The sequence below is a fragment of the Salmo salar genome, chromosome ssa03, assembly GCF_905237065.1.
Source record: "Salmo salar chromosome ssa03, Ssal_v3.1, whole genome shotgun sequence".
Classification (NCBI taxonomy): Eukaryota; Metazoa; Chordata; class Actinopteri; order Salmoniformes; family Salmonidae; genus Salmo; species Salmo salar.
In genome coordinates this window covers 35,061,223-35,127,701 of record NC_059444.1, presented here as the reverse complement: position 1 = coordinate 35,127,701, position 66,479 = coordinate 35,061,223, and the positions used below count along the sequence as shown (strand labels likewise).

The following is a 66,479-nucleotide window of genomic DNA, read 5'->3' as shown; positions in this document are numbered from 1 at the left end:
GGTCAGGGAGGTGACCGAAAACCTGACGGTCACTCTGACAGAGCTCCATAGTTCATCTCTACAGCACTCCACCAATCGGGCTTTTATGGTACAGTGGCCAGATGGAAGCCACTCCTCAGTAAAAAGCACATGACAGCCCTCTTGGACTTGTCCAAAAGGCATCTAAAGACTCTCAGACCATGAGAAACAAGATTCTCTGGTCTGATGAAACCAAAATTGAACTCTTTGGCCTGAATGCCAAGCATCACGCCTGGAGGAAACCTGGCACCATCCTTACAGTGAAACATGGTGATGGCAGCATCATGCTGTGGGTATGTTTTTCAGAAGCAGGGACGGGGAGACTAGTCAGGACCTTCCAAAAGGAAAACGACCCTATACACACAGCCAAGACAATGCAGAAGTGGCTTCGGGGCAAGTCTCTGAATGCCTTGAGTGGCCCAGCCAGAGCCCGGACTTGAAACGGATCGAACATCTCTGGAGAGACCTGACAATAGCTGTGCAGCAACACTCCCCATCCAACCTGACAGAGCTTGAGAGGATCTGCAGAGAAGAATGGGAGAAACTCCCAAAATACAGGTGTCCCAAGCTTGTAGATTCAAGGCTGTATTCACTGCCAAGGCGCTTCAACAAAGTGCTGAGTAAAGGGTCTGAATACATATGTAAATGTGAAATTAAATTATTTATTTAAATCTAAAACCTGTTTTTGCTTTGTCATTATGGGGTATTGTGCGTAGATTGATGTGGGGGAAAAACAATTGAATGCATTTTAGGTGAAGGCTGTAACGTAACAAAATGTGGAAAAAGTCAAGGGGTCTGAATACCTTCCGAATACACTGTATGTACTGTACAATGGACATTCTGATACTGTACTTTCCTTAAGGGTTGAAACAGGACAGGATGACTAGTCTACCACTTGTGGAAAGATTCCTATTGGATTAAAGTAACCAGGTTCATTCATATACTCTGAGTGTTTACTGTATAAGCCAATGGAATGCTATGGAGACCACATGCTCTGACAAGAACTGTATTTGCCTGGGGAGATCGTTGGGAAACGGTAAACCATCACCAATGAGACAAGTCCTGTTCCACTTTGTCAGTACAAAAATGTGTGTGTGTGTTGTTTGTTTTTCTGTACACAGAGCAGACTATATGGGGACAGCCAGGACTGAAATAATTGTTTTTTTTGTCAAATCAGTCTGCCCTTGAATAAGGCAGTTAACCCCCAACAACAACTTCTCCCGAGCCCTGATAACATCGATTAAGACAGCCCCCCCGCACGTCTCTAATTCAAATTGGTTTGGTTAAAGGCAGAACACACATTTCGGTTGAATGCATTCAGTTGTAGGTATCCTCTTTCCCTTTCAGTCGTTATCACATTATGTTGGAGCAGGGGAGAACGACTGCCCCCTCTCATTGAGGATTTCAGTTCAAGGCAGACCGGAGTACTGCAGGCAATGTTTTCAGAAAACAGAATCCCCCATTATAGTCAATCAAAGTATGGCGATCTTCGTGGTCAATATCCGTGAATATAAAAGAAAATTGATCCCAATAATGGCACCAATACGTGCTTCTATTTCACCAGACGTATGTCCTTGAACCGATTGTTTTAGTATCGCACACAGAAGAAGTTATAAGGATCATTTAGTGGCTACAGTAGTCTGCAGTATCCCAGTCGGCTTTCAACTTGAGATTCTCAATGAGAGGGGGCAGCACTGACCTTGCCTGCAACATCACTTCCTAGAGTAGCTCCAACTGCGCCTGCAATGTTTCCATAAACTCCTCCATGAAGCAAGATGGTGACACACTAAAATGACATTTTCTGATCTTCAAATGATTTTTAGCATGTGGATGTGTTGCAACTAGTTTGCCCTCTTAGAAAAGATTAAGGTAACACTTGATACCCAGTGTAATACCACATTATGACACTGTCATAACCATATCATAATGTCTTAACAGCTGACATAACGTTCATAATATGGTCATAACACTGTCGTGACACATATATTTAGACCTGTTGTGACATATATTGTATTATTTTATGGCTGGTTATGACACCTTCATAAGAGTGTCAAAACCCACAAAACCTACCACACAAGGCAACACATTCCATTACACCATAGCCTACTTGTCCATATTATGTTTATGTTACATAACATTTTCTGAAATGTACTATATTCAATTATCATTGTAATTGCGCACAAATTGATGTCAGACATGCACCTACCCCAATGCTCTGTTGCTGATGACTGGGATGAATGCAGGAGCAGATTTCAGGAGCAGGACAAGACATCCTCTTTTTGACTGATGACTGACTTATATGATTAGGATGGTCATAATGCTCCTTGAGAGTGTCATAAAGTGCTTTTTTTTTTTGTCCAAATAAAGTGACACAGGATGGTCATAATGCTTCATGACAGTGTCATAAAGTGCATTTTGTGAAAGTTATTTTAAATATGATGAAAAAAAAACATGACTAAAGAACTCATTACAACAACAACAAAGCAAACTTTCAAACGAAAGGAAACTTCTTGGCAGGGAAAAAAAATACATTTGAATAAATGTTGGTTTTGACACTCTTATGTTGGTGTCATAACCAGCCATAAAATAACACAATATATATCACAACAGGTGTAAATATATGGGTCATGACAGTGTTATGACAATATCATGACAGGTTATTACAAGCTCTGTCAACTGTTATGACATATTATGACATGGTTATGACTGGGTGTCAGGTAAATTGATACCAGAATGGGTATGTCTGTCTCTGTGTTTGCCAAAATAAGCAAGGGGAAAATAAGTGTGCATTGTGCAAGTGTGTGCACCAATTAGTAAGGAACTCCCCCTCTCCAACCTGTGCAACAATGTTTGTGTCTTTTTTTGAAATCGCCAACGTGACGAGACTGACAGCTTCTCTGAGCCAGGCAAATTAATTTCTCTGTAATTTTGCAACTTCAAGCTTTTTTGTGTCTTGGTTCTATTTTTAAGAAATTAAATGTATTGTGATTTTAATTTTACATATATTAAGTAAACACTAAAATAACCTTAAACGTTGTTTTTTTTTCAGCTTTCAATATGTTTTGCCCTGTTTTAGCAATGTCTCACACCCAGACTTTTCATATTCTGCTATGTATTACACTTTAGATTTAATGCACCTGGTTAGAAAAATAATATTATTTTGCTATATACATTTTTTATGCACTAAATATATTATTTTCTAAGAAATACAGTTCTCTCACAGTATTGCGCCATTACCATCACACTGAACAAAGTAATCAATTATAGTGCCTTTTCAACATTAAATCATTGTATGGTGTACACTACACCCTACTCCCCAGATATGAAAGATTAAAGAGGCATTGTTACATTTGTTTGATAGAATACACCTCTCTCTCTCAGCCAGGTAACAATGTCTCATGGGCAGTATATCAGAGGAAATGTCTTGCTCTGGATAGCAGACCAAGGATGCACTGCAGTGTAGGAGGGAGTCAGGGGGAGGCTAATGAGGCTATTTTTCAACATTTTAGACATCAAGTCACACAAGAACTGGGAAGTTGTCACGTACGTAGTAGGAATGGGACCAAGGCGCTGCGGGAATGTGTATACTCATCTTCTTTTATTAATGAAGAAAACCAAAACAAACACTTAAACGAAAAAAACAACGATGAGAAACAGTCCTGTGAGGCACACAGCTACACATACGGAACAACTACCCACAAAAACCCATGAAAAAAACACCCCTACTAAATAGGACCTTCAATTACAGGCAACGAGGAACAGCTGCCTCCAATTGAAGGTCAACCCAATAAACTAAACATAGAAATAGAATAACTAGACACAGACATAGAAATAGACTAACATTAACCCAAAAAAAACTAAACACATAAAACAAACACCCCCTGCCACGTCCTGACCAAACTACAATAACAAATAACCTCTTTACTGGTCAGGACGTGACAGAAGTGGAGAACAAGGATATGACAGTGTTTGAAATTATATCTCAATCTCCAAGAATGCATAAAAATAGAACATTATTCTTATTCTGCGTCATTACTGCAATGTCTATAACTCGTCTGGATTGTCCTCTATTTGAAAAAATAAATCTCATTCTGTTGTGGTTGGAGTTTATCAAATGATAGCTGATCATATTAACGAAGTAAATCCCAAAAAAGTAGCAAATTGTCATTACCAACACTGTCATTACCATCACAAAGTAGAACAAAATGTAGAACATTTGCATTAAAAGGGTATACCCCTGCTCAATACTGCTTATTACTTAATCTTTCACTGTCTTTATAGCAATCAATCATATTTTCAATATACTTTTACACAAAGTTATTTTTAACAAGTAATGCATTTTACAATTACTCTAGTCATAATCTTGGTTACCCAGAAGTAAAATTCTCAAAAAAGTTGTCACTTCCCGTTCTTGAGAGATTACCCTAGTCATTACCGCTACACAGTAATTACCACCACAATCTACACATTAAATATCATACTCCTGTCTTCAGGTGTAAAGCACTTACTTGTTCTCAATATAGCTACGTAGAAATGATAAAAACATAACAATTTCAACAAGTAATTGCATATTTATGCAATAAGGAATATAAATAATTATTTAAAATGTGGTAGTACCAAATCCTACAGACAGATAAAGCCAATAATCCCAAATCTCATTGTGTTTGTTATTCAATTTTAAACTAAAATGTAATGTTTATGATGTGAAAGTAATGACACCTGCACAAGATTTTTATTCAATAAAATGGTCACAGCCAATATCAATTTATTATTCCTGATAAAATGAGAAAAGTATTTATGTTGATGAAAGTATTTTTCAAGAAACATTTTTTTCTCCAAAATAAGACATGCCGTAGTATATCCATCGTAGTTAATGGATATATGCAAACAAATGGCAATAGAAAACAATGGTTGAACAAACGAAAATGCAGATAGTTTGCTGTCATTTCAGCTGCTTGATGTGACTGTGTTAGCTAGCCTCCTATGGCAACCTTATTTACTTAATCCATCCATGCCAATAGAATAGATGACCAGCCCATTTGGCTAACAACTTCAGAATCTCAGAACTAACAACTGGCTTTCCCCCGGACTATATTGAATGGTGGAAGGATGGAATAAAACAAATGTACTCATTGAAATAATGTTTTCAGTGAAAACATGTCGTTAATCTTTTTTTTAATATGTTGGCAACAATTTTATAAAAGCAATAAGGCATGAGAACCCGGGAATGATTGTGAATAACAACCTCCTACGGGCTGTTTCCCGGCCCTTAGCTTCGCGTAGGGCCTAAGAACAGCCCTTAGTTATTCACACAATAATTCCCAGGTTCTCATGCCTTATTGCTTAAAGGTTTACAAACACTTCTGGAAACAAGAGAACACCATGGCATTTCAGATCTGCATTTACACAACAAAAGCAAAGAACATGTTTTGGTCCATGATGATGTTGACCCAAATATAAATGAATGGCCATATTAAAAACATGTTGTTGTGACAGACCCTGCTAATCAACCTGTCCCCATAACTCCCCCTTTAACCCTGTATCAGAGCACGCACCAGCCATGACTATCTGGTACACTCCACTTCTCTCTCCCTCCCTCAGGCTGTTTGTGTAGACCCTAACCTACTCAGAGCCCCAGCCCCATACCACAGCTGTCAGCCAAACAGAAACTCTAAACGAACACAACAGAATGACCTGCTAGTCTACTGGGGATTCCTCTGAAAAGGGAGAGTGGTGGCTGAATGAAGGTAGTGGTTGGTCATCCCTCCTTTCTTTCCCTCATCACCTTTCAATTTAGCCCCTCCTCGTGTAGTTAAGACCTGTTCCTCAGGGAAAGACCTATCGGAGGAGAAAACATGTTCTTCACATAAAGAAGGAAAATGTTGGTAGGAAGCAGGTCTATAGTCTACTCCCAGTTGACTGAAGAAGGTATTAGGAGCATCTACAGTAACTAAAAGAAAGGCAACCCAACAATGATAGCTACATGTCCATCATTATTCAACAACAACCGGACAAAGCAGTCGAACCAATTAAGTGGTTAATTGAAGCAGAGAGATGGGGGATGCTACCGTGACTAATGATGTGAGGGAGGTGGCCTCCAGGTCTCTGCTCTGGTTTGATCTGCATGAGAGGCACCAGCTGGACCAGGGTCCTCTCATCTAACTAAGTTATTAATTGAACGTAGGAAGAAAAAAAACGTACAACCAAATAATACACAGAGACCCCTCCCCAATCCTCCTCAGAGAGAGAAGTATCTTGGAGGTGGGTGGAGACAGGCAGACAGAGGAGGGGGAGGTCCCGTACAGTACTGTAAACACCATATGGCATATCATATAGGAGGACCCTGTGTCAGTTTGAGGCTATATACCTCCTGCCAGATTGACCCATCACTCCATTAGAGGTGTTGTTATGGCTTTGGGTTGGTATATCAGCATTATAAGAAGATGGCAGTTCTTGTTCCTACTTATAGGTTTTGTTGCTCCAACAGTTTTTCAATACAGTTGTTAGTTCTGGTCAACTGACTTGGCCCCCTTTCAGAACTGTAGGACAAAACTAAAAATGTGGAGAATGCACACAGCAGACTTGAAATGTTGAAAGGGATAACTGAATCCTATTCTCAATGGCAGCCTGGAAATGGTTTGTTCACATCATTCCATCTGCATTAACCAGGCTATGTCAACAGTTCAGTGATATAAGAAGGCTCCATGCACTGTGAACAAACAGCCTAACACTAATTAATGAAGAGTTAATTAGCAGAGCTGCAGAGATTACAGAACACCACCTGATATCTGTAAAGCGTCTGCTTTCCTCCAGGCAGTTGTCACTGTGTTCACACAGCTTAAACTAGCTAATATTTGAATGCGCAATGGGGACTTCACAAGATGGACAATATTATCACTGGTCGATTCCCCGACTGTTAATAGCAACAACATTGTTTTGTGATGGATGAGATAGCATATGTACTGTATAATAACAGTGAAACTCATATCCACACACGCATGCATGGACACATTGTACACACACACACTCACACACACACACACCCACACACACACACACTCACACACACGCAGACATTTTTGTTCTGACACAGTGAAACAGGACTTCTCTCATTGCATGGTGATGGTTTTGCCGTTTCCCAACAATCTCTCCAGGCCAATACAGTTCTTGTCAGAACATGTGGTCTCCATAGCAGCCCATTGGGTAATACAGTAAACACTCAGAGTATATGAATGAACCTGGTTACTTTAATCCAATAGGAATCTTTCCACAAGCGGCAGACGAGTCATCCTGTCCTGTTTCAACTCTTAAGGAAAGTACAGTACAGAATGTTCATTGTACAGTACATTTAAGTGATAATGCCTGGGAAGCCGGTGTTTGGAGGATATATTGGCACGAGACAAAGACAGCCGGCTTGATGACCAGCTGGCTTCATGAATTTATTCATACTATTTCATCCTTCCACAAGATATAGACACAAATCTTGGGTTGCTACCCAAGCCGGCTGGTCGTTCGTTCTATCGGTTCAGTTGCCAGTGACGAGACCCAGTCGTTCGTTCTAAATGTTTCATTACCATACTGGCTGGCAACTTTCTTATCCCTTGCCTGCTACAGTAGCTAGCCAACTACGGCTAACTTACAGTCACATCAAAAAAGTGCAGCCAGAATAAAAAGCAAAGTAGCCGCATTTGCATTTGTTTAAGTTGTTTTCTAGTTACATTTATTTGGATACATCCATAACAATGAGCTAATGAGGCGCGATTTCGCCTGGCATAGAAAATGTGCTTACTTGTCAGGACACTGTTGTTCAGAGGAGCTAGCCAACAACACAGCTAACACAATAACTTCAAATTGATGCTGGAACAACTGCAAACTAGCTGCACTTCGTTTTGTTTGACCTTTTTTCAAATTACATTTCTTTGTATATATCCATAAAAATGATGCCAGCTGATTCATGATTTCGACTGGCTGAGAAACGCTGCCTGTCTCTCTCTGTCACGTTCGTCGTAGGAATTGGACCAAAACGCAGCGGGAATGTGTATGCTCATCTTCTTTATTTAGAAGAAAACCAAAACAAACACTTAAACAAAAACCGACGACGACGAGAAACAGTCCTGTGAGGCACACAGCTACACATACGGAACAACTACCCACAAAAACCCATAGAAAAACACCCCTACTAAATAGGACCTTCAATTAGAGGCAATGAGGAACAGCTGCCTCCAATTGAAGGTCAACCCAATAGACTAAACATAGAAATAGAAAAACTAGAACGAACATAGAAATAGACTAACATAGAACATTAACACCAAAAAAAAAAACGAAACACATAAAACAAACACCCCCTGCCACGTCCTGACCAAACTACAATAACAAATAACCTCTTTACTGGTCAGGACGTGACACTCTCGTCCCAACTCCTGACACATTCATTAATATGGAGATCGAATTTGAATATTGAAACAATGTTAAAAATGTCGGAGAGACAGACAGCAAGGTTTATACAAATCTTTGCTGTTGAAAACAAAATGTTAGTATAAAAGAAATGTGAGATAATGTCTAGATGCTTTTCATAGCCGTTGTGGAGATCAAGTTTATAAATTGCTTGGCTGGGCTGATGAGACAGTGGATTTCGCAGTCAGATTGAACAGAGTGAATAGGCATTTTAACCTCATAGATTTAGCCTGTGGTAACTTGTGGAACAGACACTGTCTGGAATGCGATTTTAACCAATCAGCATTCAGAATTAGACCCACCCGTTATATAAATAGTGAATAATCAATCCAATTTCATCATGAAAAGGTGAGATAGATCAGATCTTTTTCATGGAGTGTGTTGGTTTAAAATAGCCTCATTAGCCTCCCCCTGACTCCCTCCTACACTGCAGTGCATCCTTAGTCTGCTATCCAGAGCAAGACATTTCCTCTGATATACTGCCCATGAGACATTATGTTACCTGGCTGAGAGAGAGAGGTGTATTCTATCAAACAAATGTAACAATGCCTCTTTAATCTTTCATATCTGGGGAGTAGGGTGTAGTGTACACCATACAATGATTTAATGTTGAAAAAGCACTATAATTGATTACTTTGTTCAGTGTGATGGTAATGGCGCAATACTGTGAGAGAACTGTATTTCTTAGAAAATAATATATTTAGTGCTTCTAAAACAAAATGTATATAGAAAAATACATAGCAGAATATTAAAAGTCTGGGTGTGAGACAAGGCTACAGTGCAATACAGTGAAATCCAGACAATTGAGAGCTTAAAGAAAAAAATACATGTCAAATAAAGCTCAAAATGATTTTTTTTCTTAAAAATAGAACAGAGACACAAAATCTTGTAGTTGCAAAATCACAGATACATTAATTTGCCTGCCTCAGAGAAGCTGTCAGTCTCGTCAAGTTCTTTTTCATATGGCACATTGCAGATTTTTTTAAAAAGACACAGAAACATTGTTGCACAGGTTGGAGAGCCAGGCAGCAAGGTTTAGACAAACCACAACTGTTGCAAACCAAATGCTAGGCTAGTAGCAATATTGTATAGATGCTTTTTTTCCAGGGGAGATTAAGTTCATGAATTGTGGTACATTTATGGTTTAGCATGTGGCACAAAACCCATTCAAGTCATGGGACTGATATTAGCATTTTTCGCGCAACTAAACCAAAGCATGGATTGCTGTCATACCTTGTTTACAGCAGGTGTTTCTAACTCATTCCATGGAGGTCCTAGCGTCTGCATGTTTTTGGGTTTTCCCTTTCAATTAAGCCCTAGACAACGGGGGGGGGGAATACCTTACTAATTAAAGCACACACTTGCACAATGCACACACTCTGTCTACATATTTTCCACTCGTCTTGGCAAACACAGAGACAGATTTCATTTTAGCGTGCCACCTTCTTGCTTCATGGAGGAGTTTATGGAAACATTGCATGCACAGTTTGAGCTACTCTAGGAAGTCATGTTGCAGGCAAGCTCAGTGCTGCCCCCTCTCATTGAGTATCTCAAGTTGAAGACTGACGGGGATACTGCAGGATGCCGGTAGCCACTAAATTATCCTTATACCTTCTCCTATGTGCGATTCTAAAATAATCGGTTTAAGGACATACATCTGGTGAAATAGAATCAAGTATAAATACCCTCTTCATAATACATTGGAAGCACATTTCTAACGCCTCTATTGTCTGACTTAACGGACAAGTTAACTGCTTTTGTTTTAGCACATTTTTTTAAATATTTTTTTTTACATAAATGGAATGTTATAGAAGTGTACTGTAAACACACATTTTTTGTGATACTCCTCATGCTCATTCTGCAGTTGCAGGGGCACCCAAAACGCTCAACTACTTTGTTTTAGAAACGGCAATGCTCTCAGTATAGTGACGCAGGTCTTTAGATGTTGTACACATGAATATACCAAGGCTAAGGGCTTTTTATGCACAAAGCAACGCGGAGTGCCTGGACACAGCCCTTAGCCGTGGTATATTGGCCATATACCACAAACCCCTGAGGTGTCTTATTGCTATTATAAACTGGTTACCAATGTAATCAGAGCAGTGAAAATACATGTTTTGCCATAACCGTGGTATATGATCTGATATAACACGGCTGTCAGCCAATCAGCATTCAGGGATCAAAATTGTACATTTCGCATTTTACATTCTGTATTTTTCTGTCCTTAAATGTAAATAACATCATGAGAATGTGTAGCGTCATGCAGAAATGTTGAAAGAGAGAACCATTGTTAACGTCATACCTGGTGACCAGCTTACCTGAGAGAATACATGACAATGTACACCAATGGTCCTCCCTACGGATGACGTCGGAAATCCCTTCCATTTCTCTTGCTTTCCTTCGAGCGCCTCGTATTGTTGAGCTATACAGCCCGGAGAGGAGGAGCTGTCAAACTTACTAGTAAAGGAAAAGTCCCTTCAGTTGACGCCAGCTCACAGTTCTACTGTAAAGTTAGTTGAATTGTACACATCATTAGTATGGACTGACACGTTTTCATTCGGAGAGGAAGAATGAAGACGAGTTTCAAAAATACCATGGCTACACAGTTTCAAATCGGGATCATTTTCACCTCTTTGGTCTCCTTGGTCTCGTGTGCTTTACCGGAAAAGAAAGGTAAGACAACGAACTTTGATGTGCTTATGTTAGCATATTTTACTGAACATTTTTGGTATCCTAGTTGCTTTTATTTAAATTATCAACGAAAGTTGAGGTATTTCACTGCCGTGAGCTCAATAAAAAACTCTCAAAGATGTAGAAACTCCAGACAGCCTTGCGTGGGAAAGAATCCAGGGGAGAATAACTCTTTCTGGTTATTACATGTCTGAGGACACTTGTGAAAAATAGTTAACTCACAGTGTATTATTCTTGTATAGAAAGGTCGATGATATACTTTCATAGTAGCGTAGGTCCTGTTTGATGTACCACAGGCATGGACCAATAGACCACTACAGCGCGAGCTACAGTACGCCTTCCATGCGAAACGAAGCCTTAGGCAACGCACCAGAATATTCACTCCATTGATGATGCCCGGGAATGGAGGAGAGTTGTTTCGTAATGGCGTCCACGGTACCAGACTTTGAATTGCAACATACACTGAGTGTACAACACATTAGTAACACCTTCATAATATTGAGTTGCACTTCCTTTTGCCCTCAAAACAGCCTCAATTCGTTGGGGCATGGACTCTAAAAGGTGTGGAAAGCTTTCCACAGGGATGCTGGCCCATGTTGACTAACTCCGTTGCTTCCCACAGTTGTCAAGTTGGCTGGATGACCAGCAGCGTTACAGTTCTTGACACACTCAAAGTGGTCCACCTGGCACCTACTACCATACCTTTAAAGGCATTTAAATATTTTGTCTTTTTCATTCACCTGTTGAATGTCACACATACACAATCCATGTCTCAATTGTCTCAAGGCTTAAAAAATATTCTTTAACCTGTCTCCTCCACTTCATCTACACTGATTGAAGTGGATTTAACAGGTGACATCAATAAGGGATCATAGCGTTCACCTGAATTCACCTGGTCAGTCTATGGCTTGGAAAGAGCAGGTGTTCCTAATGGTTTTATAACCTCAGTGTACAAGTTGGAGAACATCATTTTGCATAGTATACATCATTTACGTACGTAAAGGACAAATCCAATTTCACTTTAAAATGTATGTACAACAAAAACCAACGATTGAAAGAAAAGTTAAACCGTACAACTCATGCACAAGACAAGGCCTGCCTTTAACAACAGACAATTGTACAAGAAACAGTGCCGATCCAAAATTTGGCAACAGAATGACGGCACAAACAGCACAAACCGTAATTCTGTTACCAAACGTATAATCAACAAATAATCTGTTTAATTGATGTATGAAACAGGTTTACTGTAGAGAAAACAGTGAAGGTCTTTCGCTTGGCCTTGTTCTAAAGGTCGTGAATGTACAGGGTTATTGTTAACTAGACACAAGTGGAGCTGTTATGTCTGCTACTCTAAACTATTTCATTTGTCTGTGTTCTTCAAAGATTTTATTTTAACCATAGTACAATTGTATTGATTCTAAAGTAGACAAATGAGTTCAGTTGCATGGCACATTGAAGGTGTTTTTTGGTTTGTGGGTCTTTCCCTACAACCCTCAAACTCAACTCTGGACGTCGAAGCCAGTTCCACTGCTTTAAAAAAAATTGTTCCCCTCTAATCAGGGACTGATTTAGACCTTGGACACCAGGTAGGTGCAATTAATTATCAGGTAAAATAATTTGCCTCCGGACCTCGTAGGGTAAGAGTTGAATAGCCCTGCCCTACAACATGTACGACTTCTGACGCCAATTTAGTTTGCTTCCTCAGTAAGCATGAATAAACTAAGTAAATAGAAGCTTTGAGAGGCAGAGTAAACCAGGAGGACAAGCACCCAGTGAACTATATGTCATCCCTCAGCTGACAAGAAGGCAAATGTAGTCTTTGGTGGTGGCAATGTCGTGGAAAAAAATCTTTACGGAGATCAAAACACTTCTGTTTCGTTTTGGTAATGTAGGCTACCTAGCAGATGTTATTATTTAGAGTGATTTACAATAAGTGGTCACTCAAACTAAGAGGACAAAAACAACAACATCAATAACGCAGACATGCTAGCAGTAATCACAGTGCCTGGATAAAAGAGTAAGATCCGATGTTCAAAAACATCCTCATCCAAAAAATGGGTCCTAATGTGCAGAATTCAAGTCTATTATATTTGTACAACACTGGTTTGTTTATTCACATCAAGCCAGTTAGGACAGAAGAGAATGGTGGAATGACTCCATATATCCATATATTTGAGAACTTGTTCTCAACTTGCCTACCTGGTTAAATAAAAGGTGAAATAAATAAAAAATATCCCAGGAGAGGCAGGTGTAAGAAGGTGGCCCCTGGGGAGCCTCTTTAAGCCTTCATAACCTTTAGTTCCGTTGTTCATCCATCATCATCAAGTCTTATTATCCTGTCCCCCAACACCACTGTAGCAGATAACAATCACAGCTTTCCAACCAATGCTCCCTACAGAGTCCCTACAAACTGTGGTCCCTGACTAGAACCTACAAACCATGCTCCCTACAGAGTCCCTGCAAACCGTCGTCCATACTGAGTCCCTACAGAGTTAACAAGTGCAACAGGTTTTATCAGCCTGTTCTAGCAAGTTCTTCTCCCAGTCCCAGCCGGTGTTCACAGAATCATAACAAGTCAGGCGTGTTTGTGAGCCAAAAGACAGATTTCCTAAATATTTCAGAGCAGCTAAACAAACCGGAAGGCGCACATTGGCACCCTGTTGTAAAATAAGTGAAATGACCCTAAATAAGGCTTTTAGAGAGTCAGTAGTTGTCTGACTGGAGAGTTAGTCTTTTTAAGTTTCATTACACAGAACGTTAGTTTAAAAAAGCTGGCGATGCATAGAATTTCGCAGAATTTCAAGCCCTGCCATAGAGTGATTCCTCCTAAAACCAGACACACACACAAAAAAAGACCTTGATTTGGGGTATTTTCACCAAATCTAATCCATACAATAGTCCTTTGGAGGAAGGATTGTTGACATACACTGCATTCGGAAAGTACCAAACATTGCGCGAAATGACTGTATGACGTAGTCTGCCCATTTAACATCATTCTCCTCATTTTGGCTGATTTCAAAACAGCCATCTGAAATGTTACAGCTCTGTCTCATAAACGCAATTGAGAGGTTCGGATTGGAAAGGTATTTGGTATTTCATTAGGATCCCCATTAGCACGCTGCGATAGCAGCAGCTACTCTTCCTGGGGTCCACACGAAACATGAAACGTGTAATAATACAGAACATTAATAGACGAGCACAGCTCAAGGACAGAGCTACATACATTTCAAACGTCACAACACAGCCTACATATTATCAGTACACCCACACAAACTATCTAGGTCAATTAGGGGAGAGGCATCGTGCCGTGAGGTGTCGCTTCATCGGTTTCTTTAAACCGGGTTCGCTGTTCACTGAGTGTCGGAGGTTACACTTAAAAGTGATTTGAGTTACTCAGCAGAGAGAGAAGATGCCAGGAATGTCGCGTTATGTTAATGACGTTGTGGCTTGTCTTCCACATTCAAGTCATAAAAAGAAATAAATGTAGCCTACTCAAAACGAAAAACTTCTGTATCAGCATTTTCCTAGAATTTCTCTATAGAGTTCTAGATAGACTATTATTTTTAAGACCTAGGGCTAAATGTCAGTGTTGAACTTTTTTAGCAGCGGTGGCAAAGTTAGATGTGGCCAATGTGTATATATATATATATCTTTTTTTTTTGGAGGCCCTCATCTTGGCCACCAGACACAAACTTTTGCTGTGAAAATTGTACAGTTTTAAAGTTATTTTCCTGCAATTCTACAGATTTTGTCATGAGGCTGAGATGGGTGGGAGAAAACCACAAACACACTCCCACAGTACTGTTCTTCCTACATAAGTGACAATAAGAAGGACTGAAAGTCCTGCCGGAGTTTGCTCTGGGGATGTGAATGCATTTAGTAGATGTTGTTATCCTGTATGCATGGGGAAGACATCAAGGCAAAGCAGTGGGCTACTGGGCTCCCTCTGTCCTTGTTGAGCTGAATTGGAGATTTAATAATGCACTTAGCAGCGATTAACCATCTCCCACAGGAAGTAGGGCCTGTCAGCTCTGTCAGTCCTACTGTGACAGCCAAGCGGCCTGGCTACCCGCTTAGTGGTTGTGGTGGGATTCAGGTATAACTAGTGTTGAGAGAGATCTTCTAGTGTTCCTCCCTGCAAGTTGGCACTAGCCTGGTTCCAGATCAGTTTGTACTGTCTTGCCGACTCTATTGCTGTCATTGTCACGCCAAACAGGCTACGTTGGCGCAGCCTTTCCCCTAATCAACATCCATGGCCTCTAGCCAAGGTCCTTCCTCATACAATATTTGGTGAAAAAGATCTTCTGAATGATCCGAGAGATCTTCTGATGTTCCTTCATGCACTTCTTTGGTATTAATGATTATAAACTGTCGTCTTCTGTGAGAGGACGTCAATAGAACCCATAGAATTATCATCATCCACCCGGAAGCAATCATTTCAGCAATTATACATTACCGGGCTCGGATGCATTTCAGTCAGTGTGTCTTCCAGTGGATCTATATTTGGAGAATTCCATACTGGTTAAGATGATTCTTTTTGCAGTCATTAACAGTTTTTGATCGGTAGAAAGGACACATTGAAAAACATAGGCATTTTCAGATGGTTGACATTTTCTTATTGCAGGCAGTCCTAAACATTCCTATATTTTCAATGTGTCATTTCATCACCCCTCCCCACCCCAAGCTGTCAGAGAGAGAAGAGATATGGAGGGTAGTAGAGTTCCCCTCAGCAATATTCTGCTATTCCCAGTTAATAGGTGACTGGAGCTCTTGTATGGCTGTATGTCTAGGCAGTGAGTGAGTGCAAGTGAGAGGTGTAGGTATACATCCAGTTAAAGTGCAACAAACCAAACTGCTATCTTTCAATTAAGCCGTGTGAGTGGTATAGTCAGAGTGTAGTGTATCTCCCCTATTCTTGTATAAGAAAATTTGACATAAAGGCACAGCAGGTCAAAGATAATGTTCCAGTCTGACCTGAGGAAGACCTAAGGGTCGACATATTGTCAATAAAGCAGAGATTGCGTTGTGCTTACTACTAGCCTATTTCTTTTTTTTACCACTTAATTCCTATACTATTCTTCCACACCTTATATGATCTTATCTCAGTGCCACTGCACCGTACCAGAATCCTTAGAAATCAGCCATCATCCATTGTTTTCCATCATTTCACAAAACGCATTCCTTTTCTTTTAATATTGTCGTCGTGAGGGAAATATAGATTGCAACACTTTAGTAACCCCAGAAACAGCCTGGCTGTTCATTAGAATCAAGGAGGTGCTTGCCTGGCTATTGTAGCAGCTCTGACAGACCTGGGTTCAAATAGTATTGGTTGTCTTTCAAATATTTTGAGTGTTTGATCCCTTTGAGTGTTTGATCAGTGCCAGATAGAAAGGGTTTTGCACTTTTGGGACTATCCCGTTGTTTCCATTGCGCCAGGCGAGCTCGGTCAAGTGCCGCTAAAGTGCTCGAAAGAAAACAAATACTATTTGAACCCAGGTGTGCTCTCTGATGACCTTCCCAGATTTCTCATCTGCTCAAGCCATTGTTGTGTATATGGCTTCTGGAGCATGGCCATGAGAGCTAACTGCTGCCTGGAGGGAAACCAACTCTCCCTCTTTGCTTCTCTCTTTGATAAACTGCTCTACCTCAGAGTGGCAGAGAGAGATTTCATTTGGCGAGACGAGTAAAGTTTCACAGAGGGACAATGGTGGCTTTGTAGATTGCAGGTATCCAGGAAGGAACACTGATACCTCTGCTGAGGACTCTGATCTATGGCCGACATGAGCAGGGGCACCCAGCTGTGGTTCAAGGCCATATCTGGTCTTGAAGTGCTGTTAGAAATATCACCACATGTGTCTTCATAAGCTGAAGCTATAGAAGCCCATTGTTATGGCCTGATTTCCATTCTGTCATTAGGACACCATTATTTCCAGCTTGTTATCATTAATCTGGCTTCGGTCCATTTTTGCCTTCAAGGAAATGAATCAATACGTGTCATGATAAGTCCAGAGCTGTTAGGCATACCAGATGGTAGGGGTGTGAACCAACGTTAAAATGAAATTGGGACCCTTAAAGGTCATGAACAGTCAATCATGTTTTTCATTAAATTTGATGATGTCGGGATGAAACCAGATCAAAGTATGATGACCAAAGTATGAAAAATGACTGTTGCTTCTACATTGATGAAGTTTGATCATAAAGTTACTGGTCCCCTCTGTAACTGACAATTAACCTGTCAGGGAGCTGGAGGGAGATACACCCTCCTCCATGTCAAACACTTGGATTCAGGAGGCGGGATTACTAAGGGGATAGGGTGACATCACCCTAACTCTCATTTTAATACACCAATGGTAACACGATATTCTCTTATCTAATTAAAATAAATACTGGCAACATCGGAGAAGGCATGTTTGCGGAGGGGTATGGTTTATATAGCTAGATGGCTACTCTACTGGTGCCTAAATTTGACTGTAGGGAGCCATCAAATTCAATAAAACATGTACATTATTCATCTATGGCAAAGATACTTATGTCTCCCCTTTCATCTGTGTCTGGTGTTAGCTAGTTACTGGCTAGCTAGGTCTTCAGCCAGCATGGAACAAAATGGGGGGAAGGGTTGTTCAAAACTCTGATACAGTTGTCATGTCAACACATCCGTCAGTGCTGCTGTGAACCGCATCACAAGAGACATGCCAAACGGGAGACGTACAGTACCAGTCAAAAGTTTGTACACACCTACTCATTCAAAGGTTTTTCTTTATTTATACTATTTTCTACATTGTAGAATAATAGCGAAGACATCAAAACTATGAAAAAGCACATGGAATCATGTAGTAACCAAAAAAGTGTTGAACAAGTCCAAATATATTTTATATTTTGTATTGTTCAAAAGTAGCCACCCTGCCTTGATGACAGCTGTGCACATTCTTGACATTCTCTCAACCGGCTTCATGAGGTAGTCATGCATTTCAATTAATGGGTGTGCCTTGTTAAAAGTTAATTTGTGGAATTTCTTTCCTTCTTAATGCATTTGAGCCAATCAGTTGTGTTGTGACAAGGTAGGGGTGGTGTACAGAACATAGCCCATTTGGTAAAAGACCAAGTCCATATTATGGCAAGAACAGCTCAAATAAGCAAAGAAAAATGACAGTCCATCATTACTTTAAGCCATGAAGGTCAGTCGATCCGGAAAATTTCAAGAACTTTCTTCAAGTGCAGTCGCAAAAACCACCAAGCGCTATGACGAAACTGTCTCTCATGAGGACCGCCACACGAAAGGAAGACCCAGATGATAAGTGCATTAGAGTTAACTGCACCTCAGATTGCAGCCCAAATAAATGCTTCACAGAGTTCAAGTAACAGACACATCTCAACATCAAGTGTTCAGAGGAGACTGCGTGAATCAGGCCTTCATGGTCAAATTGCTGCAAAGAAACCACTACTAAAGGACACCAATAAGAAGAAGAGACTTGCTTGGGCCAAGAAACACTAGCAATGGACATTAGACCTTTGGAAATGTCTTTGGTCTGTTGAGCCCAAATGTGATATTTTTGGATCCAACCAACATGTCTTTGTGAGAAGCAGAGTAAGTGAACGGATGATCTTGGGGAGGGACCTACCTGAATTTGTCGAATAGAAACTCTTTTTAGTTCTGTTTTACAATTGTTTGGACTAATGATTCCACTCCTGCTTTTTCTCTTCGCTGATGATGCGAGTGTGTTCAGTCTTTAGTATGTTGCATGTAGAATATCCTATCCTATTCATTGATCATAGGCTCTGCTTTATTGAAGTTGCGAGACATCGCAAGCCAGGAAATTGCAAGATACATCATTCCATTAGAACATACAGCTTTTGATTGCCAATAGATAGGCCCAGTGCACGGTTCTGACTGTCTGCCTGGTGGCCGACCTGCCTATACTGTGCCCCTCCCCTCTCTCTCCGTCCCTCGCTAGCTCGCTATGAAAGATGCGAGGGTTTGTGTTCTCGGATGTACGGCAACTAATACATCTCCATTCCAAAAATACTGAATCTTAACCTAGCGGAATCGAATCTTGACACTCAGAAATGGGAGTCAACACCAGGAGTTGACGCACAAGGAGTCGAGGAATTAACAGTTGGAAAATGGCAGAGAAAGGCAAGCGACAGCAATGAAGTCCTGTATGGCAATACTTTGAGAAGTTCAATGAGAAGGAAATGCAAACTTTGCGAGGTGGAATTGAGGTTGGCCTAAAGTAATGGTAGTACAGGTGCAATGCTTAACCATCTGAAAGGGACGCACCGTGAGACCCAGACCATTGCTGGAAGCAGAACAGCTGCATTGTGAATTCACATGGAATTTAATGCATTTTTCTTATAGTTCAACGGGAAACCGATAAAACAATGGCAGTTTAAACATCAAGAAATGTTTTCCATCCCCTACCAGATGGTCAGCAGTGATTTCAGTGATATATTATTCAGTTCCTATAAGGAAATCAGTCAAGAAATAAATTCTATGGATTTTACATGATTGGGAATACAGATATGCATCTGTTGGTCGCAGATACCTTTAAAAAAAAATAGGTAGGGGCGTGGATCAGAAAACCAGTCAGCATCTGCTGTGACCACAATTTGCCTCATGCAGCGTAACACATCTCCTTCTCATAGAGTTGATCAGGCTGTTGATTGTGGCCTGTGGAATGTTATTCCACTCCTCTTCAAAGGCTGTGCGAAGTTGGTGGATATTGGCAGGAACTGGAACACGCTGTCATACACATCGATCCAGAGCATCCCAAACATGCTCAATGGGTGACATGTCTGGTGAGTATGCAGGCCATGGAAGAACTGGGACATTTTCAGCTTCCAGGAATTGTGTACAGATCCATTGGACACGCGGCCGTGCATTATCATGCTGAAACATAGTGATGATTGAGGATGAATGGCACGACAATGGGTTTCAGGATCTCGTCACGGTATCTCTGTGAATTCAAATTGCCATTGATAAAATGTAATTAAGTTCATTGTCCGTAGCTTATGCCTGTCCATACCATAACCCCACCACCACCATGGGGCACTCTGTTCCCAACATTGACATCAGCAAACTGCTCGCCCACACGACGCCATACACGCTGTCTGCCATCTGCCCGGTACAGTTGACACTGGAATTCATCCGCGAAGAGCACACTTCTCCAGCGTGCCAGTGGCCATTGAAGGTGAGCATTTGCCCACTGAAGTCGGTTACGACACCGAAATGCAGTCAAGTCAAGACTCTGGTAAGGACAACAAGCACGCAGATGGGCTTCCCTGAGACGGTTTCTGAGTTTGTGCAGAAATTCTTTGGTTGTGCAAACCCACAGTAATCATCAGCTGTCCGGGTGGCTGTTCTCAGATGATCCCGCAGGTGAAGAAACCAGATGTGGAGGTCATGGGCTGGCTAAGTTACACATGGTCTGCGGTTGTGAGGCCGGTTGGACGTACTGCCAAATTCTCTAAAATGACGTTGGAGGCAGCTTATGCTTTATTACAGACAGAAATACTCCTCCGCGCCAAAACTTGAGACATATGTGACATTGTGCTGTGTGACAAAACTGCACATTGTAGAGTGGCCTTTAATTGTCCCCAGCACAAGGTGCACCTGTGTAATGATCATGTTGTTTAATCAGCTTCTTGATATGCCACACCTGTTAGGTGGATGGATTATCTTGGCAAAGGAGAAATGCTCATTAAAAGGGATGTAAACACATTTGAGAGAAATAAGCTTTTTGTGGATATGGAACATTTATGGCATCTTTTATTTCAGCTCATAAAACATGGGACCAACACTTATATTTTTGTTCAGCGTAGATATGCTTTGGAGAAGGGGCTTTGTCTGCATGTAGTTACTAGAGTTTGGTGATATGGACAAAAATACATATCGCGATAAATTGTCTGAATTGATGCGATAACGATAAATGGAACAATAAGTTTATAACATTAATGTGCATCAAATAAATTGTTTTATTATCCTTTAAACTACTACTACTAGTTAGATGGTTGTAGCCATCAATTGTCTCATTAATCATCACCCATATTACAAAACATATTTAATTTAAAACTTCACATCTCTCTAGTATAGGCTACTTATCGCATTGAATGATATCAGCAAAATGCCTGGGATAAGTGATCGGTATGGTCGGTGTCGATCATTTTTGGTTTATTGTCCCAGCACTAGTAGTTATTCATTGAGGTGATTTCAATCCTTTGTATGTACATGGTAACAGAGTAATTGAGTGCTTTTATAGCCTTTCCATGATCCAGTGGGTCATCTGTGGCTGTGTGAGAGGCTCCAGTGGAAAGAGACGCAGGAATTTAGGCTGGAAAAACGAGCTAAAGGCCCTGCTGCTATCTTACCATCTCAACAGGTGCAGGCAGTATCGTGTACCAGGAAAACAGCCTATTGCTCACTTGAGTTCTGCGACCCCTTATACCGATTGGGATGAAGCCATATTTTACTAATAAAAAAAGTTGATCAGAAAACACAGATTGTGAATTAAATGCTTTGACTGAGTATTTTTCTTCCCCATAAGCAAAATCACTGTCAATATCCTTTATTTTATTGAGGCAGGTTATCACAGTATGATTGCGTACAATTATGTATTTTCTCTCCAAATATTTCGATTAGTAAGGTTAAAGCACACAGATAACCTAAATATTTTGTATGTTTTTGCATAATCTATAAACTCTGCAAATGCTGTAACAGTAGGCCTGTTTAAGTATATAGCAGCACACAACTATTAAAATATTGAACTGCAATAATGGCACAAACATTGGCAGTTGTTCTTCTATGTTCTTCTAAAAATCTCTGAAGCTGGAGACTCATATCTCCCTCACTAGCTTTAAGCACCAGCTGTCAGAGCAGCTCACAGATCACTGCACCTGTACATAGCCCATCTGTAAACAGCCCATCTATCTACCTACCTCATCCCCAAACTGTATTTATTTATTTGTCTTGCTCCTTTGCACCCCAGTATCTCTACTTGCACATTCATCTTCTGCACATCTACCATCCCAGTGTTTAATTGCTATATTGTAATTACTTCGCCACCATGGCCTATTTATTGCCTTAACTTACCTCATTTGCACTCACTGTATATAGACTTTTTGTTTTCTTTTGTTCTACTGTATTATTGACTGTATGTTTTGTTTATTCCATGTGTAACTCTGTGTTGTTGTATGTGTCGAATTGCTATGCTTTATCTTGGCCAGGTCGCAGTTGCAAATGAGAACTTGTTCTCAACTAGCCTACCTGGTTAAATAAAGGTGAAATAAATCAAATAAAATATGTTGTAAAAGTTAAAAGTCCAGAGGCCTAAGTACAAAAGGGGTTTTATGTAATACCATATAGATGTCAGCTAATCAAAAACTTAAAGAACTCACTTCCAGTTCCTTGCTTGTTTTTTGGCTGTTTGGTTGGCTGGTAGGCAAATTAATGTGTTTTCCACTGTGGCCTAGGTCTATCCTCTCTTTCACACACACTTTCACTCTTTCACACGCTCTCTCGCTCACACTCTCTCTCTTCTTGACTCCTCTCACAACTAAACCTGGCTCTTCAACAGATGAAACAGTGACTGGAATCTTTCTTCTCTAACACCTGAAAATCAAAGGTGCACAAACAACCTTCAGAAAAACAGGTTTTTTTCTTGACATTTGGTTTGGAATATTTCCACATTTGCGTGCTATCCCTCAGTTGCCTATCATAGTCTTTTCTTTAATCTTCATACACTCCCTAACACATTGCATCATATTTAGATACCAGAGCCTGGAATTTCTCGTTTTCTCATCATTCGAGGTGTGGTAACTTCAGTAACAAGCCTACCCTTGGGTCTTTAAGCAGAACATTTCTGTGGAATATGGCTTGCACAGAAAGGATTCCCCCATTGGGAAGAGAACAATAGTTCCACAAACAAAACAAGTTGTCTTTGCTTCCCCAAACCGTCCTTGGGGCTGGATCAAGGGAGGTGGCTGTCTGATTTCCATAATGGGTGGGCTTTCCTAATACTAATACCTACATTTTAGCCTCTTCCTGTGTGGTCCTCCCATCGGTCTAATAAACAACATGGTTATATTAAAGCTCTATATGAGTCATATGTTTGTTTCAGACCCCTTGACTTATTCCACATTTCGTTATGTTACAGCCTTATTCTAAAATTGATTAAATAAAAAATGGTCCTCATCAATCTACACACAATAGCCCATAATTACAAAGCTTAAACAGTTTTTCAGACATTTTTGCAAATGTATTAGAAATAACATACAGAAATACTTTTTACATAAGTATTCAGACTGTGTGAATGGAAATTGAGCTCAGGTGCATCCTGTTTCCATTGATCATCCTTGAGATGTTTCTACAACTTGATTGGAGTCCAACTGTGGTAAATTAAATTGATTGGGCATGATTTGGGGAGGCATACACCTGTCTATATAAGATCCCACAGTTGACAGTGCATGTCAGAGCAAAAACCAAGCCATGAGGTCGAAGAAATTGTCCGTAGAGCTCTGAAACAGGATTGTGTCAAGGCACAGATCTGGGGAAGGGTACCAAGGTCCCCAATAACGCAATGGCCTCCCTCATTCTTAAATGGAAGAAGATTGGAACCACCAATACTCTTCCTAGTGCTGGCCTCCCGGCCAAACTGAGCTATAGGGGGAGAAGGGCCTTGGTCAGGGAGGTAAGCAAGAACCCGATGGTCACTCTGACAGAGCTCCAGAGTTCCTCTGTGAAAATGGGATATCCTTTCAGAAGGACAAACATCTCGGCAGCACTTCATCAATCAGGCTTTTAGGGTAGAGTGGCCAGACTGAAGCCACAGCAAGGCACATCACAGCGAGCTTGGAGTTTGCCAAAAAGCACCTAAAGGACTCAGACCATGAGAAACAAGATTCTCTGGTCTGATGAAACCAAGATTGAACTCTTTGGCGGAGGAAACCTGGTACCATCCCTACGGTGAAGCGTGCTGGTGGCAGCATCATGCTGTGGGGATGTTTTTCAGCGGCAGGGACTGGGAGACTAGTCAGGATCGAGGGAAAGATGAAACTGAGAAAAGTACAGAGAGATCCTTTATGAAAACTGCTCCAGAGCACTCAGGACCTCAGACTGGGGTGAAGGTTCACCTTCCAACAGGACAACGACCCTAAGCACACAGCCAAGATAACGCAGGAGTGGCTTCGGAACAAGTCGCTGAATGTCCTTGAATGGTCCAGACAGAGCCCAGACTTGAACCCGATCAAACATCTCTGGAGAGACCTAAAAATAGCTGGGTCTGAATACTTATGTAACTGTAATATTTCATTAATATATATTAATGGGGCGGCAGGTAGCCTAGTGGTTAGAGTGTTGGACTAGTAACCAAGATGTTGCAAGATCGAATCCCCGACCTGACAAGGTAAACATCTGCCGTTCTGCTCCTGAACAAGGCACTTAACCCACTGTTCCTAGGCTGTCATTAAAAGTAAGATTTTTTTCTTAACTGACTTGTCTAGTTAAGTAAAGGTTAAAAAAATATGTATATATTTTTTTTGCTAATATTTAAAAAAAATGTTTTAGCTTTTTCATTATGGGGTATTGTGTGTAGATTGATGAGGGGAAAAATATTTAATCCATTGTAGAATAAGGTTGTAATGTAACAAAATGTTGAAAAAGTCTAGGTGTCAGAATACTTTCCGAAAGCACTGTATATAGTTAATTTGTCCGCTTGTACATGTACATTCATATTCTCCATATGTTCTGAATCTATAATTGTTGAGATTCAGCATGTTTGTCTTCTAATTTCCCTCTGAGTTGTAGATGGAGGCTTGTTTTATGACATCCTGATTTTGTGGAATTCCTATTCACTATATAATGCACTGCTTTTGATTAGAACCCCCTCTGTCTGTCTGTCTGTCTGTCTGTCTGGTTCAATTTCTGTCCCCCAAAAATATTTTATGTCGTAATTTGAGATTTTCCACTGGTGTCAGACAGATACCTGTTGGTCTCTGTTGTAATGTGTATATATGACATGTGACCTCTGATTTGTCAGCCTGAGTCTGACTGCTGTAAAGCAGATGTGATTTTCCACACCTGAGGCACTTTCACACTTACACTGTCTCCCGGAGAGAAAACATTTCCTCGAAACCTCATGTAAGGCTAGACTCTAAACCTCATGTAAGGCTAGACTCTAAACCTCATGTAAGGCTAGACTCTAAACCTCATGTAAGGCTAGACTCTAAACCTCATGTAAGACTAGACTCTAAACCTCATGTAAGGCTAGACTCTAAACCTCATGTAAGGCTAGACTCTAAACCTCATGTAAGGCTAGACTCTAAACCTCATGTAAGGCTAGACTCTAAACCTCATGTAAGGCTAGACTCTAAATCTCATGTAAGACTAGACTCTAAACCTCATGTAAGACTAGACTCTAAACCTCATGTAAGACTAGACTCTAAACCTCATGTAAGGCTACTCTAAAGCTCATGTAAGACTAGAATCTAAATATCATGTTAGGTTACTCTAATCCTCATGTAAGGCTAGACTCTAAACCTCATGTAAGGCTACTCTAAAGCTCATGTAAGACTAGACTCTAAACCTAATGTAAGACTAGACTCTAAACGTCATGTAAGGCTACTCTAAAGCTCATGTAAGGCTAGGCTCTAAACCTCATGTAAGGCTAGACTCTAAACCTCATGTAAGACTCTAAACCTCATGTAAGACTAGACTCTAAACCTCATATAAGACTAGACTCTAAACATCATGTAAGGCTAGACTCTAAACCTCATGTAAGGCTAGACTCTAAACCTCATGTAAGGCTAGACTCTAAACCTCATGTAAGGCTAGACTCTAAACCTCATGTAAGGCTAGACTCTAAACCTCATGTAAGGCTAGACTCTAAACCTCATGCAAGACTAGACTCTAAACCTCATGCAAGACTAGACTCTAAACCTCATGCAAGACTAGACTCTAAACCTCATGTAAGACTAGACTCTAAACCTCATGTAAGGCTACTCTAAAGCTCATGTAAGGCTACTCTAAAGCTCATGTAAGACTAGGCTCTAAACCTCATGTAAGGCTAGACATAAAACACATCCTAGATGATTTATGTGAAGGCACATGTGTGTGTGTATTTTAGATAGAAGTACAGGGCAATTCCACGGTAACATGATGCTGAATGATGCTGAGACTCAGATGTTTCACTTTAAAGTGTATGTCAAACAAAAATCTATGTTAAAAAGTTTTTAGAAGTCATCCTGGTGCATAGAGTTGTATGGTTTGTTTAACTTCAGTATCATTGTTTTTTGTTTGGCATACATTTTGAGTTTCAGCATCATTCTGTTACTGTGGAATTGCCGTACATAATTTAAAAGTATATACAAATGTACAGTACATACACTCACCGGACAGTTTATTAGGTACACCACCACGTTCACAAAAATGGATCGTTCCTATAGACAGTGAGTCACGTGGCTGTGGCTTGCTATATAAAGCAGGCAGACAGGCATCGAGGCATTCAGTTACTATTCGATTGAACATTAGAATGGGCAAAACGAGTGACCTAAGCAACTTTGAGCGTAGTATGATCATCGGTCCCAGGCACGCCTGATCCAGTATCTCAGAAACGACCGCCCTCCTGGGCTTTTCAAGCACGACAGTGTCTAGGGTTTCCCGAGAATGGAGTGACCAAACAAAAAATATCAGCGGCAGTCCTGTGGGAGAAAACAGCTCATTGATGAGAGAGGTCGAAGGAGAATAGCAAGAATCGTGCAAGCTAACAGGCCGTCCACAAACAGACAAATAACGGCGCAGTTCGCAGTTCAACAGTGGTGTGCAGAACGGCATCTAGAAACGCACAACTTATCGATGCTTGTCACGGATGGGCTATTGCAGCAGACGACCACAACGAGTTCCACTCCTATCAGCTAAAAACAAGAAGAAGCGGCTCCAGTGGGCACGCGATCACCAACACTGGACAATTGAGGAGTGGAAAAGCACCGCCTGGTGTGGAGAAAATAAATCCTGGTTCCTGTTGCGTCATGCTGATGGCAGAGTCAGGATATGGCGTAAGCATAGTCCACTGTCCAATCTGCAGCAACTGCATGATGCCATCGCATCACCATGGACCAACATCCCTGTGGAACGTTTCCGTCTTGTAGAATCCATGCCCTAAAGAGTTCAGGCTGTTCTGGAGGCAAAGGTACTAGATGGTTGTACCTAATAAACTGCCAGGTGAGTGTGTGTGTGTGTGTGTGTGTGTGTATACGAATGTACAACTTGCCTGCTAAAGGTAAAATTGTCTTGCCTCAATCCGGTAGAGAGAACTCAAATGTCTTACAAAACCAAGCGAGCAAACAGTTGATTCAGGTGGAAATCCTGTCATGTCTTGTCAGTGAGTTTTCATCACTTGACATAACTACAGAATGGCATGTTTTCTTTCCCCATGATGGCAGTGCATGCTTTATTTCAATGGGTGTGGTAAAATAGTTGGTCAAGGCCTATATAACTTTAAATGTTCTACTAAAGCTGCTTCCAGTGCATAGAGCCTGAACATTTTTTGCAGACGAATAGCCATTGTTTGGTCTAAACGTGACAGAATTTTAAACACAACTGATTGTGCTTCCCGCAAGGCCATGGCTGGAGAAAAAAACTGAGCCAATAACGTGATATTATTGCCCTTAAGAATTCCACTGTTTCTACTGCAAATACATTTGTCATCCCAGGATACTAACACTGACAGACTTTCAGCCTGGATAACTTTGCATTTTGTAACCCCATCTATCTGCCTGTAAACCGCCAGAAAACCACCGTCATGTACAGCACTATCACAGTCAAATCCAAATGAAACCAAACGCTAATTGTCACTTGCTTCGTTAACAACAGGTGTAGACTAACAGTAAAATGCTTACTTACGGGTCCTTTCCCAGCAATGCAGAGCTAAAAATAAAAGATAAATAAGAATAATACAATAGTGACACAATGAATAAATACACAGTCAGTGTTCCTCTAAAAGTTCCTGTGATAAGAAGAAAAGACGTGCTAAACAGAACAACCGTCAAGTGATACATTAACGCCCCCACCCAGCTTCATTCTTCAAAACCCTTCTGGAAATCACTACAACATGTCTGAATAATGTTGACAAGGGAGCTAAAATCAAAAAAGCATGGGGCTACATTCTGAAGTCAGGCATGCTTTAGGCCTACAGGCAGAGAGCACTGGCGATGTGTGTGCGTGTGTGTTATCCCGCTGGCTCCTGATCAACAGCCTCGTTGACACCACTCGTTCTGCAGGCTGGATTAACTAAACACACACAAGGTCCCAAGCTTTACCCAACGGGCCAGCTGAGCTGCCTGTAACATCAACAGACCGAGTGCTGTCCTGTTTGGTTGTTACATTTCCCGATGCACTTGTTATATATGCTCGAGGGAGAGGGGGGAGAGAGAGAGAGAGAGGAAAGAGAGAGAGGGGGGATGAGAGAGTTGTTTATTTATTAGCCATTCTTTTTCTTTTTTATAATCTTTTATTTAATGAAATGTATTGACTGAAGATTCCACAATACAACAGCAGTAGTGTTGTACCTTATACAGTATGTACTATTATTATTACTACTGAAATGAACTGTATTTCATTATCGTCATTGCATTGTACTGTATTTACTGAAATGCTGTACCAGTATACTGCTCTGGCAATATCTACAAATTGTACTTCATGCCAATAAATTAATCTGAATCAGAATTTGAGAGAGAAGAGAAAACAGAAAAGGGAGAAAAAGGGGAGAGAGAGAAGAATAGGGAAATAGTGCGAGCGAGCGCAGGCTCAGAGAGACAGAAACAGAGGGAGAGAGAGAAGAAGGGGGAGGAAAGAGAAAGCTAAATGCACGTGCATTCAGCCACTGATCCAAACAGACCAAACCTGAATGTATAGCCCCATCTCCGTGGAGACCACAACCCGGTTGGACAAAAGGTTCTTTCTCCAGGGCTTTGGCGTCTGCTGTGACACTGGCTTATCTGTTTTCTGGGGTGTTAATGGGCTGTGCAGACATGACTTTTAGACACATTGTTACTTAACCCTTTGTCAACACTGGGATAAAGGCCAGTTCCTTGGCTGATATTTATTGGCACGAGAGAATGCCCTTAGATGGCTCAATGTTTCAGATAATAAGGCCGGAATATCCTGAATTTAACTGATGTACATTAAAGAAATGTAGGCATAAAGCAACTGGTCCAACTTCACATTGTGTCGTTAAAGATTTGTATTAACGTATTATTTATGTAGGCAGTTAGTGTAAGCTAACTACTGTGCTAAACTACGTGATAAAACCACAATACGAGTACTGAATAAGTTGGAGGGAATTGGAAAACCCTCTGCTCACAAACGTCTATATTAGTACCTACTGTACGTTACCGTGGAGGAAATGATGGTATAGGCTTATCCCTGTATGAGGTATAGGCATGATGATAGGGCAGCAGGCAGCACGTCATAGCCAGGCCGGGCAGGGTGTCTCACCCTCTGGTACAGCCTTTACAAGCTCAGACAAATCTCAGCTGTGAAACAATGTTCTATCATCCACAGTTCTTTACTGCAGGGAGGAGCTGCTCGTCGATATCTAGTGGGTATCATCACTCACTATCAATAAGCATAGAGATGATCTGTGATTTTGTATGTCGTTTGATTAACTTGAGATTACTGGTCAGCAGGGCCGTGACTCTTCTTGGCATTGTGTGTCAATATCGAGTTGGCATCCCCATACCCTGTCAATAAGTGATTTGTTTATTCAATTCGATGTTTAAGATATTGATCACTGGTCTGCGTGAGCGTGATGGCCCGTCTCTCACCTTTGTAACTGTCTGGGCTTATAGGTTCAACCAACTGATGCCTCATTGCACTTAAGATGTATTTCCTGGTGGGAGACAGTCTTTTTTTTAAAGGCTGGACAACTTAATGGCCACATGTTGTCATAATAGGAGCCAGAAGGCTGCAAAAAAAGTTTCCCATCTGTAGAACAGGGAATGATTGATGTTCTCATTCCTTGTCCACAGAGACTGTACTATGTTACCTTACATTCAACCTTTTTATTTATAGAGGTTAGTCTTGTTGAGATAAAATCTCTGTCAAAAGAGACCTGGTTGACGTTACCATATTAGGGCAGGTATTTCATCATATCCCCATACATTGCATGACATTATAGCATAAGGAGTTGCCTAATCTAGAGGAGACGGCTGAAATATTATTGAAAATAAATGATTTGTTCTCGGGAACAAATGGAGGTTTATGGGTGTTTCCGTGATAGAGTGCAAAGTTGGACTGGTTCCAATAGGATTAGCCCAGTAGACCTGTATTCACTATATTATCAACCTCCCCTTCTGAGCTGATTATGGTAGGGCGAGAGAGTCAGAATTGTTCAAATGGATTCACTTGTCTGGGTATTATCAAAGTATAATCCACCGTGGGCATGGCATACACAGTAATAATCGCCCGTGCAGAATATTGCCCCAAACATCAGAATACGTTTAAGAGCAACACAAGCAAGTTTGATTGCTTTCAAATAGTCAAGCATGAGGTATGCGAAGAATGCCAAGCAGCTATCGCCATTGGCAGCGAAGGGGGAACACTCCGTTGGGTCATTGTATATGGGTCATTTTCCCCCGTCTCGTTTTCAACTGTCTTGTCTGTCTGAGGCAGACACTAAGGCTGATTGTCGTCTCTAGATCTCAGGTATTTAGCTAAAGGATGTGAAGTTTTCCCAGGACAAATTACCCCTAGTTCTGTTTTTTTGGCACCAACAGTACCTACAACTGAAAAGGCCATGGAAAGTTAGACATACAACATTTTTTACAGGAAACGTCATTGCATCTGCTGAGAGGAGTTTGATCCGAAGCTCACGTCTCTCAATAAGAATGCTGTGATGCCACTGGTTGGACTGTGTGATAGCTGTTTTAGCCAAACAGTTGTAGGACCGTCCATGTTCCTCATACACTATATATACAACGCATGTGGACACCACTTCAAAATAGTGGATTCGGCTATTTCAGCCACACCCGTTGCTGACAGGTATAGAAAATCGAGCACACATCCATGCAATCTCCATAGACAAACACTGGCAGTAGAATGGCCTTACTGAAGAGCTCAGTGACTTTCAACATGGCACCGTCATAGGATGCCACCTTTCCAACAGGTCAGTTCTTAAAATTTCTGCCCTGCTAGAGAAATGGAAAGGTCTAGGAGCAACAATGGCTCAGCTGCGAAGTGGTAGGCCACACAAGCTCACAGAACTGGACCGAGTGCTGAAGCGCTTAGCGTGTAAAAATTGTCTGTCCTCGGTTGCAACACTCACTACCAAGTTCCAAACTGCCTCTGGAAGCAACGTCAGCACAATACCTGTTAGTCGGTAGCTTCATGAAATGGGTTTACATGACCAAGCAGCTGCACACAAGCCTAAGATCACCATGTGCAATTCCAAGCTTCAGCTGGAGTGGTGTAAAGCTTCACCATCTGGCAGTCCGACGGACGAATCTGGGTTTGGCAGACGTCAGGAGAACGCTACTTGCCCGAATGCATAGTGCCAACTGTAAAGTTTGGTGGAGGAGGAATAATGGTCCGAAGCTGTTTTTCATGGTTCGGGCTAGGCCCCTTAGTTCCAGGGAAGGGAAATCTTAACACTACAGCATACAATGACATTCTAGACGATTCTGTGCTTCCAACTTTTGGGAATGGCCCTTTCCTGTTTCAGCATGACAATGCCCCCATGCACAAAGCGAGGTCCATACAGAAATGGTTTGTCAAGATAGGTGTGGAAGAACTTGACTGGCCTGCACAGAGCCCTGACCTCAACCCCATCGAAAACCTTTGGGATGAATTGGAACGCCGACTTCGAGCCAGGCCTAATCAACCAACATCAGTGACCGACCTCACTAATGCTCTTGTGGCTGAATGGAAACAAGTCCCTGCAGCAATGTTCCAACATCTAGTAGAAAGCCTTCCCAGAAGAGTGGAGGCTGTTATAGCAGCAAAAGGGGGGACCAACTCCATATTAATGTCCATGATTTTGGAATGAGATGTTCGACGAGCAGGTGTCCGCGTACTTTTGGTCTTGCAGTGTATCTTCTCCCTAGCTACCCACTCCTGGTCTGTGTGTACTGTATGTAGTATAGAGTGTGTCTCACACATACTGACTCTGAGCAAGGGCCCTAAGGCTCAGAAGTGAGTGCATTACACCCTGATAGGGGAACGATTCGCTGTCCGGCCAAGACCCAGACCCTTTGATGAGTGACGCAAAACAGCCAGCGCTCAGCACCGAGGTCCTGTGGTCCCTGCCAACAGCACTGCTTTGTATCCGGTGAGATGAGGGGGCGGCTTTAAAACAACTGTCCTCCGTTCCGCACTGCAACCATGATCACTTCAAACAACTAGCTTAAAAAAACAAGTCATTGTTTTGGCTTCCGTTACCAACCATATGTGATATGTCTTTTTGTCACAAAGAACAAGGGTGATTTCAATCACACACCCCTAATCTAACGTTAGAGGCCATATGAGCCTCTGTTTCTGTGTGAGATTTTTCAGACAAGGGAAATGTTACAGCGTTTTAATGTCGGGTTTCATATCATATTGTTTGCACAATTTCCAGATAAGGGGATTGCTTTCTCAATACTCTGAAGATTATTACCGAGCTGAATACTTGTCGTTATACCCCAAGCTCTTGGCACGTCTTTCACATTTTAGGCATTTCAGTTTGATGTGTCATCTCCAAGTCATAACTAAATTCTGTTGAGCTTCACGGTGAAAATGGAATTGGTCACACTTTGGGCCAATATAAGACACAATGTAACCAAATCCCCCTTTCGCAGTGTCGTTAATTCAGAGGGCTCCTTAGACAACTACACAAGCTAAGACGGTTTAGTGTGAAGGGGCCAAGAAACTGCTTATCCAAAGGAAATTCCCAATCACACTTGTAGGCGATGTCAGGACGACGTTAGCTAGCTAAACTCGTGCGCAGAAACACGTCGTTAGGTCTAATGGTCGTGTCGCGCCGAACTGTGCATATGCATGCCGTCAAATCAAAGGCACCCCTTCGATATGAAGTTATTTTGAACGAAAATGAAAATGTGTCAGTTTGTCACTCACAAGGTTGAAGTAATGACATGTTCAGCTACTTAAGACATTGGCTCGAATCTAGGTTTTGCCTTTATAAATTCGAGAATAATTATAGAAGTCGAGTCTGCTTCGCGAAAGCGTTCCCGGAAGTGTCGCAAAGTTGGGCCTCTGTTGAATCACTTAGCTAGTAGCTAGCTACCCTCAGTGTGCGTGTGTGGTGTGTGTGTGTGTGTGTGTGTGTGTGTGTGTGTGTCCACAAGAATAGTAAACTAACAAAAATCTGACCAACTGGGGACATTTTGTTAGTCCCCACGAGGTCAAATGCTATCTCTAGGGGGTTTAAGGTTAAGGTTATAAGTAGTGTTAGGGTTAGAATTACGTTAAGGTTCAGGGTTAGGAGCTAGGGTTAGTTTTAGGGTTAAGGTTAGGAGCTAGGGTTAAGGCTAGGTTTTGAGGTTAGGGTTAAGATTAGGGTAAGAGTATGGGTTAGGGTTAGGTTAATGGTTAGGGGTTAGGGAAAATAGGAATTTGAATGGGATTGAATTGTGTGTCCCCACGAGGTTAGCTGTACAAGACTGTGTGTGTGTGTGTGTGTGTGTGTGTGTGTGTGTGTGTGTGTGTGTGTGTGTGTGTGTGTGTGTGTGTGTGATTGAATGAGGAGGAAACTATTCATCACTAGGAGGCTATAGTAAAGGCCTCCAGTCTCAGTCTGCTTAATGCGTAGACCAGGGGGTGAAAGTGACGGTGAGTAAGAGCTGAGCAACACAATGCCGCTTACGGACTAAAACCTCAGTCTCTTTTAAAGTATGTATGCCTTTTTATGGGTCCAGAGAGGAAGAGGCCATGGAGTTAGTTAATAGGGATGTGACTAAGGCAGTAGCTGAGTTGGCACACGTGGTTAGAATCACACAGGAACAGTACTAGGAGAAATTCAGTTTGATCCCTGATATCCCTTTTACGCTTCCCAAGTATGAACTGTTTTCAATCTGTCCCATTTAAAAGTTTATATCAGGTTCAACTCACTACCCCTGACTACCATGAGTTAACTGGAGCTTTCAGTGTAGAGGAAGAGGAAACCAGTGTCTTTATCTCCTGTGCCCTTAGATGCTGTTAAGGACAGAGAGCTCAGCCTTCCTAATCTGTGCTGCGTGCTGCTCTGCTTGGCTCCACTCGGACCCGGGATGGCTTTGGGAATTCTGCTGAAACCAAACAAATAGGGCATTCCCGAATTACAGCTGCTTTTTCTTGCTGGAATGATGTGTGAAATGTGGGGGTTTTTCTGCCTGTGGTTCTTGCCCCCCCCCTCCTTTTCCAGGCATGGTTCTCTAAAAAGCATTGGTAAAGGAAATGGGAAATGCCTCCACAACCTTCTAGTACTTGTGAATAGCCCTCACAGGATAGTAAAACAAGGAACATTTGGACAAGTGGGGACATTTTGCTTGTCCCCACAAATGTTTTTTGCATTTTTTATTTAGGCTTACGGGTTAGGTTTAGGTTTAGGGTTTTGGGGTTAAGTTTAGATTTATGGTTAGGTTAAAGGTTAAGGTTAGAGTTAGATTTAGGGTTAGGGGTTAGGGAAAATAGGAATTTGGTCCCCACAATTCTTTGGTCCCAACAAGTATAGCAATACAAAAGTGTGTGTGTGTGAGTGTAAGTGGTGTGCGTGCGTCAGTGAGTTAGCAGGCAGCAGTGAGTTTGTCTTGCCGGTCTCTCTACCGCCCACTCTCTCTCCAGTCTTCCTCTCTCTGACTTCCTGTGGGATTGTTAAAGAGGAGGATAGTGTTTGCAGTGGAAGGGGGGAGACACTGGGAGAGGAGGGGGTGATGGGGTAGAATGTCTTGAGCCTAAAAGGGGACAATGGGGAGAATGTCTGGAGTGAAAGAAGGAAAGGAGGAAGTGGGCAGACTGTTGAACGTTTAAGGAGGCTGGTGGGTAAATTCTTGGATTTTAAAAGGGATAGAGTGTTGGGTGACTGGTGGGATGCAGTGTGATTTAAAAACAGAGCAATGGATAGCACATACAAATGGTGCCAAGTATGTTTATGACATGGGTGTCTAATGATTATAAAGCCCAGATTGAATTATGGTCTTCTATATGGGACAGCTGTGGGAAGTGATACTGGTGTAGATATCTATGGTCACTGGCAAGCTAAAATAAATTGATTATTTTACTTGGTTATTTGCACATCTATAATATCTCTTTCTGTGGCCACAAAAGGGCATCATTAGGAGCAGTGAATGCGCCATTGATAGTTCAAGTAAATGAATGAAGAGTCTGTTGTGTGACCAGGGATCACTGTGTCAATTCAAGGGATCACCGACTTGAATGCCATGAAAAGAGCTTCTTGTATCAATATCAGTATCGAACAGCAGCTCTGTGTATGCCAAGCCTACATCACAGCAAATAGGGATGTCCTGAGGAGATTCGGCGACGTTCCCATTACTTCCCTTAAGAGTTTCGGCGAGAAGTTATCCCTTTGACGTTCTGAGAACGTTGCGTGACAGTTCCCAAGGGAACGTTCTCTGGGGGACCTTTGTCTAGTTCCCTGTAAGTTCCCAGGACGTCACTGAGGACCATGTCAGGGCCTTTTTAGGACGTTCTCAGGAATGTCATTTTGCTAGTTCTTAGGACGTTGTGTGATGTCCCAAGGGACCGTTCTCTGGGGAACCTTTTTCTAGTTTGTCCCAGGGACGTCCCCAAAGACATTTTTAGGACGTTCTTGGGACGTTATGTCATGGTGCCCTGGAGGTTTTGTCTAGTTCCAGGTTTATCCCGGGGACATCCCCGAGGACATTTTTAGGACGTTCTTGGGATGTTGTGTCATGTCCCCCTGGAGGTTTTGTCTATGTCCCGGTTTGTCCTAGGTTAAGGATCCCAACTTAATTCAAAGGTTTTAACGTTTAAACGTTCACACCCCTATACAGTACAGCACAGTACAGTACAGTAAATTATACTGTACTCTACTGTACTCTACAGGGCTCTACAGGGCCATAGCTACACAGAGGTCCTCATATTTACTTGTTACTTCTGTGTACTTTCACTATTGAAAATATCAAGACCAGGAAATGTTTCTTAAACGTACAGAAGGCACAATTTCTGCAAAACTAAATTTAAACGTTGATATTAGCCATTACTTCAACATGACTGTGTATGTGTGTCATGTATTTCTAATACCTTATGACTTTTTCTGCTAGATGTATTCGCTAGATCCCTTTACCATCTGTTTGACCAGAAATCAAAGCCTTTGCTTATTCCAAATATTTGGGATGTCATTTTTTTTTGTCATTTCAAAAAAAAATAAACGCCTTCGTTTCTCAAACCAAATTTGAAGTGCTCCTATGAACTTCTCCCCTCTTCTTAGTTATTGTTGCGATTTACACGAAACGGTGTGTGTGCTGTGCAACAGTGCAGAGTGACTGGGTCTATTCCAGCATTCCACCACAGGGTCACAGAGTAAACATACGACTGACCCTTCTGCTGCAGATATCTGGAGTGTCTCAGTGACTGCTAGAGAACACTATGTGTTTGTACAGGAACACTCTCTAACTGGGGTAAATATTAGCCTTTTGGCCTTTATTTGGTCTCTTTTCCCTCAGAGTTCTAAAGGACCAAATCGCTCCGAAAGGCTACATTTTCAAAGCCGTTTACTTTCAGCTCAAACTGTAAGAGCTCTTCCAGTGAGAAGTCATGGAGTTGTGTTGTGCTTACAGAGGGCTCAATCTGCTCTCCAGATAGATTCACGTAAATGGAAGTGGACACAGTTAGAAGGGATCATCGGTCATTCACAGCATTCACTGGTGTTTGCTTGCCCTGTGCTCCTTGTGCTCCACAGCTGGGCTGGTGTTTTGTCCTCTCTGCAATCCTGAGGGGTACGGGGGGGGGGTATCCGCCACCCTCCAATCCCATTGTGGACCCTTTTTCTTCTGAGATGCCCCGAGTTGTTTTCTCAAAGGGATTGATGCTACATGCGTCTCCCACGCAGAGGAAGATGAAGTCTTCCCCTGGCCTCACAGTACAAAGAGCAGGATATTAGGACGGGATTCTTTAACTGCAAGTCTGTAGGCCTATTCTTGCACAGTAGACCTAAACAGGGTACTTCTCAGAATGAAGGTTTTTTTATTAGGATACGTACCTGTGTATGTTAACTGCATTAGTATTCATTTTGAATCATATGGCGAAATCGGGACTTGATCCCTCACCCCCTCGTCAACATCAGCCAATCAGAAAGGAGGAGAGGAGGGAGGAGGAAGTTTGTGCTCAATGCACAGGAAGTATGGGGGAAGTGCTTTATTTTCCTCCCTCAGATAGTGGGCCTTTGAGATTATGCTCCCGTCGAATCTGGGGGTGTGGATGGAAACTTGAGGCAGTCCACTGCACCCCCGAGGAGCCTATACTTTGTACTGCATCCAAGGAAAGCAGAAGAACTGCTACACAATGCATCTGTTTTTCCATTCAGAAGCGTGGGGTCGTTGCGTTTAGGAGATAGATTGCTGAATAGGAAATAGATGATTCTTCTTATTACATTCTTCGTACAATTTATTACATGTATTTAATGTTACGTTGATGATCCTATCATTCTGCATTAATAGAAATGTAGCCTAAGTCTTACTAAGGAAATGAGTGTTTGTATTGATTTGTATTAAAGAGAGGATAACACTGGCGGTTGGGCTACTCTGCTGTGATTCTTTCTTCGGGGGGAGGAATAAACAAGAATATCAATGAACATAGCCACTTCCCCATTAATTATGAGTCAAATTTCACTAATGTAATTATCCGACTCTGGTGGCAGTGAATTGAATTGCAGGTAGTGAATGAGGGGAAGGAAACAAGATTGTTGGATCATTTCTGTTTCTCCCAGTAGAACGGGCTGTCAATCATCATTCCCTTTACTGAAGATAGGCTATAGATACATTAGTACAACCCAGTTGGCATATGAATATTGTTTACCGTTTTGCTTTTGTGAAATTAGAGCAATTCTTGATACAGAATTCAACTTGGCCAGATTCCTCACCGTAATAGACCTACAGAGGTTCCTTGCAAACACCCTTTTAGTCACAACTTTTTATAGCAATGCAATGTTAATGCTGTAATAAAATTAACTTGTGGAGGTGAAGTAGTTGCCTCATTACACGTCCTGCAGTTTAAAGATCTGATAGCCTCCAGAAACAAGAAATCTGCTTTCACAACCTTGAGTTCTAACACTAGTCCAGCAGGAAAACATCAAAAGGCAGATATGTGACTGCACATTGAAACAAGCTCAGATGACTAATGATCAGGTTAGTCTAGGATGTGTGTGTGTGTGTGTGTGGTGCGTGTGCGTGCGTGCGTGTGTGTGCGCGGCGTTGTTAGTGCAGCAGCACACGGCGATCCAGAGAATGTTCTGTACAACTGAGCCTCTCGAACAGGAAGTCGTTTACCTGATTACATAACACACACAAAGAGGTAGAGGTTCTGGAGACTTGCCAGAGCCGCCACTCCCTGCCTGCTCCTCCTCGACTCCTGGCATAGTAAGCGACGTCACCGCAGCTGGGCGGAAAGGAAGTGAAGCAATCAGCGAAGCATTTTAACAATATCACAAACGACCTCCTCACTCATCCCATTGACATCCTCAGAAACCACTCCCTCTGCATCTTATGTAAAGTGACGGTACTGTCATTCTCGATGAGTCAAACGTGCATCAGGTGTGACGGAAGAAACGGCGCATCCGGTACAATTTAGCTACTTGTGGGTTTTTGATGTAGTATTTCCACATTCGGGTCTCATGAAGGATTGTAATGGAATGATGTCTGACTAGGGCACACGTATTGGAGTAGTTCTCAGATCCATGTAGAGGCAGATGATTGCATCATTTGCACCAAAGTTTGTTTTCAATTTCGACTGTTCATCTGGCATTCGTTATAAATCCATGATTCTCTCATAATCACGAGCGTGGTGTTATTCTAACCGCCGAAGGCTGCATCTGAAATGACGCACTTTATTTGGGGTTTCTTCTTGTCGTGGCGTACGCAGTAAGTCGTTTTATGGTGGTGTAATGTCAGGTCGTTTAGAGCACCGCCTGGGTCTGCCATAAAACTGTTGATGAAATCAGTAGGCAAATACAGTGCAATGTTTACCATGGCTTACACACTCACACGCGTGCACACACACACGCACACACACACACACACACACACACACACACACACACACTTTTTCTTCAGACTGAATATACCACTGACATATAAGAAGATTTTTTATTTGTTTATTTATTTCACCTTTATTTAACCAGGTAGGCCAGTTGAGAACAAGTTCACATTTACAACTGCGACCTGGCCAAGATAAAGCAAAGCAGTGTAACAAAAACAACAACACAGAGTTACACATAAACAAACGTACAGTCAATAACACAAAAGAAAATAAAAATTGAAAAGGGGAAAACCTCTCCATGAGAGAAGGGCAACGGCGACGAGACACATGGTCAGGTTTTAGGCCTGATTGTAGCCGAACGTGTAGTTTGATATTGGAAGTGATGCTTATGGCACACAACAGTAATCATATGATATCACTCCCTATGACGATCTATCTGGGATGTCAAATGATGGTTAATACGTTAATGCATTACCTCTCTGTATACTGTATATAGACAGGTTGTGATGTTTTTGGTTTATTCCTCTTCGGCCTTTCCGTCAGTCATAATTGAGTTAATTACATTTATTAAATCTCACATCATGGCTCTCCTAATTAAAACAAAAGAGGCAGCTTTCTACAGTAGCATCCTGAGTCTGCCTCTGTTGCTAGGGGTTAGGAGGTTTGGGTCTGCCTCTATTGCCACAGAGTTAGGGTGTTAGGCTGCATCCCAAATAGCACCCTGTTCCCTGTGTAGTGCACTACTTTGGACCAGAGCAGTGCATTCTAAATGGAATAGGGTGCCATTTGGGACGCACCCTTGGGCCAGTGCAGTGGATGATAAGGGTTCATGTCAGGGTGTCCCCTCAGGGACTTGTTAATGAGGACTAGAACGTAAGGGCTTCACCAAGGAACACAGCTGTTCAAGGTCCTATACTCTCTCTCTGATTGGCCCCATCGCTAGCCTGGTCCCAGATCTTTTTGTGCTATATTGCCAGCTCCTATGTTTTCAGCGAGACAATGACCAGATAAATTGGAAAGACAGCACAAACAGATCTGGGACCAGGCTAGCTCATGTCAACTGATCACAAGAGCTAGTAATAACAAACAAGTGAAGTGTACCATGGAAGGAGTAAATAAATAGAGTAAAATATTACTTTGACATTTGTGTTTCCAGTTCCATTATGAAGTTCCATATGGTATCATTTCAAGAGGACAAGCTTTGTTAGAATAATACTCCTTAGTAAAGATATGTTTATTTCCTCCATTCTTGGAAATGAAAAGGCCAGTGTATGAGAGCATAGTGTTGTGTTAGTAAGGTGTGTCTTATGCTGAGGCTGCTTCTTGAGTTCTGCAGCGTGTTCTGACTTTGCTGTCAGGACCAGGCATGTTTAGGAATGTATTCCTATGAACACTACAACAACAGAAGGTAACCAGGTTCCCATCCAACCATTTCATGCGAGTAAAGAACATGTCTGATAAAAAAAAAATGTCATGACAGGCCTGATGGAAACAGAATTTTTCTGTAAACTTTCCAAATGTCGACAAAACAAAATACGCTAGACAAGGTGGGATCTTTTTTGCGGATTTTAGAATCTTCGCATGACAATCTGTCGCCAATTGGATGGAAACCTAGCTACTGACTTGAATTTGAGGAAGATAAATGATTTGTTTGTCCCAAAGCTCTTACTCAGACACCAGGGACACATTTACCAGAATGTAAAGTAAAGTAGTGTCGCTCTTGCTCAACCACGACCATAGTTTTGCTCGAGTGATTGGTTAGAATGCTGCTTATTGAGTGTGAAGTGTTGTGGTGCAGAGGGTCCCTGGTTCGAGCCCAGGCTACTCTGTTTGTTCAAATGTTATTTTATTCCACATTTAACTATGTACTGTACAGTCGTCTATAGTTGATCACTTGTGGTCTTTAATGTGTGATGGTGCTTGGGAAACCACGCATCTTTCCTCATGTGGATCGAATCCCCAAGCTGACAAAGTCAAAATCTGTTTGTTCTTTAACTGATTTGCCTAGTTAAATAAAGGTTCAATTAAATAAAATCTGCCCCTGATTCACAGTATCACAGTGTCAACAGCCTGTCAGCCTCAACAGCCTGTCAGACCAGCTCAAGGGACAGACAGACAGAATGAACAGGAAGTCAGTAAGGTGACCTGTTTCCTCCAGACCCACATTCTCCTCAGACAGTCTCTACTACTATGTAAAGGATCCTCTTGTCTTCCTCTGCATACTTGTCGCTAATACTGCCTCCTTGCCTTTGCTTATCCGAGCACGGGTTATGTAAGAGTAGATTACAGCATTATCAGCCTTTTATCGTAGGCGTTTGTTGTCCTGGCTCGCTCAATGGCTCTATTGTTGGTGCTAGAGCCTGTGTGTACATACATGTTATCAGCACTTGGAAGAGCCTGAGACATTTTTTTAATTGTGCCAAGAATGGGAGTTGTATTCCAATATGGCTCCAGCTTTAATTTCCACAAATGTCTTAAAGGTCCTGAAAATAGCCTTTTGAGTGACTAAAATATCACCCATTATATATTTTGGGGGGGTATAGAAATGCTATAAAACAAAACTTTTTCTTTCATGGCTAACAACCAATCAATTTTCAAAAGACAAGCTGAGTGGACGAAAAGTTTATATTCATGAGCTGGCCTTGACTGAGAGCTCTTTGAAACACATTTTAACATTTTAGTCATTTAGCAGACGCTCTTATCCAGAGGGACTTACAGTAGTGAATGCATACATTTCATACATTTAATTTCATGCATTTTTTTTAAAAATTTTTTATTATTATTTTTTATTTTTTTTGTACTGGCCCCACCTATGTCAAGAAACTTGGATGCATAATTGCAGTAAAATCATCTCAATCAAATTTGGTGACACACAAAGCAACTCAAACAACATTGAAATTGCATCAATTATGTATTTTTTTATATACAGTTGAAGTCGGAAGTTTACATACACCTTAGCCAAATACATTTAAACTCAGTATTTCACAATTCCTGACATTTAATCCAAGTAAAAAAATCCCTGTTTTAGGTCAGTTAGGATCACCACTTTATTTTAAGAATGTGAAATGTCAGAATAATAGTAGAGAGAATAATTTATTTCAGCTTTTATTTCTTTCATCACATTCCCAGTGGGTCATAAGTTTGCATACACTCAATTAGTATTTGGTAGCTTTGCCTTTCAATTGTTTAACTTGGGTCAAACGTTTTGGGTAGCCTTCCACAAGCTTCCCACAATAAGTTGGGTGAATTTTGGCCCATTCCTCCTGACAGAGCTGGTGTAACTGAGTCAGGTTTGTTGGCCTCATTGCTCGCACACACTTTTTCAGTTCTGCCCACACATTGTCTATAGGATTGAGGTCAGGGCTTTGTGATGGCCACTCCAATACCTTGACTTTGTTATCCTTAAGCCATTTTGCCACAACTTTGGAAGTATGCTTGGGGTCATTGTCCATTTTGAAGAACCATTTGCGACCAAGCTTCAACTTCCTGACTGATGTCTTGAGATGTTTCTTCAATATATCCACATAATTTTCCTTCCTCATGACGCCATCTATTTTGTGAAGTGCACCAGTCCCTCCTGCAGCAAAGCACCCCCACAACATGATGCTGCCACCCCCATGCTTCACGGTTGGGATGGTGTTCTTCAGCTTGCGAGCATCCCCCTTTTTCCTCCAAACATAACGATGGTCATTATGGCCAAACATTTCTATTTTTGTTTCATCAGACCAGAGGACATTTCTCCAAAAAGTACGATCTTTGTTCCCATGTGCAGTTGCAAACCGTAGTCTGGCTTTTTTATTGCGGTTTTGGAGCAGTGGCTTCTTCCTTGCTGAGCGTCCTTTCAGGTTATGTTGACATAGGACTCATTTTACTGTGGATATAGATACTTTTGTACCTGTTTCCTCCAGCATTTTCACAAGGTCCTTTGCTGTTGTTCTGGGATTGATTAGGACTTTTCGCACCAAAGTACGGTCATCTCTAGGAGACAGAACGCGTCTCCTTCCTGAGTGTTATGACGGCAGCGTGGGTCCATGGTGTTTATTCTCGCGTGCTATTGTTTGTACAGATGAAAGTGGTACCTTCAGGCGTTTGGAAATTGCTCCCAAGGATGAACCAGACTTGTGGAGTTCTACAATTTTTTTTCTGAGGTCTTGGCTGATTTCTTTTGATTTTCCCATGATGTCAAGCAAAGAGGCACTGAGTTTGAAGGTAGGCCTTGAAATACATCCACAGGTACACCTCCAACTGACTCAAATGATGTTAATTAGCCTATCAGACGCTTCTAAAGCCATGACATCATTTTCTGGAATTTTTCAAGCCTGTTTAAAGGCACAGTCAACTTAGTGTATGTAAACTTCTGACCCACTGGAATTGTGATACAGTGAATTATAAGTTAAATAGTCTGTCTGTAAACAATTGTTGGAAAAATTACTTGTCATGCACAAAGTAGATGTCCTAACCGACTTGCCAAAACTATAGTTTGTTAACAAGAATTTTGTGGAGCGTTTGAAAAACAAGTTTTAATGACTCCAACCTAAGTGCATGTAAACTTCCGACTTCAACTGTATATATACATCTCCCGTTTGTCATGTCTCTTGGGATATGGTTCACAGCTGCACTGACAGATGTGTTAACTTGACAACTGTGTCGGTGTTTTGAATGACCTTTCCCCCCATTTTGTTCCATGCTGGCTGAAGACCTAGCTAGCCAGTAACTAGCTAACACCAGACACAGATGAAAGGGGAAACATGTAAATATCTTTGCCATAGATGAATCGTGTAAACTTTTAATTATATTTGCTGACAGACACCCAACAGTCAAATTTTGGCACCAGTAAAATAGCTACCTAGCTCTATAAACCACGACCACACAAACACACCTTCTCCGGTGTTGGTTACAAGGCGGTACTTATTTAAATTAGGTAAGAGAATATCATGTTAACATTACTTTAATAAAATGAGCGTTAGGGTGATGTCACCCTATCCCCTTAGTAATCCCGCCTCCTGAATCCAAGTGTTTGACATGGAGGAGGGTGTATCTCCCTCCAGCTCCCTGACAGGTTAATTGTCAGTTACAGAGGGGACCAGTAACTTTATGATCAAACTTCATCAATGTAGAAGCAACAGTCATTTTTCATACTTTGGTCATCATACTTTGATCTGGTTTCATCCAAATATCAACCAATTTCATGAAAAACATGATTTTGACTGTTCAGGACCTTTAAATAATCATTGTTATCTAACTCCAAAACCTGTCGGCTCATAAACTTCAGAAGATGCCGCATTCATGGACCGATAACGTCCCTCTAATGTTGCCAATATTCTTCGTTGTGACAGGGAGATGAGTGGAATAGATAATCCCCATGAAACGCCTGTTTGTGAAGAGGAACTCAAAATATTTCTGCACAAGAGTTGACACGGTGCAGAAACTCAAGGCTTTTGTTTTAACTAGCCAGAATAGCAATGGAAAGAGTCTGGGCCAAGATAAATATGGTCGGCCAGCTCAGAGCACACAGCGACTCATGAGTAAGCGCCAGCATCGTAGGGATCAATTCCCCATTCTAGATTCATTTCCAGCTCAGCTATTTAATGCTATTGAATGAACCAAAGTATGACTGTGCACAGCACAGCTCACACCTACAAACAAAGAAACAAGACAACTTAAGCTCCTCTGACACACGTGTGTGGAGAGAGGCAGAAGTGAATCAGAGAGTCGGTGTACTTTGTTGTCTTGGGTATGCCAGTGTACATTTTAACAGTGACTATGCATGATGAATATCACTATCCATGTAAGGGTGCTTAGTAGCTAGGATATTCCTGTCTGGATCAAGGCAGCAGTTTCTCCATGTTCATTGTGAAATTCAAGTACAGTCACTTTTCACTCAGGTGTTCTGTCTTCTCCTTTCCTGGATGATTTCTAATCATCTTCTCCTCTACCCCCCCCCTCAGTATGCCAGGGCATCACTAACCGGTTCAGCCTTCTGGGGTCAAAAGAGGGCCACTACTTGAACATGGTCAAGACCTACAGCAATTGTACCATTGTCCTGGAGAACCTGGAGGTCACACACATGGAAGACCACCATGATCTGTCTTTCCTCAGGGTAAGATAAAAGGAACGTTAGCCTGGTCCCAGACCTGTTTGCGCTGTCTTGTCAGCTCCTATGAACAATGACCATAGGAGATGTCAAGATGGCACAAACAGTTCTTGGATCAGGCTACAGGTAAGGAACCCCTTTGTTTGGAGAAAGCATTGGAGAAAGCATTACTGGATGAAAACATCACAGCTGCAAAAAAAATATTCTCACAGGCTTGTTTTAACATGGTCCAAAGCTATTTCAACGGGTAAGCTGTCCAAAACACCTCATTAGACCCTTACAGCTTCAGTTGAGATAGTCTCTTAGGTTGCGCTCATACTTGTGACTAGGTTCAGTGGGTTACCGGTGGTAACCTTCTGTGAACCTTGTCTAGCTATGAGGTTATAGACAGGTGAAAACCAGTAGCACCTGAGCTGGAGCCTCTAGGTCTGAAGTTGTTCACCCCTGGCATAGTGTGTGAAGACAAGGCCTAACCCAAATGTTTCCTTGTTTGTCCACAGTCCATTCAGGAGGTGGGTGGCTATGTTCTGATCGCCCTCAACACAGCCAACAGGATTCCCCTGGACAACCTGCGCATCATCCGAGGCCACACTCTCTACAACGATGGCTTTGCCCTGGCTGTGTTGATGAACCATAACAAGTCAATGGGAGCAGGCACCACCGAGCTGCCTCTGACCAGCCTCACAGGTCAGTCTCTCGGCCTGTCCCTGCTCTGCCCAGGCAGACTCTGTACCCAGCCGCATAATGAGGGTTAGGGTTGTGATTGAGGCTATGGTTAGGGCTTAACCAGGTTGTGTCCATAAAGCAAGGGTTGTGATTGAGGCTCTGGTTAGGTTTGAACCAGGATGTGAACATGAAGCTAGGGTTAGGGTATGAACCAGGATGTGAACATGAAGCTGGGGTTAGGGTTGAGGCTAGGGTTAGGGTATGAACCAGGATGTGGACACGAAGCTGGGGTTAGGGTTGAGGCTAGGGTTAGGGTTGAACCAGGATGTGGACACGAAGCTGGGGTTAGGGTTGAGGCTAGGGTTAGGGTTGAACCAGGATGTGGACACGAAGCTATGGTTAGGGTTGCTTTTGGAGTAAGGTTATCTACACCGTTTTATTACATTGATTAATTCACATCAACATCCATCTGAAAATAAACGCATCTCTCTCCGTTTTCCAGAGATCCTGAAAGGAGGAGTGAAGTTCTCAGGCAACCAGCTGTGTAACGTGGAGACCATCCAGTGGTTGGACATCGTGGACATTGACAGCAAACCCAACATGCAGTTACCTGAACCCAACAGAAATCGTCTCTGTAAGGAGCTCCTGTTACAGCACATTAAACAATGCGTCACATAAATGCACCTACCATAATCCCATTCAATGATTTGTGTTTTTATACACCCTTGAGGCTAGATTTGTTCATGTTGTTAGATATTAACAGGAAGCTGCTTCACCCAGCGCAGCCAACAGTCATGTTTAACTTTCAACTAATCAAATACTCTAACTTTGCTTTATTGAACATTAAAATACCGAAGTACACTATAAAGTATTAAAGTACACTGAAGTTGCAGAGTTCTTGAACTATTATTTTGATATATTTTCTGTAGGTAAAAAATGTGATCCTGGATGCTTCAATGGTTCATGTTGGGCGCCCGGCCCAGAACACTGCCAGACATGTAAGTCTGTAAACCATACTCTAATATTGTTGAAAGGTATACCGTAAGACAAAAACAAGGGCATAGTTGTATGATATCATAACTGGCACTTGCACATTACTGATGCTGTTTTCCTTCCGTCTAGTGACGAAGCTAAACTGTGCCCAGCAGTGCTCTAAGAGGTGTAAGGGTCCGTCTCCCATCGACTGCTGCAACGAACACTGTGCTGCTGGCTGCACTGGACCCAGACCTACAGACTGTCTGGTGAGAGACCCTAACCGTAACCCTAACCCATCTTCACACTGTATCTGACCCAGACCTACAGACTGTCTGGTGAGAGACCCTAACCATAACCCTAACCCATCTTCACACTGTATCTGACCCAGACCTACAGACTGTCTGGTGAGAGACCCTAACCATAACCCTAACCCATCTTCACACTGTATCTGACCCAGACCTAGAGTGGCTGGTGAGAGACCCTAACCATAACCCTAACCCATCTTCACACTGTATCTGACCCATACCTACAGACTGTCTGGTGAGAGACCCTAACCATAACCCTAACCCATCTTCACACTGTATCTGACCCAGACCTACAGACTGTCTGGTGAGAGACCCTAACCGTAACCCTAACCCATCTTCACACTGTATCTGACCCAGACCTAGAGTGGCTGGTGAGAGACAGACCGACAGACAGACACGCCACTTTCACACGCCACTGTCAAGTGACCTGAACAGGAAGAGAGAGACAGATTCCACCTTCACATTGTACTGGCGTCATAGGGTGGGACAGGAGTGACCATGAACGATTCTGGGCTTTAGTTAGGCTTTAAGTAGGGTCCAGAGTTTCCCCTGGTCAGGTCACGTGGTCTGAAAAAACCCTGGCTAGTCATAGGTCAAGAATGACATCTCTCACATATACTACATATACTAGGCCGTCTTTGTAAAAATGTGTTCTTACATTTACGTCATTTAGCGGACGCTCTTATCCAGAGCGACTTACAGTAGTGAATACATACATTTCTTAATTTATTTATTTATTTTTGTACTGGCCCCCGTGGGAATCGAACCGACAACCCTGGCATTGCACACACCATGCTGGCATTGCAAACAGCATGCTCTACCAACTGAGCCACAGGGAACCTAACTCTTAACTGACTTTCCTAGTTAAATAAAATAAAAAAATAAAAAAATGTATTTTAATTATTTCTTTTTATTTCTTCACCCAATAAATGTGTTAGGAAACAGACACACATTGCATTTCACATTTCACACATCATTATTTCTGTCTTATGATGTTCCCTTTTGTCTTATTGGCTGGTGACCAACATACTGTACACCAGTAACACTGTTTTCTATCCACTTTATGATTGAAACCACATTGTATCCGGTGACCGTTTGGATCACTGATTAAACCCTGCTTTTTGACAGTGCCTTGAAAATCAGGCTTAGTCCCCGGCTGGGAAGCTAAGCCGGCGTCACCTATTTCTCTCTGGCTAAGCTGAGCCGTGAAATAGCAATGCAGTGTTATAATCTGTGCATACGGGTCTGTTATGGTCCTATTGCTCTGTCAATGATGGCTGGGACGTATTTATTAGGACATGTAACATTTTAAAACATTTTGCAACAGAAAGTGAAAACAAGCGTTTCTTATTGGACGGGTTCAGGTAGTCCATTTCCTGTTTGTCTGTTGTCTTTGGTTTGTTGCTTAATGAACATGGCCCTGTTTGGTGCCGTAGGCCTGCCGGGACTTTCAGGATGACGGGACGTGTAAAGACTCATGTCCGCGCCTCCTGCTCTACGACCGCAACCTTCACCAACTAGTCAACAACCCAGACGGGAAGTACAACTTCGGGGCCACCTGCGTCAAGACCTGCCCTCGTAAGAAAACCCCCATGTCCCATCCATGTCCCCTTATGACCTCTTCTATGAGGCTACTGTATATGATAAAGGATATAAGGATTCATTCGAAGCTTTGTACACAGAGAGAGGGCTTCAACCGAGACTACAGAGAACACATATGAATCTTTCTTGACATTCAGTGATGTGTAACGTTCAGAGATGATATGCTGGTGTGCAGAACGAGGAGGTGATCCCTTTAGGGCAGTGTTTCCCAACTCCAGTCCACCAGTACCCCCAACAGCACACGTTTGTTGTAGCCCCGGACAAACTCGCCTGATTCAACTCATTGGGGACTTGATTATTAGTTGACAAGTAGAATCAGCTGAGTTTGTCCGGGGGCCACAACACAAATGTCCGGGGGGAGTCAAGGACTGGAGTTGGAAAACGCTGGCCTATAGGCTGGTGTATTACTCTAGGTCAGTCAGTCTGTGCCAGTCTCTCTGAGTTGAATCAGAAACTGCATAAACGAGGAGGGGGAAAAAGGATTTAGGTTCAGGGAGTGCTAATACTACAGCTGCCTCCACTTTCTCCAGGCTGTTAGAATCAGCTCTCAGACACTGGCATGCATACAATACTGTCCTATACAGTACACAATGCATTACGTAGATTTGTTATATATTCTGGTTTTTTTCTTCACCTCAGATAACTATGTGGTGACAGACCATGGAGCGTGCGTTCGGACGTGCAGTGGTGACACGTACGAAGTGGACGAGGGAGGGGTCAGGAAGTGCAAGAAGTGTGATGGACTGTGTCCCAAAGGTACAGTTGATACTGCCACAACTTCTAACGTTACTTTACATCCTCATGGCAGGGGATGATGACACTGCCTGAATGTGCCTCTCTGTAACACGGAAAGTTCACCCCAGAGTGTTATTCCGCAAAGATGCACTGGAGGGTTGTGTTCAATACAATTTTATTTCCAATAGGAGATTTTCTGATTCTTGAATTGGAATTTCATTTGATTTTTTGAATACAAATGTGTTTTACCCTGCTGTACTGCGTTCATTTTCTGGCTTGTGATTTCTCAAACATTTTAGTGTGGGCAAAGAAATTAGAAGCCACGTTTGTTTTTATTAACATATTACTAATTTTCACAGTTTGCAATGGACTTGGAATGGGGAATCTTGACAAAATTCTGTCAGTCAACGCCACCAACATTGACACGTTCAAAAACTGCACCAAAATCAATGGGAACATTGCTATTATCTACACGTCTATCCATGGGTAAGTGTTAAGAACATATAGAATAAGACCTAAGAGACTGTAGAGTCAGACCTGACTCGTTTTTTTTACATCACACATAATGTGTTGTATTTGTATTTGTGAATATGGCAGATACATTTCACCGTTCTTGCTATTCACAGGGACCCATTTACCAAAGCACCAAAGATGGATCCTGCCAAGCTAGACGTTTTCAAGACGGTCAGAGAAATCACTGGTAAGAGGCAGTGCAGACCAGTCTATTAGCTATACTAAAAGGTTATCAAAAGAGCCATGCTGTTGATTATTCTACGTTCAAATGTATTTGAATTGTCTTTCTTTTTTTTTTCATTCTAAAAAAACAAACATCCAGGCTACCTGCTGATTCAGAACTGGCCAGAGAACATGACATCTCTCAGTCCCTTTGAAAACCTGGAGGTTATTAGAGGACGGACCAAACAGTAAGATCACTGTTCAGTCTCCGCATCTATTATAGAGTGGCAGTAGTGAGCTGGTCAAGCCCTTAATAGCCACCTGGAACTTCTAAAAATGAAGTGTCTCTCTCTCTCTCTCTCTCTCTCACTCCCCTCTCCTCTCTCTCCCTCCTCAAGTGGTATGGTGAGCTTGGCCATAACCCAGTTAACCATCACCCACCTGGGTCTTCGCTCGCTGAAGGAGATCAGCGATGGAGACGTGGTCATCACCAAGAACTCCAACCTCTGCTACACCAAGAAACGCCACTGGAAGCAGCTGTTCAAGTCCGACAGGCAGACCATACAGCTGGAGAGCAATGCCCACCCAACCGAATGCGGTAAATCATAAAGTCATTATTTAGTGATGAACATCTTTATTGATGTGTGTGGTCACATAACACCAAAGAAAAAGGAACAGCAGCAAACAGAGCAGTCGCAACAAACACCAACAGTCAACACCATAATGTCACATAAACAACTCAAGCGCATAATAAAAATGGGTGATAACATGATGTTCTGTGTTTACTAAAACAAAGGTCACATCGAGGTATGTGGCTCTGAGATTAATATTGCCAATCTCTATTGTTGTGGCCATAAAACTGTGAAAGTGTGGGAGAACTAGGAAATGAACGCTAGCTTGTTGCTTGTACAGGGTTGTGTGAAAAGTGAAAAGGATATTTTGAATACTATATATACTTTATGTATTGGTTAAAATAATGATTTTGTGTTGATATCTATGTGTTTGTACATGTGTGTTTGCAGGGCTGCAGAACAACACGTGTGACACAATGTGTACCAGATATGGCTGCTGGGGACCTGGACCCACCATGTGTTTCGCCTGTCAGGACTACAGCCGAACAGGAAGCTGTGTAGACTCCTGTAACCTACTTGAGGGGTGAGGGAGGATCCCTTGTCTGTTCCCCATTTATACAATTAAAGGGACCTGATTCTGCAAAGCTGAAGCAGTGAAGAAGAGTGAAATTAACTTTTTGTACACTTGGCAAAGAAAACTATTGGCAACTCAAGCTATCAGTTGAACATGGGTACTTTACGAGATGCAGTTTTGCATGGAATGAAATAGTAAAATCAGACAGAAGACTTGCCGTCAGGAGTACATGTAAAAAGTTCTTAAGGCAGTAAGGCGGCAATAAATCCAATGCATGAGAAGACAGTCCTCTCAGCTGGAACGGGAGCACTTAACTCATAGATATTTAACTTCGGGAGTCTCCTCTGTCAAACATTGAGCGTCACCTTGCTATGAGGAAAGGGATCAATGCAACCATCTGCAAATGGAACCACCTAAAATCCAATGTTGAACGAGTAGAAAGCGTAGCCTGGTCCCAGATCTGTTTGTGCTGTCTTAGTAACTCCTTTGGGACAATGACAATAAAGGTTGGCAAGACAGCGCAAGTGGAAATATGCTACATGCTGACATTTTGTCCTCATTCTGCAGGGAGCCACGTGAGACTGAAGTGAATAAGACGTGTGTGGAATGTCACCCTGAGTGTCAGCTCCTCAATGGAACCCAGACCTGCACTGGACCAGTATGTGTGTCTCTTATACTTATTCTATGTCTAAGTATTTGTCTCTATATTATAAACTGGGTGGTTTGAGCCGTGAATGCTGATTGGCTGAAAGGCGCGGTATATCAGGTATACCACGGGTATGACCCCCAATTTCTTTTTACTGCTCTAATTACATTGGTAACCAGTTTATAATAGCAATAAGGCACCTTGGGTTTGTGGTATATGGCCAATATACACGATATGGCCAATATACACGATATGGCCAAAGGTATGTGGACACCTGATTGTCGAAACGTCTCATTCCAAAATAATGTGCATTAATATGGAGTTGGTCCCCCCTTTTGCTGCTATAACAGCCTCCACTCTTCTGGGAAGGCTTCCCACTAGATGTTCGAACATTGCTGCAGGGACTTGCTTCCATTCAGCCACGAGCATTAGTGAGGTCGGGCACTGATGTTGGGCGATTAGGCCTGGCACGCAGTCGGCGTTCCAATTCATCCCAAAGATGTTTGATGGGGTTGAGGTCAGGGCTCTGTGCAGGCCAGTCAAGTTCTTCCACACCAATCTCGACAAACCATTTCTGTATGGACCTCGCTTTGTTGCATGGGGGCATTGTCATACTGAAACAGGAAAGGGCCTTCCCCAAACTGTTGCCACAAAGTTGGAAGCACAGAATCATCTAGAATGTCATTGTATGCTGTAGTGTTAAGATTTCCCTTCACTGGAACTACAGGGCCTAGCCTGAACGATGCGAAACAGCCCCAGACCTTGGCCAACTGTAAGTGCTGTTATTTTGAAGAGGAAAAGTCAACTGTAAGTGCTGTTATTTTGAAGTGGAAATGTCTAGGAGCAACAACGGCTCAGCCGCGAAGTGGTAGGCCACACAAGCTCACAGAACGAGACCACAGAGTGTTGCAACTGAGGACAGACAATTTTATGCGCTACGCGCTTATGCACTCATTGGTCCCGTTCTGTGAGCTTGTGTGGCCTACCACTTCACGGCTGAGCCGTTGTTGCTCCTAGACATTTCCACTTCAAAATAACAGCACTTACAGTTGACCGGGGAAGCTCTAGCAAGACAGAAATTTGACAAACTGACTTGTAGGAAAGGTGGCATCCTATGATGGTGGCACGTTGAAAGTCGCTGAGCTCTTCAGTAAGTAACCTATGGAGATTGCGTGGCTGTTTGCTCGATTTTATACACCTGTCAGCAACGGGTGTTGATGAAACAGCCTAATCCACCAATTTGAAGGGGTGTCCACATACTTTTGTATATATAGTGTACCACGGCTAATGGCTGTATCCAGGCACTCCGCGTTGCGTCGTACATAAGAACAGCCCTTAGCCATGGTATATTGACAATATAGGGGCGGCAGATAGCCTGGCGGGGAGGAGCGTTGGGCCAGTAACCGAAAAGTTGTTGGATCAAATCCCAGAGCTGACAAGGTTCTGCTCCTGAGCAAGGTAGTTAACCTACTGTTCCCCGGGCGCTGATGAGGGTGATGTCGATTAAGGCAGCCCTCCGGACCTCTCTGATTCAGAGGGGTTGGGTTAAATGCGGAAGACACATTTCAGTTGAATGCATTCAATTGTACAACTGACTAGGTATCCCCCTTTCCCTACCACACCCCCTCATGCCTTATTGCTTAATATACTATGTGTCTCTCCATGCCATGTCCCAGCACAGTAGGCACAATGTATTTCTCTAGCATGCTATTATTATACAATAGTTGTGTCTGTTAAATATAGTATGTCTCCGCACAGTTGTTTCTTTTAGATGTGTACGTAATACAATGTCTTGCTATCCTCTTCGCTCTCTTTCAGGGCCAAGAGCAGTGTATCCAGTGCGCTAACTTCAAAGATGGCAACAACTGTGTCCTGGGGTGCCCTAGAGGGGTGCCAGGGGTGGCAGGGGGCAAGAACACCTTCATCTGGAAATATGCAGATAAGATGAAGGTGTGCCAGCTGTGCCACCAGAACTGTACCCAGGGGTAAGTGAAGGAATCTGTCACAACCACATAAATACCGTAATACACAAATACAGACACGTGCATCCCATTTTTTATTTAAAAAAATGAAATGTCTCAGTAAAAAAATAGATGTAGAGGTAATAGAACGGACACGTGTTCATACGTGCTTTATGTGTTTACAGATGCACCGGTCCTGGTCTGAAAGGCTGTCAGTCTATAGGGTAAGCAATTGACTCTTATCATGAACAGTAACTTACAATGGTACTGTTCAAATTGTATTCAAACTTAGAAACACTAAGTTCACTAAGCTAATGAAAATTTTTATCATTTGTATGTCGTTTTATTTTCTTCTCTGCATTGTTTGGTTACCACCTGTCTCCCACGCAGTAACTCTGGCTTATCGGTGATCGCGGCTGGAGTGGTGGGTGGGCTGCTTGCCTTCCTCATCATGGGCCTGTCTGTCTTCGTGTTGCTGCGGCGACGCCACATCAAGAGGAAGAGAACCCTGCGAAGACTACTCCAGGAGAGAGAGGTGAGAGACAGACACTGAACCACTGAGCTTTAAGGGCTTTCTACGGATGGAATGTAGTCATCGTTGGTAGTGCATCAAAGTGAACAGAAAGTAAACCGTCCTTATCCGCATCTATTACTATTCTACAGTTAGTTGAACCGTTGACCCCCAGTGGTGAGGCACCCAACCAGGCCCTGCTCCGCATTCTCAAAGAGACCGAGTTTAAGAAGATCAAAGTGTTGGGATCAGGGGCCTTCGGCACTGTCTACAAGGTAAAAACAAGCGTTAACTTTTTCTAGATTTCGTTCAGAGAACTCCAGTGTCTTGAATTGTACTGTAGTGAAGGAGCATATGGGAATGTGTGTTACGACTGCTTATAAACCAACACCCTTTAACCACATCTACGTCTGTTGTCAATTTTGCAATTAACAGCCACATATTTAACGTACCACATCCGGCATCATAATCCAATCCACAGTAACTACCAGTTAGTTTACCATTCCCACATTCCACTGTAACGAACCAAACCTTTAAGAAATTATTAAAGTACACACATTTTTCTTATGATTATTTAGTGCCTGGAATTTTTCCTGACCTCTTGACATGACCATGAAAACATCTGTACTTTGTGTGTGTGTGTGCGTGTGTGTGTGTGTGTGTGTGTGTGCGTGTGTGTGTGTCGTGCAGGGTCTGTGGGTCCCTGAAGGAGAGGACGTGAAGATTCCTGTGGCCATTAAGGTTTTAAGAGAGGCCACATCACCTAAAGCCAACAGGGAGATATTGGACGTGAGTTATATCACTCTATATCACTTCACTCTTAGACAAGGCTGGTAGAAACACAATCCAGAAATGTTTCGGCCCTCAAGGACCAGGATTGGCATCCCTGCTTAAAGATGTTTGTTCATGGGAGTTAGAACTGGTATCTTCCAAATATAAAGACATTCTATATCTGATTTACAGTAGAATCTAAGTTAGTGCTATTAGGCACTATTAGGTATCATACATTCATTGATGGTTACCCATACCACACTGTACAAGCACTTTCAAACGAAACATTCGTTGACAAATTCGTTTTTTGACCTAATTTAGCGGCATAATATGTTATTGAGTAGCCTATACAGCCACTATTGCATGTCACTGGACACTAATTCCAAGCACATGCTCATCAATTCAGGAAGAAGCTGAAATAATGACAACGTTTAGTTAGAAAATGGGAAATGGAGTCAGGTTTCTAGAAGTCATTTTCTCAGTGGGAGCGTAGGAAATGAGATTAACTCATTGAGAAGGTTTGGACCAGGGTTGGGGCGTGGGAGGAGGATACTAATTCAAGGTTAAGGTTTTCTGGAATGAAATCTAAAATCTTTTCCAGTAACCGCAGTTTTAAAAAACACAGTCCAGACCTGGGTTCATAAAGTATTCGGAAATACTTTGGCTGGCTGGCTGCACTTGATTGAGCTTTCCTGGCGCAATGGAACCAATAGAATAGTCCAACTTCATGCCCCACCGATCTAGCACTCCAGGCAGGCTCAATCAAACGCCCTAAGTATTTGAAAGATATCAAACATGATTTGAGCCCAGGTCTGCCACGGTCCTGTGAATATTCAGTTTCAGGATTTAGAGCATATGGACAGCTGAGGTCTTTGCAGTGATGTTTTTCATGACCTCTCACCACGAAGGTCAAGAACTTTCTTAAAGTAAAGGTCTTGCACATTTACGTATCTGGCTCGTAAGCGTACATTGTCTTCAAGCTGTCAGTTGTTGAAATGGTCCATGTTTAGATATCATAATTGAGTTTTATGAGTGCACACTAGACTGATGCCAGTATCCCTAGCCCTAAAGGCGGTATACTGTACTGTACTGCCCTGGAATAAAAGTTGCTACTATATCTAACCGACTATAGGAGGCCTATGTGATGGCCAGCGTGGACAACCCCCATGTGTGTCGTCTGCTGGGCATCTGCCTGACCTCCACAGTGCAGCTGGTCACCCAGCTCATGCCCTACGGCTGTCTGCTGGACTACGTCAAGGAGAACAAGGACAACATCGGATCCCAGTACCTCCTCAACTGGTGTGTGCAGATCGCCAAGGTAAGACTGCGGTGCATTTAAGCGACCGGGCAGTATGTGTTCATTCAATGTAGTGAATTTCCAAGACGCTGTTGTTTTTCCAACTAACCAAAAGAAAAGTGTGTTTGTGAAAATTGGTATTCTTTTTTTTTACTCTTGCTACGGCTACATTTGGAATTTCAAACCACAAAATGCTGGGTGCACTTCCTGTCCTGAAGCCGTCTGTCATGCTCTGCTGCATAATTATACAGATCTGGTGTCAGTCTGTGTTTGATTTAGAAAAGTTGTTGCTGTCTTGTCACACAACGATCATGACGGGGTTAGGCATAAATGACGAAACTGGAACGTGGCACCCAGACTATGATAAGGCTCTGACCTCTTTCCTAACCATGTGACTTGACCAAAACTCTGGCCCTTTAAGACTACCCATGAGTCACAGTGTAATGTATTAAAACGTAATCAAACAGTGAGTCAGTGGAGTGTCCGGAATGGCCATGTATGTCCATACACTCCTATAGACACCTACAGTTCAACGTTCACTTGACATCTTGTTGACCTTTTTAAAACAATAATACAATGAGTCACTAAAAAGTGCTGTGTCTATGTATGGCCATAGACTCACTCATTCACTTCTACCTCCTCATTTGACCTTTAACCTGTGGTTGGCCTCAGGGGATGAGCTACCTGGAGGAGCGTCACCTGGTGCATCGTGACCTGGCAGCGAGGAACGTCCTGGTGAAGACCCCTCAGCACGTCAAGATCACGGACTTTGGCCTGGCCAAACTCCTCAACGCTGACGAGAAGGAGTACCACGCAGACGGAGGAAAGGTCTGCTCCTCATTCCCCTCAGTACTGATTGAATTGAATTACTGTGAAGAAATGTAACACAAGGAACACATTTTTTTGGTCAAGAAAATATAATATTATGGTCCCGTTTTTTTTTTCTTATTTTCTGTATGATGGTGATTTATGTTACTATTTCCATCCCGACCTAATATAGTCAATTGATAACAGTTGCTATACTTTACCTACATACCTAATGTTGTATTAGCCATCTGGAAGAACTACCTCAGTTTGGTCTTGTGAACCCTAACTCATAAGAGCCCTCTCTCTACAGGTACCAATCAAATGGATGGCACTGGAGTCCATCCTCCACAGGAAATACACACATCAGAGTGATGTTTGGAGCTATGGTCAGGAACCCACACACCCACACTATTTAATAGGATTAATGCACGAATCCATTTAACATACATATAGCAATACTGGATGTACAGCAATGCATGTCAATGCTGGAATTAACCACAATGCTTGTGTAAATCCTGATACATAAATATTGTTTCTGGATCATGTACTTAATCAGAACTGTTCAAATCAGGCTCAGATAGGAGTATTGGGTTTTTGAGTATCTGGGAGATTAGTGAAACGGGTATCTGGTATCGCGGATCTAACTTTACACCGGCAGGTCCTGGAGGTCCGATGTCTTAGAATGTTGAAACCTCCCACCTCAAACCAATGTCCCTAACACACACCACCCCTGGTTTGGACACACAGTTTGGACGCATGCACACACACACACACACACACACACACACACACACACACACACACACACTCCGCTCTGTGGGCCGGTCTCCAGATCCGGTTCTCTGAAGTTGTGTCTTCTACTCTACAAGGCAAAGACATCAGCAGGCCCTGGCAGCACCACCCGGCAGCCCTCCTAAGCCCCTCTTTCTGTCCTCCTCTCCTTTTCCTTTTCCTGGTCCTCCTCTTCTCTTTCAAACTGCCAGGGCCTGCTGATGTCCTTTGCCTTTCAAACTGATCCAACACCAACAGAACCTGCCAACTCCCACTCCTAAGGACACATCCAACTTACTGATGTTGACTCTGCCGTGTTTTAGAAAGTAACATGACATTGTTGTTATCTGCCTATCAGCTTTTCTGGAATGAAAACAAAGTAATGTTCCCTAGTTATTTAACTTTAACTGAGATTGTTCCTGTGCCACTAAAAGTAGCCCTTTACACTCGTACCTCTATACGGGTTGAAAATGGCAGGTTTGTGCACTGACAAGCGCATAAATTGGAATGCAGTGGGTGTACAGTAACGTGCTATAAATGACGCTGTTTTTGGGTTGTGTAAACAACAGTAATTGTGTGAAGGCGGGGATGCAGGGTTGCGTTCCAAATAAAACAACAACAAGTGTGCTCGCTCTAGTTCCTCAACGGCACAGCTGAGAGAGCTCAAAAAAGCACTTTATAATTGAAGACTCTTCTTTGAGTCATAAAAGTGTATGGAAATGACTTAGGAACTGTGTCCACTTTGGAGAGGAGTATGGCCACTTGGAGGCAACAGTTAGTTCTTTCACTCAAACCCTTATGTTGCACCTACGCCACATTTTCCAGGAATATTCTTATCATGTTGCTGAATGTATCCAGAGTATTTTCTGATTTTGTTATCAACAAATGCGGCAAAAAGTACAGTAAATGTAAAATGCCCATAAAATCAACAGTGTAATGTTTGGATTCAGTCTTGTGTCAGGTGAACTGTTGTGTCCTCACCTTTGGTCTAATAATTGTCCCATCATCTCCAAGCTGTTCCCTTTCATTTGCTACCACGGTTATGCATATGCTTTTCATATTTCTTTGGTCAGAAACATTTCAATTTAGCCCTATCCAAACAGGCCAATACCCACAAGTGAAAACGGTTCATTGTGACCGTAATGAACGTTTTTAACTGAGATTAGGTCATTGATTGTGCCTCTGATCTATTTCACGGTACCTCTGTTTAGGTGTGACCGTGTGGGAGCTGATGACGTTTGGGACCAAGCCCTATGACGGCATCCCAGCCAATGAGATAGCAGGGGTGCTGGAGAAAGGGGAGCGGCTGCCCCAGCCTCCCATCTGTACCATAGACGTCTACATGATTATGGTCAAATGTTGGATGATCGACCCAGACAGCAGGCCTCGTTTCCGGGAGCTGATAGCTGAGTTTTCGAAGATGGCGCGGGATCCCCCACGTTATCTTGTCATCCAGGTGAGCGGTGTAACTCATTGTCATGAATATCCTGTGGAGTCACAGACCACACAAACCGATTAAACTCACTCAGCCACTGTAAGTTTAGTGAACAAACACGTACCTACCCTATAATTCTTTCGGCCTGGTTTTTGGGTGCTGATGTGTGTGTCTCTTCCAGGGTGACGACCGAATGCACCTCCCAAGTCCCACAGACACCAAGTTCTACCAGAGCCTAATCAGTGGAGAGGACATGGAGGACGCTGTGGACGCAGACGAGTACCTGGTACCTCAGCACAGCTTCTTCTCCAGCCCCAGTACCTCCCGTACCCAGCTCCTACACTCTATGGTAAAATAACACATCCACTAGGCTAGCCATAATCTGCTGCTTTGTAATCTCGTCCACTGGCCGGCTCTGTCTGTCGAACCGTCTGGTTTCACAGTGCCTCGGAACGGGACTTGACTGGAAGTCTATGGAAGGAGCGGACGAAGCAACTGCCGGTTTTAATTGGCTGATCTCTCATTCAATCACCATCTAGCATAACCCTCAGAACCTCCCCACTACATTGTGGACTTCAAGGCGTGAGCAGCACAAGTGATTTAAACAAGGTTTAAGTGAGTTTGGAAAATCTGAAAGTACACATCTTCGATAAATAGTTTTCACATACAAACTGTATATGCCCGAACTCAGAATCAGTTGGGCTTCCCAAAAATAATATGGTCAATGGGATAGAACATTTATTTCGATTGACGATTTTCGCCATTTTTCAAAGTCCCATCTAATACAGCTAATTCACCACACCCCTTTCAAGTTGTTACCGGGCTCTATGCACCAGCAATTTGAGCCTGGGGACGAGGCTCAAATTGACAGAGAGATACTATTTCTCAGGAATAGTCTACTCCTAGACTAAAAAGCATGTTCAATGGGGATTTGTCCAGGAGAAGGCTGAATCTATATCCAGGAAACTAGCCCAAAGAAAAGGTTTCCAACATCCAGCAGCCACTGGCTCTCTTCCTCTACACTCATTTCTAACACAGAGAATAGTTTTTTTTTGTCTATTAAGGAAACTGGATTAAATGCATCATTGCAGTGAATCAAAGAAAATGAATTCCGTCTAAGTTTTTATGATCACAGCTCTTTTCTGTTGTTTTACAAAGAAGGGGTCTGCAGAATTTTGGTTTTGAGTTCACATTTTGGCAGGGTGAAATTGACGTTTATTGGGCAATTTAGACTACTGGAGGGAATTCAGGTTTCCCTACTACACCTTGTATTAGAACCAACAACCTTGTGGTCAATTGTTTCCGCAAATGCTAGAACAATCTCTTTATTTATTTATTGATCCTGTATTTAACCAGATTAAATCAGGTCAGGTTATGTTGATAGTACGTGTCCCAGTTCAAGTTTTTAGTTAGCTCCTTTTGCAATCGTAGTGAAATTGAATCTTGGTTTATGTCGGCCGGGGAGGAAAGAGTAAATTGAATTTACGTGGGCGTTTATACCGTGTCATACCTGGCTTGAACAAGACAGGCCTCAATCGCCCACTTCCTGTTCCTGTTAAATTGTCGTCAGGGGGACTCTTCTTTTTCCCCTGTCCTTGTTCTAACCCCCTACTCCCCCACTACTCCCTCACCCCCGCTTCCTCCCATGTGCCCCTTGATTGATTACATCTGAGATTATGAGAAATCCTCTCTCTCTCTCTCTCTCTCTCTCTCTCTCTCTCTCTCTCTCTCTCTCTCTCTCTCTCTCTCTCTCTCTCTTACTCTCTCTCTCCTCCTCTGTTCTCTTCAGACTCAACTTCAAGAGGTCCAGTGTTGGCTATCCGGGCTGTATGCCTGCCACAGAAAGCCGGCTGGTTACTCCATAAGCTTTCAATTTTGATTACCTTCGCAGGCAGGCAGCACTACTTGTTAAATATTTTTCTGCCAGAGTAAAAGTGGAGGAACCTGCTTATATAATAGAAGCGTTTGGGTACACTATGCAGCCTTTTATGGACTTGGACCGTAGTCTTTGGCAGATGGTTCCCTGCTCAACTTGTTTTAATTTCCTCTTATTCAGCCTCTCGAAAATAATGACATTTGGATGAGCTGCTGTGTCACTCTTTTTATTCACTGTGGTCGCTTTTATTTCACCTTCTTCTTCATACACAGTAATGCAATTAAAATGTTTTGACCTTTTGAAACATTACTGTAAAGAATTCAACCAATAACAACTTAGTAGAAGTAGGCCTACAGAAATGTGGATATTTATTTGTGTTTTTGTGGTGTTTTATCATATGTGTTGGAATGTCATTTTTGACTCGGGTGTAAATCTGTTTTTCAGAGCCAAAACAGCACATTGAACAGCAGCATTGGATTGTGCCACAGCAGAAATGGGGTAAGAGAGACACACATCACAAATGTAACATTGAGGTGAATTGAAAAGAAAACTTTGTAGCATTGACACAGAGTCTTTCACAGTATGGAACAACAGCTCTCATCTCTAACTCATATGATACTATGCAGTTAAGGTGTGGTTTTGGGCTAACAAGGATTTTATTCTCCCTAGAATGGGTTCCCTGTCAGAGAAGGAAGCATGGTTCTCCGGTACATTGCTGACCCCACAGACAGTTTCTTGGACCACGCCTTCCAGCCAGCTCCAGGCAAGTGTGCCCCTTGACCTCCCAAAGGGTCTTAACCCGAGAACATGGCTCACTTCCTAAGAAATAGTGATACATTGTGAAGTTTTCCTACCAGAAACGCCTTTATTTTGAAAAGAAGAAGGACCTCTGCTAGGCAATGGCTGCAGGTCATTGTAGAGCGTCTCTGCCATGGTTTAGAAAACTAAAATTGAACATTTTAATAAAGTGTCTTCACTTAGTTCACAGAGTGGTTGTTTACCTGCTGTCATAACTCATTTCTGTTATTTCGCTTCAACAGACTACATGAACCAGAATGGCATGTCGGACATGATGAACCCTGTATACCAGCACCCCGGTCCCCCTCGCACCCTCCTCCCCACCATCTCCTCAGACGACACAGAGACAGAGTACCTGAACTGCTATAAGAACGAGGCAGTGGGGCCTGAGTACCTCAACACCCTCCAGCCCTCTCTCCTCTCCCCCACCACCTCCCCCACCACCTCCAATGGCATCTCCCCCATCACCTCCAGTGGCCTCACCACCACCGCTAACAGCCTTTTCCCCATGTTCAATGGTCTCTCCTCCCCGAGCTCCAATGGCCTCTCCCCCACTTCCAATGGCGGTCTCCACTGCGTCCAGAAATACCTACCCCCGAACAGTATAGATAACCCAGACTACCAGCAGGACTTCACCCCTTCCGTCAAGACCCATGCCAACGGACACATCCCGGCCACAGAGAACACAGAGTACCTAGGCCCAACCTGAGGCCTGTCATCCCCTACCTCCCACTGTGGATGAAAAGAGACAGCGGGTAATAAGGCTTAATATCCCACTGAGAGAAGACATAACGTCTTTGTTTAGCAGGGGTAGCGGTACCATGGACTGCTTTGCAATGTATTTATCCCTGCCTAAATGAGCCAAGTGTGTGTGCTTTCTATTGTTCGCCAGTTGTAGTACGGTACAGTGCTGGGAAAGTCTCCTCATTCCAAAAACTCTTACATTTCAAATGGAGTCTGAGCTGATAGTTTGATGAGATGAGACAGAAATGAGGCTCTTGATGTTTAACTCCATTGGGTGAAAGAAAAGCAAGAGAATACCTTAGGCCTATACTTTCAGACACTGTGGCCCATATCAGAAACCCATAGGTGTCATGTTGCACAAAACAATGTTGTGATACGAAAGTGGAGAAACAATATTACTAGACAAAATAGCGTATCCTTCAATCCTTGAGATCAGATGCTCTTGTGAAAGAAATGTAAAAACACTTATATGCCCTTTTCTTGCCAACACATAAACGGTACATGTACTAGAAGATGGCACTGATACAGTATTGGTGTATTGAGTATATAGTATTGGGTATTTAGCTCCCACATCTAAAGGGCTGGAACTGTTAGAACAATAGTTGGACGTCTGAGCCCTTCTGTGTGGAACCTACAGTTTGAGACCTGCTGGAGTCAAATGTTGCTGAACGTTAGTGTAGGAAGTGGGAAGGAGGAGGCCCTCATCGGAGTCTGATGGTGGCTGGTCCATGGAGGGCGTTGATGGAGGAACTCCCTGAAACCTTACAGGACTCTTCCTAAAGAAGCGCTTAACGAGGACACATCAATGGCAAATAATGCTCTTGATGACTTTGCTGGAGGCTTTATAACTTTCATCATATAGCCAGATGGGAGAGACACTGGCCCCTGTTGGTGACCCATTGTAACTGCATCAACATTGGGACATCGGTGTTGCTTATTATTGTTTTGTACACTAAGGCCTTTCATTCTAACACTACATCGTTAAATCTTCTCACAGCTTTAAAGTCTTGCACTCTTGCAGGTGCCCAAACTTTCAAAAATGAATCTCTTTCCTAGTTTTAAATGAACATATTAAATAGCTACTTGTCATTTGAGAGCCTGCTGTTTGACAGAGGTCCATGTATAGATAAGTATGAAATGATGTTATGTACAATATATTCAATATGGCCACCTATAAATGATCCTATCAACATTCCTCATCTAAATGGTCTTGCCACTTTATATATAAATATGCAGTTATTGATGAACTGTAATTATTTCCTTTCAAAGTGAAAATGAATAAAACGTATTTATATTGAACTATTTTGCTTGTTTTTTGAAAGACCTATTTACATATTTGGACTGACAATCTGAGTGTTTTTCATTCTGTTTTACTTAGCTGAACAAACAAGATTATTAAGGGTCTCATGTAACAAAAAAAGAAATAAAATACATTTAATCGTTACTGTAATGAAGGCCTAAAGAGTCCAGGCTTGAATGTTCTGTGTGTCAACGTGAGAAGGGTGCAATAGCCGCCTTGCCATTCGGGGCGTACAAAACGTTAAGACACTTTCCTAATAACGAGTTGCACCTAGGGCTGTGGCAGTCATGACATTTCGTCAGCTGGTTATTGTCATGTAAAAGACTGCCGGTCTCACGGTAATTGACCGTTAATTAACATAAACATATTTAGCATCTCCAGGCCTCCACTCATTCCCAGTTGTCTTGAACACACTGAAGTCGGAAGTGGAAGATTTACAAGTTCCCAGTTGTTTGGAACCCTGCATTAATCTCACCAGCGGGAGGGCGAGAGCAACAGAGAATCCGCTTCTCACGGTCCTTGCTCTCTCCTTCCCTTCCTGCGGTGATGCTGACCAGAGGGGGGGTTACCGTTTTTCACCTGATGGCGAAACACAGCATCTGCTTCATGCACAAATGAATGTTGTGCCTATGACTACAGAAAATGAAATATACTGTACTTCGATATTACAATAGACACGACGAACTGCTAATAATAAAATCGCAAGGCTATCAATACACTTAGCTACTCATTCATTGCAGCGGAAGTAGGGAGAAGCATTTTATGTTTTGTAATAGTATTGAATAAAAACATTATTGACAGCGCTGAATTAAAAACTTAAACATGAACTCACTTATAAAAACACCAGCTCTTTGCTGTATTCTTTGACAGTCTCGATTTAGTTACAGATCTCCAGGTCCACCTGGTAGGCAAGGTTTGTCTTTTCAGACAAATAAAATGGTTCAAAATGGGAACACTTGCCTACCCGGTGCACAGGGCTTCTGATTTAAGTACTACCAACAGCACAACATAAAAAAAATATTTATTTTGGCTTTTCTGTAGAAATGTTTGGTGATTGACTAGGAATGCCTTGAAGATCGACCAGTCTATCAGAATCAACCAGTTGGTGACCACTGGCCTACACCATCAATAAATGTATTAATTATTGTAGGCTGGTCTAAATAAACATTATGATATGAAGAAAATGTATTTCAGAAGAACAGAATATGAGTTGGCCTACTGCATGTTATCTGGCTATGGGCCATGCCAGAGACTTTAGGCTTGTTCATTTGGCAGACAAGATATGTTTATAATGCTTACCATTATTTTATATTATATGATTTTATACTAAGAATAATAGAATTGAACTTAGCTGAATAAAATAGAAAGGGTATTTTTCCCATTCCAGAGCAAGGGTGCGTACTAAGTGGCTATGTTGAGCATTAAAGTGATCGTTTGAAACAGATCCTATATGCTAGATTCAGAGTTATTTGGGAACTTTAGCTGTGAATTATACAAACCTTAGAATGTCTTCTAAATCAAAACATATATGGGCTGCATGATGTGACTAGGTTATTGATGATTAGAGAGTTGCAAAAAACAGCTTGTGCTCTGTTACTTGCCTTAGGCTGCAGACGCTGTTCTCTCATCAAGTGATCATATTTTCACCCATCAGACTATTCTCAATTTAATCTTGTCCTTACTAATATTGCAGCGGAGACTTTCTTCCTTTCAGCCACAAGAGCATTAGTGAGGACGGGCACTGATGTTGGGCGTTAAGGCCTGGCTCGCAGTTGGCGTTCCAATTCATCCCAAAGGTGTTCGATGGGGTTGAGGTCAGGGCTTTGTGCAAGCCAGTCAAGTTCTTCAACACCATCTCAACACCATTTCTGTATGGACCTCGCTTTGTGCATGGGGGCATTGTCATGCTTAAACAGGAAAGGACCTTCCCCAAACTGTTGCCACAAAGTTGGAAGCACAGAATCATCTAGAATGTCATTGTATACTGTAGTGTTAATATTTCCCTT

At 42.3% G+C, this 66,479-nt stretch overlaps 1 protein-coding gene across 2 annotated transcripts; it reads left to right on the top strand.

Moving 5' to 3' along the window:
• The first annotated feature begins 10,856 nt into the window (after nucleotides 1-10,856).
• Nucleotides 10,857-64,472, top strand: LOC106600426 (epidermal growth factor receptor). 2 transcript variants are annotated; one of them, XM_014191766.2, is made up of 27 exons: nucleotides 10,857-11,145; nucleotides 45,307-45,458; nucleotides 45,953-46,139; nucleotides 46,621-46,752; nucleotides 47,048-47,116; nucleotides 47,241-47,359; nucleotides 48,835-48,976; nucleotides 49,640-49,756; nucleotides 50,095-50,221; nucleotides 50,362-50,435; nucleotides 50,571-50,658; nucleotides 50,809-51,008; nucleotides 51,433-51,565; nucleotides 52,124-52,214; nucleotides 54,021-54,187; nucleotides 54,349-54,387; nucleotides 54,554-54,698; nucleotides 54,827-54,949; nucleotides 55,365-55,463; nucleotides 56,578-56,763; nucleotides 57,415-57,570; nucleotides 57,860-57,935; nucleotides 59,532-59,776; nucleotides 59,937-60,104; nucleotides 62,076-62,129; nucleotides 62,301-62,394; nucleotides 62,672-64,472. In XM_014191766.2, the coding sequence occupies exons 1-27, from the start codon at nucleotides 11,043-11,045 to the stop codon at nucleotides 63,136-63,138; spliced, it is 3,753 nt and encodes a 1,250-aa protein (XP_014047241.2). In that variant the 5' UTR covers nucleotides 10,857-11,042; the 3' UTR covers nucleotides 63,139-64,472. The 2 variants fall into 2 exon arrangements, with proteins under 2 accessions (XP_014047241.2, XP_014047242.2); XM_014191767.2 differs by lacking the exon at nucleotides 10,857-11,145 and adding an exon at nucleotides 35,140-35,160.
• The last annotated feature ends 2,007 nt before the right edge of the window (nucleotides 64,473-66,479 follow it).

Excerpts from the sequence above, each read along its gene's own strand:
- LOC106600426 (XM_014191766.2), top strand. The coding sequence starts at position 11,043 with ATGAAGACGAGTTTCAAAAATACCATGGCTACACAGTTTCAAATCGGG. Across the intron at positions 57,936-59,531 it reads GAGTGATGTTTGGAGCTATG|GTGTGACCGTGTGGGAGCTG; the intron begins GTCAGGAACCCA and ends ACCTCTGTTTAG. Across the intron at positions 60,105-62,075 it reads CCCAGCTCCTACACTCTATG|AGCCAAAACAGCACATTGAA; the intron begins GTAAAATAACAC and ends TCTGTTTTTCAG.